The following is a 72,089-nucleotide window of genomic DNA, read 5'->3' as shown; positions in this document are numbered from 1 at the left end:
TTGGAGGTAGTTAGGAATAGATGGCCAAAATCTTATCTGGTCCATGCCACGTGGGGTCTTGCCACATGTGCCTACATCAGGTATGGTATACAACTTGTCTAGTAAAGTGTTGACCGTGGGTTATCTAAATAAAAAGAAGAGGTAAAATACAGAAACCTCCCCTTAAGTTTCTCATAATCATAAAAACCTCTCATGTAGTTTAATTTTAATAAATAACTATCCTGAACTTTTTAAAAAATCAATAGAAACCTCCATCCATCACTAACCTAGATGGAAAACGTATAAAGTTACAAAATTACCCCTAATAAATCATTAAGGCATCATTGAAAATATATTAAAATTGTAAAAATGCTTTCATTCGATTAACAACACTCTTGCGATTATATAGGTCTTTTTTTCAAAGCAAAAGAATAGAGTTTATACCCTAACACCACTAAACACTTGCAATGGCACCATCATTCAAAATATTCCATTTATCAAATGATATTTCCCATTTTTTTTGGCAATTGTTCTTCACTAGCCACTGTTCTTTACCGACAACTGTTCTTGACCAGTAGTTGTTCTTCATTTTCTACAATATCTCTACTTCCCCACTTGAACAATTTCTCACTAGAGCTTTTTTTTATCGTTTCTCTTGCTATTAGGATTGCATTTCACAAACAGATGCAAGTATTCTCATCAATACCACATGGAAAAATAACCAATGCTCTTAAGGACAAGAAATAAATCCCTCTATTGTGTTGTAACTTGTTAACATTTTCTTTTGAAGGTGTTACTAACATCATTGATGGCTTGTAAATGAGTAACCATCAGCCAACCGATAAGAAATTGGGGATCAAACAGAATAATGCTTTATCAAATCCCAAACCACAAATTTGATGAAGCCCACAAAAACCAAATCAGACATTCAATAAATGTCATTTCGTGTGACAGTCTGAGAAAATAAGATGCATTCAAAAGTTTCTATAAATACATAAAACCCAAAAGCAAAACAGGGGAAAAGTTGAACGGTGTAACAATTAGTTTTATTTCTGATATGCAATCAAAACCAAGAATTCATCATTTGGCATTTCACTAGAAAACCAATGTCATAAATCCAAGATGTGAGTAAAAGATTAGGTGGCCTTTAATTTGATTAACACATTTCTCAGCCAACCTTGCTGGTGAATAACAACCATTGGCAATAGTTCCCCTGTGCATAAACTAGAAATGTTGCCTCACTTCTCCACCAGAAAACCTCCGATGGTCGAATGTTGTTTCCCTTCTTGACTAGAGTAAGTTTCAAGGAGGAAAGAGCCAACGGTTTTTGAATTTTACCCATAAAATACATTGATAGTGGCGTTGTGGAATGAATGGTTTAAAGTATCGATACGATACGCATACGGGGCATACCGTATCGTATCTTTTGAAAACAATACGGTCTGAAATGCCTGCTTCCAGGTGTTTTAGACCCCCAATTTTTTTAATAATAAAAAACACGTTTTAAGCTTCCTAAAAACTAAACTTGGAAAAAAACTAAAAAAAAATATATGTTTTGACCGTTTCTAAGTACCGGTATGATATGGCTGAAATGTGTATCTTATCGATACTTTGAACCATGGTGGAATGATATTTTGATTTTAGCTATATAACCATGATATTTTGTGTGTTTGCATTTTTTTACTTTATTTTGATTCGATCATATCAATTGAACAAAGTTAAATCATTAAACTGTCTCTTGACTGTACAAAAAAGTTAGACAATTAACGAAGTTATTATAGGTAAGGTGGATGCGATTACGGGGTGGCAACTGAATTGGAGATCATGGTAACTGAGTGAGTGATCATAGTGAGAAAAGTTGGAGACTGTGGCAACTGAATTGGAGATCACGATTATCAAGTTGGAGATTGTGGTTTAAGTTGGAGATAGCAATGACCGAGTTGGAGATCACAGTGACTTCCGATGTTTGCTCAAAATTTGATTTTGCATCCTTTGAGCTAATTCCTTAGAAATCGTATTGGAACCAGAGACTAGTTATCACATGATTTTGCATCCTTTGAGCATGTGGCTAATTTGTTTCTAGAATATTTTCATGTTTGTTTCTTGTTTAAGAATACTCGCCTAGTTTCTAGAATATTCATTATTTGTGCTGAAATATTCAGCACTTAATGAACCAAATCGACTTAGTCATAGTTGGTCTAGTCGTGGTCCCCTCATCTGTAATGGTACTCAGGTCAATCCCCTTATACCAAGGTGGTGTTTGGCATCAATGCTGTTTTCTGAGAAAACGATGCCATATAGGTGTCACATCAAAAAAAGCGGTATACTTCAGAAAATAGCCTCTTATTTGGTGTCGTTTTTTTCAGAAAAAAATGTTACTTCAGACCATACATTGGAAAACAGTCCGTTACTGCCAGCGGTGCAATGATATGGCATTACTTTGAACGTTGAATAATATGACCAATGCTGAAAACGGCTCTACAGCATTGATACAGTGGCAATAAACAAAACCTGTACTATTTTCCTAGAAAACAGCCTATGTGGTAGCACCGTTTTCTGAGCTTACAACTCACACATACCCAACCTATGTGTTCCCCGCACCGATGCCAAAGACAGCTTTTGTATTATATGATCAACTACTGTTTCTTGCCTTTCTATCCTTCCAAGTCTACAAAGATTAAAGAATCATTTTCTACCGAAAAGGTGAAAAAGAAAGCTTATAAAGAATTACTCATCGATCTCTAAGTAAACGGTTCAAGATCCCATCCCATTTGTCATTGGTGAGACAACACTTTATTACCAATCGTCATCCAGTATTCTCTTTCTCAGTCATATTCTCATTCTACAGATTTCTTTAAACGTGCTATGGGACAGAAATACAGTTAACTTTGACACATGGGCGAGAAATTTCAATTTTGAAGCCTATACTAAGCAAATAAGCTCATGATTGACATATTTAATTTATTGGATCTGGACCAGATTCCCAATATCTAGTTCATGACTGCCCCCATCAATCCTATAAGATTACAAGAAATCCACATTTCATAGTACAGCAGTGGATTGATGTTAAGTGGCTGCAGCTTTTCTTGATAATAGTCTTAGTAGACAAGTGAATGGTGAGGATCAACGTTCTGAGATTGTTCGTGTACTATGAGCAACTTTTAAACATGAATGCATAAGGTGTGTTCAAATAGAACATACTTTGAAACATTTCAAGTGGGGCAAAAGGAATTGTTAAAATGGAGCAAATTACTCATGATTAGAATGAAAATAGCAAATATAGTGTTTTCTCAAATGCACTAATTATTGTTCTTTCTGACCATCCTCCATGTCTTGTCCTTCAAAAAATGCATCCATTCAAAAATTGATTAACAAACAGCAATTCTGAAAAGGTTTTCATGAACTGCATCAATCTATATTACAATTAATCAAAACCCATAAAAAAATTGTTGTCTTGATCCCATCTAATTTTCTATTTAAGCCACCCTCTTGTTAAACAGTTTTGTATGCCCTTAGCTTCAATCCGATTTGATGTACTTTTGTTATTTAGTGGAAATAAATAAAGTGCATGTTTGATTCATGTTGTTTGGTTTAATTCTGTGTAAGACCCTAAAACTGGACACTTATAGAGACTCGTGTTAGTTTTAAATATTTATAGCCGTTGGATAAGTCTAGGGAGATTTATCCTGCCAAGGCTGATACTGGTGTGCCACCAAGTGTTGGGATGGCCTGTCTCAGCCACCAGGGTAAGACCCGAGGCACATGCAGTATGGAATTACTTGAATCCTTTAACCGGACCAGATTTCCAGTGTTGCCCTGGACCTTGGAGACAGATGGGCAAAATTGGAAAGTTACACCTGACCCCTAGACTCAATTATGACATTTCATTAGGTGTCGGATCGGGCTGTCTTTGATATGCCAATCAGTGAGATCCTAAGATGGGAGTCAAAACCTGGGTATGTTGGGACAGTCTGAGAATTCATTTGAGTGGGTGATCATAGTGACAGGATCAGCCCATTTGTCGGACAAAGGGTAATGATCGGGAAAGGCACTCTCTCTGATGGAAACCAAACTGTCGGCAGTTGATTTCAATCGTTGGAATTTTGTTTTGCAAAATTAATATATTTATATATATATATATATATGCACGGTTTCAAAATGTTTGCAAATGGTTTTAATTCCCGGGATCCATGTGAGTGGAGAGTGCGGCACTGTTCCTTGCAGCCGAGGGAGAGGTCCTCTCTTGTCGGGCAGTGTTTGATCATTAAGGGCTGAGAGGTTAAGTGTAATACCATTTAGGGTAGTACCTGATGGGCTAATCTTGCACCTGCCCACAGTCCCTGGGTTTTTATAAGATGGTTTGGCCCAGGGACCACTTAATGTAAGTGTTGGGCCCATAGGGTCCATATGATGGGCTTAGGGGTTTACTGAGTCTTTCAGTGAATTCGGCTGGGCCTTGTATTAAAGGCTGGGCCGAACCCATGTGGCTGGTGTGTAGATCAATGCTTGGGTCCCACACCATACAAAGAAGCCCAACTAGGCAGCAGATTGGAAACTAGTTAAACACTGAGCATGTAATGGGCCAAAAGCCCATTTCGAGTTAGGCTGATATGATCACCCATCTATGGGGCGAATCTGAGATTAATGTTAGTAAAAGGATTGGGCCTTTAACCTTATCCACTCTAGGAGACCAAATTCAAATTAGATTTGAATCTGGTAACCTCTTGATAAGATCAGGAGTAAACTAACTTAATCTGTAGATAGGATTAAGATAATCCCCTATCCAAATACAAATTTGGATTGGGATAACCCCTAATTAGAAGGTTTCTTAATCAAGAAGAAAGGAGGAGAAAATCCAAGAGAAAATACATCAGAATTCGAACTAGGGTTTTGGTGAAAGAAAACTCCCTACGAGTTGAGATTAGATCTCATTCATACTCCAGAGAGAAGAAAAGCAGTTCAGCCATCTTCGTCCCTGGAGTTCTCCTCCTACCACCGCCATTCACTATTGCAAGATTCGATCTTTGCAACAATAGGAAGTCAAGAAATCAGTTCTTGACTTCAGTCCTGCAAGAAAGACTGAAGAAGATTCGGTATTCAGAGTTTCCAGAGGATTCTTGCGAAGGATCCAGTGTGTAGGACACACCCTGCTGGTTCCGTTCCATCCACAGTTGTGTCATCTTCAGCAGGAGCGGATCTTGGTTTCTTCTTTGGGCGTGAACACCAACTTTGGGAGATACTGCTTCTCCGGATTAGGTATAATCCCCTCTTTTACCTTGTGGTTCAGATCTGGTTCTATTATGGTTCAAATAAGATCCTTGAATATGGTATTCTAAATTGAGGGAATACGATTCCCAGTTGGAGGAAGGTAGGAAATTTTTTAAATTCGACCACCCATTCCGCAACATTTTTGGCGTCCATTAGATGGATCCTACCATTCCTTCACCTCTCTCGCTTTTTCTTCAAGAAGATACAATACAACCATATCGTGTTACATAACAAACAGCAGTTTGGAAATAGCAGATGATGATTTGCATCAATACGGTAAATAATTTTATTGATCAAGATCCAGAAGGATCTTCTAGTATTGATTGTGAAAGGAGCCATGCCCAAAAGCATAAAAAATGGAAAATGAACAGTAAAAACTAGAGTTCAATTTACAAAGGTAGAGGGGAAATCCCTGATTTAACTGCTTTTATTCCTGGTTGGGTTTGAATGGGTGTAGAAATATGCCATTACCAAAAACAGAAATAGGAATTTGGGTCAGAGTTCAGGGACTGAAGAGATTGAACAACTTCAAACATTGTCAGCAGTCTCTTTGGCATGTCAGAAGTGCAGTGACGTGATAATTCTAGAGCTCCCAACACCTCTTGTGATGAGTTTTCAATTTGTTATATATCACTCACCATGGACCTAACTTGGACTACCGCAGTTTTCTATATAGAATGGATTAAAACTAAAATAGGAGTAAAGGAATAACAACCTTAAAACGTTTGGAGGAATTCTTCTGGTTGTGGACATCTTTATACCTAGTGCCATATAAAAGGTTGTGGACAACCTTTAACAAACAGAACTTATATTTAAAATATTATTAGCCTCTATTCAGTAACTTGTAATGCTATCTTGTTTTTCTAGAAGCAAGATAGCATTCAATGGTTACAAACATTTTCTGTTGTAGAATTTTACCTTGTTCCCATTTGTTATAGAAACAAATTAGAATGAAAAAAATAAATCTTATTTACTTGACCTTCTACAAAGTGAATTTATTTTCACATTTCACAATTCTTATTTTTAATGTTCATAGTTCAAACAAGATGATCCCAAATTAAATGGTGGTTCAAATCAGACTAATTAGGCAACCAATTGATGAACCAGAAATCAGTCCTTCTGATCAAGGTTAGAATGCACATCAACTGTTAGATTGGACTCTGAGTTTGACAGAGGACTTTGTTACTTGGTCGCGTTTAGGTTTTACTCCTAATAAATCTGAAATGGGCCATTCTTTGATGTAAGATAATCGTTTTGGTAGGTATGAGGTAATATTGATAGAAAGGGGGTTTTTTATCCTAGAAGTTGGGTGTAATTGATCCAAAGAGAGCAAAGGCTTCAGTGGTCTTATTCATGAGGTCTCTTCTTGGAGGAAACACAGAAACCTCTGAAAATAGTATTTCCTATATAATTGGTCTAAAATGAGATGAGAGCATAAGAAATCCAATCATCTCGTGGTTTCAATAGATACAAAGGAAGCTTCTGGAATCAAGAATCAAGAAAATTGAAATGAATCACATGGTTAAAACAACCCACGATTCTTGATAACTAACTAACTGATCTCGTGGTTTCAATAGATACAATAGGAAGTTTCTGGAAAGAAGAATCAAGAAAATTGAAATGAATCACATGGTTAAAAGTTAAAACAACCCACGATTCTTGGTAACTAACTAACAGAAGACGCTAATTCCATATTGTAATGTGCCTCCTCAAGTTGGAGCTAGAATGGAGTTTGGCAATGCTCAACTTGGATATCAATGCAGTAAACTGATCTTTCCCAAGAGCTTTGATGAAAATGTCTTCTGGTTGAAGTGTAATCGGTAAATGAGTAGCAGTAATAATTCTAGATTGAAGATGATGTCTAATGATTTGGCAATCGATCTTGACGTGCTTAATGCATTCATGGAAATCGGGCTGACAGCAATATGTAAAGAAACTTTGTTGTTACTATAGAGTTCCATGTGTTGAGGGTGATGGAGGTCCAAGTCACTAAAGAGCAGATGAAGCCATTGTAGTTCACTAGTAGCTACTGCCATGGAATGATATTTAGCTTTTCGGAGGATCGAGATACAGTGAACTCCTTCCTTGACTTCCATGAAAGTGGAGAGTGACCAAGAGTGGTGGAATAGCCAGTAGTAGAGTGTCGTGTAAATAGAGAACCAACCCAATCAGAATGACATTAGGCCCTTAGCACTAAATCACTAAGTTGAGCTAAAATTAAATTTCAAAGAAAAATGCAAAAGACATATTGGCCGACCTACCCACGTGGCTCAGGCTGACTTGAATAAGCATTTACTCAATTAAGAAATTATCTACTTGAAAACGCCGACGCACGAAGCGTTGCACTTCAAGTCATAGATCCTCATTGAACTCTACAATAAACTTCCAGCAATCCCTCCACCATACGGTATCCATGTTCTGGCCGGTCCTATGAGAAAGGAAGAAGTATCTATTTTTCCAATCTTTGATCTTAGAGGGAAAGCCATCTAACAGGTTGTAGCCACAGAGGAAGGGAAAATAAAAACAATAGGGCATGTGGGAGACCTTCTTCATAGTACACAGCCTGGAGAAGATATCTAAGTCTAAAGGAAAATTAAGGTGATGACACATGGAGATCAGCCCTATAAGTGTCCGAACTACATATTATGAACACCACAAAATGAAAGCACCGCAAGAATAAGGAGGTGCAAGGGAAAACGAAGTCCGACAACTAGTGCCTCCTCAAAAACACAGACCTCACCTCGGCTGTGAGTCCATGGGAAGTGATCTGGGTCGGGCTGGATACAATCAACTCACTAGGTATTTGGTATACGGTATATAACTCCACTATGTGTTCATTAGTCAGCTCAAATTGACCGGATGGGGTTTCCTCCTCTTGGGCGTCCACCTCCGCCTCTAGCAGAGACGTCAAGGTCTCGGACTGAGAACCCTCTTGGTCCCATGACGAGACCTCCCCTCTCACCCATCTAAAATTCAATGTCCTACCCTCAGAAGGACCAAAAGACATTGCTACAAAGGAAGTGACTCACTAGTTGTTGGGAAATAGAAAGTCAACATCGCTGACAAACAGACCTTGAGAGGTGAATGAAGACGATTCTCCAATAGAGCTCTCCTCTAACTTGTCACTCTTTACCTTGGTGAAAGCTTCAAAATAGTGTGAGTGGGACCTCGGTGGGGACCCCTTATTTATAGTCTGTTGGGAAGAAGAATCAATGACTATGGCACGCTACTAGCGAATCGACGACTAAGAAGGCAGCACCTTGCGTTGGCTATTTGAATTTTGACCTTTGCGCGAACATCTAGCATACCCCTTTTAAAATTTTAAAATTTGAATTTGTCGTGGTCTTGCCTATTCTCGAACTGGATCAAGTGTGCAAACTAAGCAACTTACAAACCAGCCGAACCAATTACCATATTGAGAGTTACTCCCTTCGCCAAGTTGACACTGATCGGAAGTGGGGAATTGATGAAGGGTAATTTAGTCCTCCAAATTGCATCACGACACATGGCTTCCAAATGACACCTTGGCATTGAGTAAGCGGACCACCTCAGAAGGTCGGCTAGTAGTTCCTCTCCAAGGCCGACCTAAGGTACCTAGGCCTGGCTGACCTGAAGGACCTCTGAGCAAGGACCGACCTACCTTGGAGACCACCAAGCTAGAAAGGTATTATTGGCGACCTACAAGGCACACTCGCTGACTTGTCACATCAATCCATTTCCAGAACGAGTTCTCCAGAATATTAATGTGTCGACAGTTAGGCCGACTTACCTGCATCACGCACATTAAAGTCAATCGGATGGACCTTAGCCCTTAGTGCAGATTACGTAACCGACATCTTTACTCTCCTACGACTTAACAAAAATGGATCTAAGAGAGTTAGGGACCCGTTATAGGAGGTCTTCGACCACTCACACCTATATAAATGTCGCATTTCCACTTCAAGAAGTACGCACGATTACTCTCTCGCACTCTCTAATCTGTTGAGAATCTTTAAGTACTCTTCATTGACTTAAGCATTGGAGTGCTCACCCCAATTAAAAGCAACCCGGGCACTCTAACTCTCTCTCTTGCAGAATCACATAGCTCAACCAGACTTGGCTCGACCAAACTTAGCTCAGCCACCGACAGAGTAAACTTCCAATTCGTCGTCCAAGTTATCTGCCACATGAGAGCCGCTAGATCGTGCACCATATGTAGGAGGGGTAAGGTTGGGGTGAGGAATGGTCTCTAAGAAAGACAGAGAAGGGTCTTGTGGATAGGGAAGTGAGGATCTTTGGGTTGAGGATGCAGGAAATGGGGATAACTCAGTGTACTAGGTAACAGATTGCTTGGTATCGGATGACCTCTGATACGAGGAGAATCCCTATTTATGGATGGGATCCCAAGATCCTAAAAGGTAGGAGATGAAGATATTCGCTTCGTATCGGGGAAGGGAATATTTGATTTGCTATCAATTATTGGATGTGCTACTGAGGTATCGCCACATGTTTCATGAGGATCTTCTCAGGGACTAGCTTTCCTTATCCTCGAGATCCCTCATTACTCATGTGTGCTACTACCTTTTCGTGTGTTATAACTAATCTTATGTGGCAATGGTGATGTCACCATTCGGTAGCTGGTGCTTCATAGATTCCACGTGTTAGCTTGTAGGGTTCTTTGCTGTCGTGGGTCTGTGTGCGTCCGGGCACAGCAGGCCTCACCATGGGCTTAGCCTGCTGTTCCTTCTAACCCGTCGTCAGGAGTGGGCTCACAAGCTGTGAATTCATCGCATGTTGTAGCGAGTGTAGATTTATCGCACGCTCAGGTGAGCCTGGGTCCTTTGGACAGGTCCTTGTGGGGGTTTCTTTAGGTTCAGGCACTAACTGGGCTTAGTTGACCGTAGGTTTATCTTGGTTTTGCTTTGTGTATTGCGGATTCATTGCAGAGGTGACATTGTCGCAATTTCATCGCAACATGTGGGTCAATTGCAAGCTGCTTGCATATGCTTCTGTGGTGTTAATCCTGATGTCTAAGTGTTCTTTAAGGGTCTGAGTGAGCGGTATATACCTACACCATCATTTCTTATCACTTATCTCTTTGTAAACTTATCTTTTACACTCCTTGTAAATCACAAACTCTACATGAGTTACTATAAATACATGAACCAACCCAACCATAAGAATCACTAGGCTTTTCTTCAAACTCTCTATTTTCGTATAATAATTTAATTACAATAGTTGTCTAACTGTGCTTTACTACATGGCTACTGTGATCATGTTCCATTTCATATCTCATCATTTGACCGAATTTCTATTTTGGTGGGAAGAGTTATATATGTCTTATAACTCCACAAGTGTTAACCTCATGACTGAGTGAAAAGGGAAGGACAGGATAATCTTCAGTCCTGCATGATCAAAGAAGGAGAATAAATAAGATGAACATGCATATGTAGCTTGGATGTTTTCATAATTGCATTGTCTTATTTGATGATTTTCACTGCACTCTTTTAAACTTCTAGTTAACCCAGTATTGTAGTTGTCTTGCTCCCCAAAGGCAAAATGACTTGCATGATCCTCATTAGCCATTTCTTATGTTTCAGCAGAAAAGCATCCACACTAAAGCCAATTAAAGTGAGATCTATGTTTCTTGTGCCAGACCATGTAGTAATGGATGTCTCTTCTATTTATCATAGCAAAAAGTGTAATAAGATAGCAGGGCATGGCCTCCTCAAGACAATAGAAAGACAAACTGAAATAATATAGCACACTATGGCCTCATATTTTTGCAAATTGTAGCACATAGGACCTCTTCCAATCTTAGCTGCATCCAGTCCGCCCTTTAGTGCCCCTCTTCCACTTCTTCTTGGACAATAGTAGGTTATAGTAGATTTGGAGCCTTATATTTAATGTTAAATTACTATTTGTTATTTTAAAATTTTCACCCTCTTGGCTTATGTTATTTGGTATGAAAATAGATTGGAATGGGGGTGAAAATGCTATATATTTTATATATTTGTGGTTAGATAATCAGTTCTTAGTCCAAAGCCAACTAACCCAACCTAATGGCTCCTAAATCTCAATATGCATCGGTTGAACCCTAGGGATGTGAAACCCTAGGCATCATCCTCCTCTTCCTCATGGAAAACCTCAATGAGGATCCTCCCCAGAAACCCTCTTTTGTAACCATACTTTCTAAGCTTTCTCTAATTGTCACACCGTCTCTACAAGTGCTAGTTATTTCTCCCTTGTTGAAGAAAGGTGAAATAGCAATCATTTTCCTTGAAGAGGTCCTTCAATAGTTGTATGATCTTTTCAAATGGGTTCTAATAGGCAAATGTGTGATCAGACAACCTGCTCTTCCTACATTAAAAGATTTCATTTGTAAGTCATTTTCTTTGAAAAATGAAATGTGGGTAACTGCTTTGGACTCTAAACATATTTTAATCAGATTTGCAAAAGAGGAGGTTTATTAAAACTTTGGCTTTGAGAAGCTTTTAGAATTAAATCCTTCATCTTTCAATCATTCAAGTGGGTCCCTAACTTCAAACCTGGTTTGGAACCCAACATCATCCTAGTATGGATTAACTCTTCATACCTCCCTGTTAATTTTTATGTGGAACGACTACTCCATTCTATTGCTCAGGCCATCAGCTTGTTCTAAAGTTCGACATTGCTACTATGGCAGCTAGGATTTGTGTTGAATTAGACTTTCTTCGTCTCTATCCTAGAAGGTTTGGGATTGTCTTTGGTTGAGATGGTTTTTGGAAAATCATTGATTATGAAAACCTCTCTACATTATGTGAATCCTATTTCAAGATTGGACACGGATCCAATGAATGCAAACATAATAAAGAAAAGAAAAAGGTTGAGACTTCTGTGTAGCTTTCCAAAAAACTCATTCATCCTAAGCTTGTTCAAAGTCAAGACTGGGTCTTGTTGTGTGATTTCAGAAAAGGCAAGGCAACTAAAGTAAATGAAGACAACAGATCCAATGAGATGCCTACAAACATCAATCCTAAAGTGAATGCTAGTCTAGAGGATCCCTCTCCTTCGATCATTACTATTCAAGTCCATGAGGAAGTTACTCCAACAATTGTGGATACAATCATCTCTAGTTGAGTAAAGGAAATATTGGAAACACAGGAGCCAAAAAAGTTGATCATTGGGAAGAAACAATGGTACTCAAAAAGAGACATAGGTGGTGCAAGACTGTTTCAATTGCTCCAATTGAATGCACAATTCATATCACCAATATTGCTAAAAGCCTAAAATAGTTGTTTCCTATGAGATTAAAAGTGCCACTATTATGGGGGAAGATGATGAAACTACTGAGGCTGATATGGTTCATTGTCAAAGTCCAAAAGATGATCAACAGAATGCCAACATAGAATCAGAAAAGAGATAAGAAGATCAAAACATGGAACAAAATGTTGATCTTAATGAAGGGAGCACTGGAACGACTGAGGACCCAATTGTTCTCAATGAGGACAATCCTATTCAGAACCACCAAGCAATAGAAACACAAAGGGATTCAAAGCAAACATATGAAAAAAAATTGAATCCTTTGCGACCTAATGTGACCATTTTTTACTATGATGATTTGACGATTGGTGTTGGAAAAAATATGTAAGAGAAAATTAGTATTTTTTATCTTCAAAGTACAAAGAGAAGTTGAAGTAATAAACGCAACTGATGATGGTTATGTAGCCACCCCCATGAGGATAGGCACTTGAAATGGTGAGAACCCAAGTGATACACAGAAAAAAAAAGCAATGACCTAAATCAAGGTTGGGTGTCGGTGGATAATAAGAAGATAAAAAGAATTCTAAGTCTAAAGAGGTCTAGAAGTCATTCCCACTAGAAGTTTAAAGATCATAAAGAATAAACAAAAGTTACCATCCCTATTATTTATGATTTTGATTTGTTTCTTGGTTTTGTTTCTTCTTTATCACAAGTTTATATGATTGTTGCTACTTGTATAATTTTGAGGGTCAGGTCTTATGCCCCCCTTTATGATCTTTAATAAAACTTCATTTTTTTTTCTTAAAAGAAACTGCTCCTAAATCTAAAAATCTTATTTGTTAAGAGTTTTAAAACTATAGCCTTTTTTGAGAAAACAATTGATACAAATCAGAACTATATCCTAATATGCCATGTCAGCATGCAACATGGCAAGTTTCAATTTGTCATATGTCATGTGGCAAGTTTCAATTAGGAGGAAGATGAAGAGTAAGGGGGGATCTCATTTTTTTCTTTATTTTTAATAAAAATCTTTTATATTAAGAAGAATAAAGATGCATGACATTAGTTGAAAGGGGGGGGGGGGGGTCTTGTCAAAGAGGAGGCAAGTGAGCGAAGTGAGCTCGCCCTAACTCAAAAAAAAAAAAAGAAACAAATTGGGCTGCATCGGAAAGGGGCCAGGGTTTGGGGGGCGAGCTGAAGGGGGGGCAGGGGCAAACCACTTTCTTTCCCCTTATCTTTTCTTCCCTTCCCTTTCCTTTCCTTTTCTTTCCTTTTCTCCTTTTTCTTCTTTTTCTTTTTCTTTCCCTTCCCTTTCTTTTCCTTTCCTTTCTTTTCCTTTTTTTTCTTTTTTCTTTCTTTTTTTCTATCCTTTCATATAAGATGTGCATGATGTGCATGAGGCGTACGCCTCTAGCACACCTCATGAAAAAAGTGCAAGAGATGTATGCCTTAGAGGTGTTAGCACCTCTGGCATACGCCTCACGGCATTTTGGGAGCGCCTCGCTTAGAGGCACACCTCCCACACCTTTTAAAACACAGATTTGATCTTTTGCAACATAAATTTATTTTCACATTTCAAAATTCTTATTTTTAATATTCAAATAAGAAGATCCCACATTAAGTGGTCGTTCAAATCAGACTAATTAGGCAACCAATTGGTGAACCAGAAATCAGTCCTTCCTGATCAAGGTTAGAATGCACATCAATTATTAAATTGGACTCTATGCTTGACAGAGGACTCTGTTTCTTGGTCATGGGTTAAGTCTCCCTCCTAATATGAAATGGGTCATCCTTTGATGCAGGATCATCTCTTTGGTAGGTATGAGGTGATATTGATATCTATGGGGTTTTTCTATCCTAGAAGCTGGGTGTAATCGAACCAGAGAGAGCAAAGGCTTTAATGGGATCATTCATGGAGGTCCCTATTTTGAGAAAACACAGAAACCACTGAAAATAGTATTTCTTATAAAAATGGATTAATAAACACAACTAAGATGTATGAATGAAGGGGGCTCATCACATGAACATTCATTCAATTACATAATTATTTTCTGAAACGGACAACTACAAGTTTAACTAGGATCATCATCAAAAAATAAATTTACAAGTAATCTCTCTGAAGTTTGAATTCTTATTGCTAGAAGAATTCTTCTACATCCTCCCTCCTTTCTTAATAAAGAGCTTTTTCCGGTTTTCATTCCATTAATTGACCACCAAATTATGGTTGCAGATCTGAAACCTGAAATGATGAGTGTATAATGCCCACGTGATCACTGAAAAGAACCTCAAAAGAAAAGAAAAGGCCAGAATGGACTTGAATTTAGACTGCTTGAAGAACAACTTAGCAAATACCACTTCAAATAAATTGTAATCAATACCCCTGTGCAGTCGTCAGTCGTCACATTGTCATTTATAAAACCATTACGGATTGTGAGAGTGGTGGCCGAAGCTTGTGGTAATAACGCAGTCGTGGAGGTGGTGGAGTCTAGAGTCTGTAAGTGGGACGAGTGGGAGTTAATGTGGCCAAGGGAGAATTTGGTGGTCCGTATAATGGAGAACCCAACAATGGTGATATTGCCAGAGGCGGCCTGTAATAGTATGGTGGAGACGGGGAAGGTGGTGGAGGTGGCTGAGATCTGTAATAGTATGCCGGAGTTGCAGATGGAGAAGGAGGTGATGATGGGTGGGAAAGGTATGGTGGCGACGTTAAAAGCCTTCGATCATGTGGAACACTGCAGTACGTCGGAGAACATGGCAGCGGCAGGGCTGGTCGGAAGAACAGCAGGTTGTTGAACTTGTCATGGAAGGCCGAGTGGAAAGGCATAGTTTTTGAAACCACGGTGGTGGTTAGCAGGCAGAGTGTAAGTGCATGAACTAGGCGAGGGCAAGGCCCCTCCGTCTCCTTCAGACTCACCACCATGGCCGGCTTCCGCTTCTCCACCACACAAAGAGTTCTAGCTTCTGAGTTGCAGAAAGCTACCCGTATATAATATACAGAATTAATGCACGATAATATTTGTTTAATTAAGTCCATAGCCTGGCAGACTGAACTTGTATATATATAGATCCAACCACTGATCACTGAACTTGTATATATATACAGAATTAATGCACGATAATATTCTATATTTGCTTTTCCCTTTTTTTAACAGAAAAAAAAAGGTTATTCTGTAACTCATAGATTATTAAAACACCCCCATTTTCTCTTTCTGGATCTGGAGAGGATTCAAACATGGGCTTTGCCAACAAGTCTCTCACTATAATGAATAGAAATTAAAAGTAGTGAGAAGGCTTGTCCTTTGAGCAATGCCAGCACTCAACCCTTTACGCATTGGCATCCCCCCCTGCTAACATAATTCTTCCTGTTTTCTGGTGGGAAAGATACCTAGTAGGGCTAGAAACTGCTATATATATGGGTATTTGGGTGAATATATAACTCCCTCTGTAGTCTATTTTATCAAATATAAGGATTAAGGAGAGAAAACTTAATACCTAACAAAAAAGTACAGAATGACAAAAATCAATGTATGGGAACTCTGGATCAGCATTTCTGAACACTACGAAGTCATATATAATCTAATTTGGATAAGCTTTTGGTTTTGAGAATCAGGATGTGAAAAACAAATTTGAGCCAAAAAGTGTTCCGAGCATTTGATAAAAGTCGTTTCTAAAATATTTTAGTCTAAAGTAAAAAAGTAAAAACACTTTTAAGCCCCAAAGCAAGGCTTTGAAAGCACAACAAGTCCCCCAATGCAACTTAAATTATTGCTTTGTGCCAAATTTTCTTGAGTGAACATAAAGTTTGAGCTCGTCTTAATAATTAAAATAATCAAACAACGGACCACCAAAATCTTTAGTCCTGAAGCCAGAGAAAAAGACCAAACCAGGTCTCCAAGGTGACTGAATGTGGAACCTGAAATATTACTCCTGTTTTAATGCTCAGTTATTGATCACCCACACCCAGAATTAGCAATACATAAATAACAGTTTGTGCAAGGTAACTTCCGATTATTCCATGACACATCACATAAGTATTTCACTAATTCTATCGCCTTTGTTACTGCTCTAAACTTCGATCAGACGTTGACATACATACATATGTGCTTGCAAAGATCACAGAGACCTTATAATCTCATTAACGGAAACTGGCACAACAAAGGGAGTCCTAGTAGCATGAATGAGAAGCTTTCGGAGTGGAGGCTTGGAGTGATGGAGATTGTGGGGTTTGTAGTAGGAAGAAGGAGGCAGCGGTGGAGATGAGGGAGGAGATAGACATGGGAGCAGCAGTAGTAGTGGAGGTTAAGTCAGGAAATGGTGGAAGTCTAATTGAGCTGGCGAAGGTTGTGATGGTGATCGCTGAGGCAGAGGAGATGGAGAAGGAGAGGAGGGAGGCTTGAAGTTGTGAGGCGACTGGTTCGGCTTTGGTGCTGGCGGTGAATGCCATTGCGGCCTTCGAGGCAGAAGGAGAGGAGGAAGGGTTTAGTTAGAGGGATTGAATCCAAGCTCTCCTTTTTCTTGCTATTTTGTGTTTATTCAGTAAGAGTTCCATGTTTTCTGTGAGATCATTCAGATTTGATGTCCATTATATATAGAATGAGGATCTAAGTCTATCATCTGTTGGGTGAAGTTCATAACAATGTTTTAAAAACTAATCCGGAGGTCGAAACATTTTTGCCTCTAGGTCACGGGTCACTGTTTCGACCGGCTGGGTCGAACAATTTAGAGTATGCCACGTCAGTGCATATATGTATTAAGTATTATTGGCTCTCATTTGAAGCCAAAAATGGGTTTTTTGGTGAAAATAGTGGGGCAAGGCACCTATGGCTCCTTGGGATGCATAGATCTCGAAAAGTTGCCCAAATCAAACAAAAAAGAATCACCCCAATCGGACATCTTAGTGCAAAGGTATGGCCTCCAAAAGTTTGTATGAATTCAGTTTGGCCTTCCTTTCCCTACCTTTCTTGATCGAGGATTTAAACTTGGGTTTTGATATGGCTAAAAACCCAAGTGATAGCATGTTGGGGGGGCAACGTTGTCAATTGATGAGCTGACCTGGTCTTGACGAGATGACAAGATGACCAAGTCTTGACGAGCTGACCTATCTTAATGAGCTGACTTGTCTTTACGAACCTACTTGTCTTGACAAGTTGACTTGAGCTATATGAGTTGACCTGACACTAGCTCATAACATGCATAAGCAATATGTGGCCAAGCTTATCAAAACGTCAATGCCAATGCATTCCATGCATGCCTACTACCTACCATGTGCACACGTGTCAACCGAGGGCACAACAAGTCGATCGAGCTCGAACCACATGTGAGAAATGAAGGGATGAGAGATCCATCGTATGGACGCCCAAATCTTGCGGAATAAGGGGGCGAATTTCAAAAATTTTTCTTTCTCTTCAACTAGGAATCGCATTCCCTATTTAGAAAATCATATTTTCAAGGATCAATCTTGAACCATAAACTGAACCATATCTGAACCAAAAGGAGTAAGAGAAGGTTATACCTAATACGGAGAAATAATATCTCCCAACGAAGGTGTTCACGCCCAAGGAATGATCCAAAGACTGCTCCCACTGAAGATGGCGCAATGTAGGATGGAGCAGAATCAACAGTGTTCTTGTCCAAGAACTCCGTCATTCGCAAGAAACAACAGGATGGCACGTGAGCACAGCTTCCTATCAATTCTTTCTCAAAGAACTGATGTCAAGATCGAAACTTGACTTCTCCCACAACTAGAGATTGAACTGGCAAACAGAGCGGCAAGAACAAGGAGGCGGCAAGAAAGAATTCTGCAAGGTTGCTTAATTCTTTCTTATGTGTTTTTCAGCACTAAAGAGGATGTGAATATCTCATTCATCTAAAGGCTGTTGCCCCTTCCTTCTTTTGTTAATCCAAAGGATCAGTTCCTAATCCAATTAGGAGCTGCTTATCCAAATCATATTTGGATCAGACCTCTCTTTAGGTGATAAGGATAAACCCTTATCTTATTTGTAGATTAGATCAGCCTTCTCCTAATCACATTAGGAGGTTTCTAGATCTGAATCATATTCAGATCTGGACTCTCTGAGTGGATAGGGTTAAGACCTTATCCTATCTGCTAATCCATCTCAGAATTCGCCCCATAATTAACTAAGTAAATAACACAGTTCGAAATGGGCTTTAGGCCCATTAAGCTTATGTGCTCACTTAACCTTCCTAATTGCTGCCCAGTTGGGCTTCCTTGTATGGCGTGGGACCCAATCACTGATCTACACATCAGCCACATGGGTTCGGCCCAACCTTTGTTACAAGGCCTGGCCGAATACACTGTTATGGACAGTGCACCCTCTGAAACCCATCAAATGGGCTCTATGGGCCCAACACTTACCCTAAGTGGTCCCTGGGCTAAGCCACCTTGTAACACACAGGGACTGTGGGCAGATGCAAGATTAGCCCATCAGGTATTATCCTCAATGGTCTTACACTTAACCTCTCAGCCCATAATGATCATACATTGCCCGACAAGAGAGGACCTCTCCCTCGGCTGCAAAGAACAGTGTTGCACTCTCTACTTATATGGATCCCGGGAATTAAAACCTTTTGCAAACCTTTTAGAAACCATAATATATATACTTTTATATCTCATATAAAATATACTTTGCAAAACAAATCTCAACGATTGAAATCAGCTGCCGGCAATCTTGGTTTCCATCAGTGAGAGTGCATCCCCGATCATTACCTTTGTTCGACAAAGGGGCTGATCCTGTCACTATGATCACCCACTCAGATGAATTCTCAGACTGTCCCAACATACCCAGGTTTTGACCCCCGATAAGGATCTCACTGATTGGTACATCAAAGACAGCCCAATCCGACACCCAGTGCAGTATCATAATCAAGTGTAGGGGTCGGGTGTAACATTCTAGTTTTGCCCGTTAATCTCCAAGGTCCAGGGCAATACTGGAAATCTGGTCCAGTTCAAAGATTCAATTTATCCTACACTGTATGTGCCTAGGGTCTCACCCTGGCAACTGAGACAGGCCACCCCAACCGACTTGGTGGCACCACAGTGTCAGCCTTATCAGGATAAGTCTCCCCAAACCGACCCACCGGCTGTGAACATTCTAAACTAACACGAGTCTCATTAAGTGTCCAATTTAAGGATATTACACAGAAACATACCAAGGGAACATGAATCAAATATGCACTTTTATTCATTTACAATAAACTCATAAAGTGCATCATTCTGATTGAAGCTAAGGGCATACAAAACTTTCTAACAGCCGGTGGATGAAGAAGTTCGTTCACGAGTTGGGACATATTGGTTCTTGGATGAAACCCCCCTCCTATAAATAGGTGAGACCCCCATTCATTAGGACACAACTTAATGTTGCATTACACTACCATGCACAACACCCACCAGACACCTTGGCATATGGAGCTAAGGGTGTTAATGGACTAATTTGGGTTTGAACCCAATCCAGTCCAAAATCAATTTGGAAGGATTGGATAGACCAAACACATATTGTATTGGACCAATCTGGTCCAATATATTTATTAGATTGGATTGGACTTAGTCCATATTGAGTTGGATTAAGCCAATATCTAGTCCATTGGTATAAGATAAGAATATAGGTGTCAATGGACCAGGTTTGGGTTGAAACCAATCTAAATTAAAATGAATTTGAACAGATTGAATAGTCTAGACATTGTCATAGATGGTCCAAAATGGTCCAAAATATTCATTGAATTGGATTGGACCTGGTCCATTTGTAATGGAATCACGTTGGATTAGATCGGATTGGACCAAATCCAATCGAATTAACACCCCTACATGGAGCTCTCCAGCTCTCCTTACGAGTTCTCCAGCTCATCACATGGAACTCTCTAGCTCATCACATGGAGCTCTCCAACTCTCCTTATGATCTCTCCAATTTTTCACATGATCTCTCCAGCTTTCCACATGACTCTTCATCTTCCCACACGAGCTTTCACCTTACCTCACTAAGATCTCTGGCTCACCTTGTCTTTCCTTGGCATTACTGACTTGACCGTCAATGTCCACGCCCTTGGGATATCACTTGAGGCCTCTGACGTCTCTTTTGGTTGTAAGTCTTTCTTAGCAACTGAGGTGATACCATATACCAACAACTTCTCATATTCGACCTTATGGCCAATTTTAAGGTCAACAGATTTAAAACACAAATAAAATGGTGTTCTAGTTATCTATTCTTCAACCTCTCAAATCATTTTCGTTATCTGGATGCAAATTCAAATATCTGTAGATGTATGAAGAAGCAAGTTAAGTTGCTAATGATACAGTTGAGAGCATTAGAACAATGGCTTCTTTCTGTGTAACAAAGAAGGTGTTGCAGTTCTACAAAACAGAATGAAGGCTCGATGAAGTCAAGGATAAGGAAGGGTTTAGTAAGAGGGATTGAGTCCAAGCTCTCCTTTTTCTTGCTATTTTGTGTTTATTCAGTGAGAGTTCCATGTTTTCTGTGAGATCATTCAGATTTGATGTCCATTATATATAGAATGAGGATCGAAGTCTATCATCTGTTGGGTGAAGTTCATAACAATGTTTTAAAAACTAATCCAGAGGTCGACCATTTTTGCCTCTAGGTCACGGGTCACCATTTCAACTGGCTGGGTCGAACAATTTAGAGTATGCCACACCAGTGCATATATGTAATATATATATATATATATATATATATATATATATATATATATGTATGTATGTATAAATATGTTTTAGATGTGTTATATGTGTTACATGTATAAACAGTCTATCATCTATTGGCTCCCATTTGAACCCAAAAATGGATTTTTTTCGTGAAAATAGTGGGGCAAGGCACCTATAACTCCTTGGGATGCATAGATCTGGAAAAGTTGTCCAAATTAAACAAAAAAGAATCATCTCAATCGGATATTGGAGTGCAAAAGTATTACCTTCAAATGTTTGTACGCATTCAATCTACAACCCTTGACCCGGTTACTGGACCGAATGGGTCAAAGGTCAAACCGATAAGGTCAAATGATTCTTCACCAAGTCTATGGTTTTTGACCGTCCATTCAATCACGCGCGTGATTCATAAATTTCACAGCCTTGACTGTCCATAAACAAGAGATATGAATGAATTAATACAAAAATTAATTTATTTGTTGTTAGTTGATGTGGGTTGGAACATACATCACGTAATTGTCAGGTTGTAATAATTAGAGTGCTGCTGACCTACACCTGCTGCAGATGAAGTAAAGTGACTACGTACGTACCGGAGGAAGACGAAGGAAGTCTGATGGTGTGGATAAAAGTAAAACAGAGATTATAGATGTCACTAGGTGTGGGTAGAGTGGTATGGATAAGAAATTTCGACTTGTTCCTACATCTCTACCCATGAGACATTATAGATGCTCATTAAGAATATTTCTCTTCTAGATTGATGTTCCCAATACACAGTGATGGTGCATATGAGAATAATTTGAGATCACTTTGGCTGGCACCTTATATAGGGTATCCGCACATTCACATCCCAGCATTCAATGAGAACATCTCTCGTACTTATCATAGGGCGGTGATTCTAAATACACAGATGGGAGGTGTTATATATATATAGCAGATCCAGAGCCATACGTGACATCCACAAGTGGTATAGGCCCATGTGTACAGAACATGCACCGGTGCATTCATTCATGATTAGTCACAAGCCGGTTCACATACACAATGGTCTTTCCATATCAGATCCCAACTTCAACTTGTGTGCAACTAGTCATTAACCTATTGGCTCTGGCCTAGCATATAAAGCACGTGGCAAAGCTGCAACACCAAGTCCTATAGGCTGTAATTTTGGTCGGGGTCTGATTGCCAAATTGGATCTGATTACCAAGTGTTGGATTCTAATACAATTCAAAATTGAATATGTTACTACTTGGATTGGATTCAGATTTAGGCTTTTGTGTTTAAATTTAAGAAAAAGATAAAAGGTTTTATTTTTAAAATATATTTTGGAATAGTAGGTACAGGCGATTGCGCAGATTTCTGAATTCCATCATAAAGCAATAAACATTCAAAATGTCAAAAATCACCATTCTATACACTAATGTCCATTTGACATCAATTCTGAACTGGCATCCATCCCAACTGTATAAATATCCCCCTGAATTTTCATTTGCAATAAAAGCAATCTCCCTAACTTTCACTTTGCGACAAATACCCCTTAATCGTTAAGTCAGATGACAGGATGTGTTAAATTAATAAAAATGCCCACCTAAGCTGTTCTTATTATCTTTTTCTTTCCCTTTTTCTTAAACCATAAGTGTTAGATTTTTATTGAATTGGATTCAGATTTAATCTGAGTTTGACTACATGTGTGTTTAAAACGAAAGAAAAAAAAAAGTTTAAAAGAAATATTATTTAAGGTAAATTAGAAAGATGCCCTTGAACTATAAGGTTAGTGACAAATATCCCCTAAACTTTCATTTGTGACCAAGACTCCCCTAAACCTTCACTCTGCAAAAAATACCCCCTGACTGTTACGTTAGATGATAGAATGCATTAAATTAGAAAAAAAAATGTGCATTATCAGCACCTGATTTTTTCTCGGTCAACCTCTTGAGCCTCCAATTCACCCCAAACAGCTGATCAGACCATTCCGACCTCTCAGAAACACTCAAAAATATAGAAAACCATATTTCACCCCAAAAGCCCTCAGATCCACCATTAAACCTATCTAATACTTATCCGAGGCCCCGATCGACCCTCACACCTCAACCATTAGATCAGACACAACCACCAGACCCAGAACATCTTGAAACACCTACCCATGAAATTTGAACCCAATATTCCTTCATTCACTCGTCCATCAAACAAAGATTCAATTTTGATCATTTTCGTACCCACAACCCTTATCCACTTGATCCGAACACATCTAAACCAATCAAACTTTTCCAATCACCCCATAATAACAAAAACCCCTACATATGAAATTTCATCCCAAAACACCTTCATTTACCCTCAATCACACAAAGATTCCATTTTGAGACTCTAGATTGACCGGATTCCAAATTTGCTCGATCTATGCCCAATTGGCTTAATCTGATTTTACCAATCATCTTAGACTACACAAAAACCCCACCTGGAGAAATTTCACCCAAGGTTGCCTTTATTTTCCCCTTCATTACACAAAGATTTCATTTCGACCCTTAGATTAATCGAATTGAACCATTTACAGATTTTCCCAATTTGGGCCCAAACGGGCCAATCTGGCCCTGCCAGTCAACCGAATTGTCAATTTGCTCTTGTTGTGCTAGGATAATACCCTAGTAATGTTTAGATTTGGTTTATTGTGTTTTAAATTTAGTTAGATGACATGTTTTATAGAATTTGGATCTTGACGGTTGTCTGTCATGTTTGCCTTGTTCAAGAATCAAGATCGGAATAATCTTGTTGTTTTATTCGGTTGTTGAGAGACGTAATTTAGATGAATTCCCATGCTTGTGCTTTCTTTTGAGTTCCTTTCTTTTGAGTTAATTGAGGTAGTATTTCTGCATGCTTATGCTTAAACAAACTTCCCATGTAGGCCCTACCTATTGGACATGGGAGAAGGGTGTCTAACCCCTTCCCTCTCCCATCCAAGACCTACCCAGACTGGTTTAGCCAGTGCTTTGGGCTTTGGAGTCACTACAGAAAATAAAAAATGCTTTTTGAAAATTACTCCCGAAGGTCCCATCACCTCTAGTTCCTAAATTGATGGATGGCAACTCTATTTCCAGCCCAAGTGGCGAGTGGGCCATTTTTCCGATATTCACATGCATCTAAACTTTTCTTATTTTCTTTTTTTCACCTTTTTCTCTTAGGCTCTGTTTGGTTTGCAGGAAGATTTGGATGGGATGGAAAAGGGTGGGATGGGATGGGATAGGCTAGGATGAGAAAGTTTGAAAATTTCACTTTCCATCGTTTGGTTATACAAGGGGAAAATGTGGGAAAATTATTTCTCCCACATTTGTTTTGTGGGAAAATCATGCAAGAAAAAATCATTGCTACAGCTCCAAATATTAACAAATGATATGTAGCACCATGCTCTGCTAGATGGCCCCTATCCAAATTCAAATATCTCCGGGTAAGAAGAATTTGATGAACAATAAATATAATTTTATACACATTAACCACAGAAAATAGATAACATGATTGGCTATTGTTACTATCAACTTATAAGTTTGAGGCTTAACATTTTCTAAAATACATCCCAAAATGAGAAGATTTGATATCAAGAAATCAATGCATAGTCCATGAGTTTGTCATAGGTTTCTCATAAATTTCTATAAGTTTGCAGCCTCCATTGCTCTACAATGCCAAGTGTTCCTGTAACACAAGAAACAAAGCAAACATATAAAAAAAGTGATAATATTTGCCAAAAAAAATAAAAGAAAGTGGTAAACTAAATTAAGTTTTATCTCAAATGCAAAGTGGGTTGACATAAAAATCATCAAACTATTTGGCCTTTTGGGCCACAAGGTGAGCAGGCCTAGAAAAAGTCTACGAATATACAAAAGTTTAATAGATAAGTAGGAAGCTAGAATTTTGAATATTTCATGTAGGCCCTGACCAAGCCTTACTAGCACGGGCGAGGATTCTAGGCTTTCTGAGCCTATCAAAGATCCTTAATTAATAAAAACTGAATAATAATAAATCATTATTAAAGGAAATTTACATCCATGTGATGTGACCCACCATTTTGCCAATACAATTCGCTCATTGTGAGCTCCAAGAAGCTCATGGTTGGATCAAGGAGATGGAGTTGCCACCCATTTTTTAGAGAAAATGGTCCCTATTTTTTAGGTCTGAAAATATTCGATTTAGGTCTTTGATAGTGACACCATCCTCCATGGGAAAGACACACAACCGAGAGATTTCAGGTCCTAAGGATTGGGAGAGGGGAGGTGTTAGGCACCCCTCTCTCCAAGTTGTTGTAGCAGCCCAATACGGGAGTTGTTCAGGTTCAGTTTCCTTCGGGGAAAAACAAAAATGGTTGCAAGAATTTCTTAAATCCGGAGGAACATGTTTTCAACTTCTCCTAAGACCGATTTTGAGGTCTGATTGGTCATATGAAGTTGGGATGATGGATGGTAGGCTCCAATTAATGAGATTTGCTGAAATATGATTTAAGCTTGATGATGGGTCAAATAGGGGAATTTTTAGCTACCACTTGGTAAGTAGGCACGGATTAGGGCATAGTGTCAAGTGGTTGGTTTTTATTTGAGAAAGATATGGTTGATCTAGGTAATCACTCAGGGCTATTGAAATGGGATCTTGATGTTTTTGCAGTTGATCATCATATATTTGTGTTGGGATTCGTTGGCTAATTGTTTCCTAGTGATTGGGTGTGTTGGATTTGATTTTGAGAAGTTGGGGTTTGAATATCGCATGGTTCGGGGCCATTAGAAAGGAAGTTGGTGTGATGAATGGTGGATCTTTGCAGTTTAGTCATGAAAATTGATGTAGTTTTTCAAGTCTACGAAGGATATCTGATCGGACATTGATATTGATCTCAAGGTTCTTATTTGTCTTGTGGATTATGTAAAAGTTGGGTATTTCCGGTTTTGGAAAGTCTCAAATTGATCTACTTGTGTTTCTAAGTATTTGGGTCTAAAAAGAGGATACAAAGAGGTAGGGTGAAGGGACCGAGAAAAAATTGAGTGCTAACACTCATCTATTATGACCAGTTGTATGTTCTCTTTGACTTATTTTAAAAGAGAAGGCAGAGAAGAGAAGAAGATGACCATAGAATTAGAATTTTGCAAAACAAGTAGAGATTTCCTTTGCATGCCACTAACCCGAATCAATCAAATAATCAAAATGAACAAATTAAATATGGGTGAACAAAATGATTAAGAAGTTTATAACTTATAAAATAAGAATAGATGAAATTAAACAATGATGTTGAGATGGATGGATGACAACACTAAGTGTTAGATTCTAAAACAATTCAAAATAGAATATGTTAAGATTTATTGGAATGGATTCAAATTTAATCTGGGATTGACTACTAGTGTATTTAAAATGGAGAAAAAAGATAAAAATTAAAAAATATTTAATGTAAATTAGAAAGACTCCCTTCTACTATAAGGTTAGTGACGAATATCCCCCTTAACTTTCATTTGCGACACCCCCCCTGAATTTTCACTTTGTGACAAATACCTCCTAATCGTTACATTAGATGACGGAATGCGCTAAATTAGCAAAAATGCACACCTGAACTTTCCTTGTTTTCTTTTTTTCTCACCTTTTTTTTTCTCTTAAACCCTAATTGAACAAAAATACATCCACCTTCTCTAAAGGAAACTAGCTAAAATAACAAGAATCATTTAACCGGCATTTCACTACATGAATGTCACACTTCTTCTTAAAATATAAAAATTATCCAATCATTTCTCCAACAAATCAAGAAAAACCAAACGAAATTATATCTATTAGAAAGAAGTATCTACCCTTTCATTTGAAAATTGAATCCACACTGAAATCTGGAAGGATCTATTGGAGCAACTAAGAGGGCTTCAATTTGATATTTAGGAAACTAAATGAATCATAAACCATTCAAATAAATTAGAAAAGGTTAATTTATTGATCTAAAAATTTTTAAACAACTAAATGAGAATCTTTTTTAACCTAACTAGCATGAGCGATTGAAGTGAAAGTTTAAGAGGGGGTCTTTGTAATTTACCCAAACATTTATTCTTTGACTTATACATATATAATATATAATAAATGTATATAAATACAAAACATTAAATTTAATGATATAAAATGTCCCCATATACATATATAAAATAATGATATTTAATAGGACTTCAGTTTTTTTATTTTTAATTTGATGTAACTTAATGCAACTTAAACATCTAAATTTAGGATAATCACAATGTATGTTCAATCACATTGACAGCACTATCAGCAAACAGACAAAAAAGTCAATGAGTTCAGGTATATATGTAATAGACAAAAATATATGCAAACTATTTTTTTTTTATGTCGAATTATTCACACTGATTGATATATGGCATTTAAGCTATGAGTCTTACTATGGTGCATTGCCACACTATAAAGCCAAATCGCCTTTACAAAACTGGTGTATGGGCACATACTTTGTATATGTGTAAAAGCTTAAAAATGGTGGTTAAAGAAAAGCGGTATTAAAGACGATGCCTTCTGAGCACATTTAATGTGTCTTCAGAGCATAATCCATTCACATCTTCTCAATGGCGGTTTTTAACATCATCATCGTCTCAGATTCGGCTTAAGACAGGATGTTTCTTTTTGATCGACATGGAAAGAAGGCGACTATTTCACTAGGAAACTATTTCTACAAAGAACATCATCATTTTGCACGTCATCGATCTCTTAGACTCGGGCTTCCCTTCCAAATGGGAAGAAGGCGACGCTATTGCATCATTATCATTTCGTTTCTGCACCAACACTACACATCATTAATCTCTCAGACTCGGGGTTTCGATCTGGTTGTACTTTGCCTTATCAAATCAAAATTCTCTTTGTGGACTTCTTTCCCATGGAGTCTGAAGGTGGAAGTGTATTCTCAACTGTTTAATAGTTGGGAAGCTTTTCATTTGCAACTAGAGGCAGATGCATCAACTCCTCGCCTGACCCACCAACTCCCAATTGCACTCATGACATTCTTTGGGTGTCTTCTGCCTAGCATTCTCTTATTTTGAATCCTCCTACTTTGTTTCGTTGCATCCACTAGGTAATTGATTATTTATCTTCTTTGTTATTTAGCTTGATTCTTTTTCTTCTCATTGTTTTTGTTCTTGTTTGCAGCTTCTAACCATTAATTTCAAGGTCTTCTTTCCATCCCCAAAGAGGTTAGGTTATTCTTTTGTATTATTTCTCTTGTTTTCTTTCTTAATGTACTATTGTTGTAATCAGGGTTTCCATATTTTTTTATCACTATTTTTTTGGTAAGTCTTTTTTTTATCACTAATTACTTTTATATCATTGATATTGATTTTCATCATCACACCGCCAAGTTAGGGATTCTTTATCTTCTTTGTTTATTAGCTTGATTCTTTACCTTCTTCTCACTGTTTTTGTTCTTGTTTTCAGCTTCTAACCATTAACTTCAAGGTCTTCTTTCCATCCCCACAAAGGTTAGGCTATTCTTTAGTATTATTTCTCTTGTTTTCTTTCTCAATGTGCCATTGTTGTAATTAGGGTTTTCATCTTTTTTTATCACTATTTTTTTGGTGAGTCTTTTTTTATAACTAATTGCTTATATATCATTGATACTAATCTTCATCATCACACCGCCAAGTTAGGGATTCTGAATTGCTATTTTACTTCTTATTGTATTTTTTATATGCATTGAAATCTTGTGCTTGATCCCTATCATTTGGTGCAACTTCTTTGGAGACTTAGTAGGCCTAAGCCTAATTCTGAAGATCTAGTTAAGCTACCTGAGAAGAAAACATAAAACGGTTGTATTATTAGGGCTCAAATTCTTAGACCTTTCCAAGATCCAGAACTCCAAGAGATAACTAAGCTACCTGAGAGAAAACATGAAGGGCTTGTATCATTTAGGTCTTAATTCTTCTAACTTGATGAATCCCCTTACATTAATGGATGGTCAAGATTGAAAAACATCAAAATATCTAGTGATTATAAACCTTCTGGAGTTTTTTATTCATCCCTTCATGCTCATACTTTAAAACCCTTCATGCTTTATTCATCCCTTCTGGAGTTCTTAAACCACTTTCATTTTTCCTTGAAGCAGGATTAATCTGTTAATTTTCTGTATACATGCTTTCGATGAAATACTCATGTCTCTTTCTCGAACCATTTTCATGTTATCTAATGCCTCTATCAAGATAATGTACTAGACTACTAGTCAATAGATACCAAGATGGTTGCTGAGTGGTACCCTGTATCGTGGTTTTGTCCACCAGGATCTCTATTGCTCCTAAATGGACCTCCTCAAGTCCTCATCTACCCCGATGAGCCTGTCTTGACTTAATGAATAATTATGTTCATACACTACAAGCAAAAAGATTTCCAAGCGACAATTTTCAACCTAACTATATGGCGATTGCTGCTAGAAATATAGATTTATAGCGGTAATCGTTTAAAACTGTTGCTAGAGGTCAAATGACTGCTTATACATGCCAAACACTACCTCCCGCCTTCTCTCGCCTGCTAAAAACATTTGTGCCTCTCCCACCCCCTCTTTGTCAATCTCTCTCGCGACTCGCTCTCTCTCTCTTACTCAACTCAGTCATCTGCTTCTCTCTCTCAATCATCTCTCTCCCTCTCTCTCTAAACCTCTCTCGTGACTCGTGCTCTCTCTCTCTTATACTCTGAACAAACTTGGATTAAAACCAAGCCAAATAAGAAAGGTTGAAGATGAGAAGAAATTTCATTCTCACTCATAGAATATTTTTGCTATACAAATCCTTATATACAGAAAACTGTTGTAACTAACCTACCAACCCATGCAACAGCTCATGTAGGGAATAATTCTAGAATATGGACAGCTCATTAGCTAAAAACTAACTCTCTAACTAACTATGAGCTATGCTAGGCTAAGATAAGGTACATCATATACAATATACATATCATAACATCCCCCCCTCAAGTTGGTACTTGGTGAAAATCAACCAAGCCCAACTTGGATAGCAAATAAGAAAATTGCGGACTAGAGAGGCCTTTAGTAAAGATGTCAGCCACCTGGTGCTTCATTGAAACATGTTGAAGACTGATAAAACCCTTCTTGAAGTTATCTCGGACTAAGTGACAGTCGATATCGAGATGTTTGGTGCGTTCGTAGAAGACAGGGTTTGCTGCAATATGCATGGAAGCTTGGTTATCACACCAGAGAGTGATTGGCAGCTGAAGAGAAATACGAAAATCAACAAGAATGTATGAAATCGAAAGCAATTTGCAGATGGTGGAGGCCAAGCTGTGATACTCTACCTCTGCTGATGATCGAGATACCGTGGTTTGCTTCTTTGTTTTCCACAATATTAAGGCAAAACCTAAATAGATGTAATATCCAGTAAGTGATCTTCTGCTCTATGGACAAGAAGCGCAGTCTGAATCGGAATATGCTTCCACAACAAGAGAGTTATTTGTTGGATAGAAAAGACCCGTTGATGGATATCCCTTTAAGTATTGAAGAAGATGAATGGCAGCATCCCAGTGAGATTGACATGGAGAATTAACATGCTGACTGAGTTGCTGTACAACAAAGGTGATGTCTGGCCTACTGAGGCTTAAATAAAGTAGTTGACCAACTAGTCTTTGATACTTGTCAGGTTCAGCAAGTGGTGTCCCTTTATCAACAAATAATTTTTGGCCTTTAGGAAATGGAGTGGAAGCTGGCTTTGCCCTAAGTAATCCAGCATCAGTTATGATATCCAAAATGTATTTTCGTTGACAGATGTAAGTGCCAGTATTTTCTCTTGCAATTTCAAGTCCAAGGAAATACTTGGCATGTCCCAAGTCCTTGATGGTAAAAGCAGCATCTAGGAAACTTTTGACATCAAGAGTTTTATCTTCCCATGTTCCAGTAATAAGGACATCGTCCATATAAACAATGAGTGCCAGGAAATGAGAACCAGTAGATAGAATAAACAAGCAGTGATCAGAGATTAATTGAACAAAACCATACCGTTTCAAATGAGCACAAAACTCTGAATTCCACTGTCTTGATGCCTATTTTAACCCGTATAGAGATCTTTTAAGATTGCAAACATTCCCATTGGCAGCTTTAGAATATCCTTGAGAATGCACCATATACACTTCTTCATCAAGATGCCCATGTAGGAATGCGTTATTAATATCCAGCTGATGAATAGGCCAATTCTTTGTTGTAGCAATAGCAAAAAAATTCTAACAGTAACCAGTTTAGCTACTGGTGAAAACTATCAAAATAGTCAATCCCTTCCACTTGATCATACCCCGTTGCAACTAACCTAGCTTTAAACCTCTCAATACTTCCATCAGCATTCAATTTAGTTTTGTAAACCCATTTGGATCCTATAGCCTTCTTTCCTAGTGGTAGTTCTATTATTTCCCAAGTTTGATTTTGCTCAAGAGCTTGCAATTCCCTATTCATTGCCTTAACCCATTCTACATTTATACTAGTTTCCCTATATGATCTTGGCTCTTGGATGCTAGGCACATTAGCTAAAAAGGATAAATATGCACTGTTGAAACAAGAAGATTTAATAAAAGGAAAAGTTGGAGGTGAATATTGGGCACGGTTGTGTGATATCTGAGACCTTTGAAACTAATCAAAAATTCTGGCAGTAGACAATGTGCTAGCAGTAGCCATATTTGTTACAAAGTCATTGAGCCAAATTGGTTTCTGTTTAGGCCTAGTGCTACGCCTAGAAACCAATGTTGATTGAGTAGGTCTTTGATCAGGTGCAATAAAAGGTGGAATTGGCTCAATATCATTTTGTTCTGAAATTTCAGGAGTGAGATCATTTAGTTGAATTTCTGGTTTTGTGGGTTGATCAAGCTGAGGAGTATTAAATATATCATCTATTTCTGTCACAATTGGAAGGGGTAATACATCAGTGTGTTCTAAAGATTTGCTAAAAGGGAATATAAATTCATGAAAGACAATGTCCCTAGTAACATAGACTTTATGTGATTCAACATCATATGCTTGAAAAGCCTTTTGACCTTGACTGTAGCCAACAAAAATACATTTGAAATTCCTTGTTTCAAACTTATCCTTATGAGGGGAAGTATTTGCTACATAACACAAACATCCAAACACTCTTAAGTGTTTGTAATCCAGTTTCTTGTTATGTAAAATCTCAAAAGGTGTTTTCCATCCTAAAATAGAACTAGGAAGTCTATTTATGATGTGTGTAGCCATTAAAATTGAATGGCCCTAAACTTTCTTGGGCAAATTTGATTGAAACATCAAAGAGTGTGCCACTTGAAGTAAATGTTTGTGCTTTCTTTCTACTATCCCATTCTGTTGGAGTGTATATGCACAACTCTTTTGATGCAAAATCCCATTATCAAGTAAAACCTTTTGAAATTCTTTGTTGATAAATTTTGTGCCATTGTCTGTCCTTACAGACTTTATTCTTTTCTCAAATTGAGTGGTAATCATAGTATGAAAATTAATAAAAACAGTGAGTGTGTGCATTTTATTTGGCAGTAAATAGGTCCATGTTGCCATGCTGAAATCATCTACAATTGTTAGCACATAGTGTGCACCAGATAAGGAAGGTTGTCTGTAAGGTCCCCATAAATCCAAGTGTATTAACTCAAAAGGTGTTGATGTATGAATACTGCTAAGATTAAAAGGAAGTCTATGTTGTTTTGATTTGTAACAAATATCACACACAGGTAAAGGATGATTCATGGTTTTCTTACACTAATCTAGATGTTTTAAAGCAACAACTGATGCATGCCCAAGCCTTTTGTGCTAGAGAGATAAAGGTAAACAAGATGATGTATTAGCAAATAAAAAACCAGAATTGTCAAATACATCATGTTGTATAGCTTTAGGCTTAGTCATTTTCATTGCATTTATTAATTTTGTTTCCTATTCTTTTTTTTTTTTCTTCCAGAGCTTTGTCCTTATTGATAACTGCCATGTATGACAAGTAGGCACTACTTTTATGCATAGATAGTTCTTTGTTTATTTTGTTAGCTATAGATTCTTATTATTTCTATGTTCCCTTAAGTTTTTTGGGATTTGTTTCCTATGGAGCTTCCCTTGCAGGTGGCAAATATGAATTGCCCAAGTATGTTTTGAGTGAGCCAAACCAATTTGATTCGCGACAGTTGACAACAGAGAGAAAGGATGATCACCATGCTTCAATAAAATTGAATGTAAATCATGTAAATTACTCATTCTCTTTTGGGAAGTTTGGTGGAATATAATAAACTTGTCACAAAGACATATGGGAAGTACCTGCAGTTTAACTCGATCAACTCTCTGAAACAGTTGATGGTAAGAAGTTTTGGTCTTTTACCATCAACTCTGGATCCGTTACAAACAGGACATGTACAATGAGCTATGTAATCAACCATGAGTATACTTCTCAATTGTTGTTAGGATTGATGTTGTTTTTTTTTTTGGAGAATTTCTTAATCCATTTATATAATTTCCATGCCCAGGTTACATTTAGCAGAGTTAACGCAAAGCTGAAATTAGAAAGTATTGGAAGGCATATACCGCTAAAAACAACTTCTAGCAGCAGCATGAAATTTATATCGGCAGCCACGAAAACTTCCGCTAGAGTGTCTAGCGACAGTTGTTTTAGCGGCACTTTGCCGACTACCGGTAAATTCTCTAGTTGTAGTTTTAGGTACTGCCGCTAAAAATCATTTTTCTTGTAGTGGTATTTGCAAATGTAAATCTAGGGTCAGGATAGGAGACGTGAATCTAGACCACGATTCAGTGGGTGGGATTATGGCAAATTTGTGTCTTCAATGCTATAGGAGACAATGAAACTTCATATAACAAATGTGTGTCTTCAATGCTATAAGCCTCCTATGATGTAACCTTACTACACATTTTTTGCAGATACGGATTGCCAGGATGACATTGTTTTCCCTATTTGTTTTAAAAGTGTCCAGAGAGGTTTGCTTCGATTCCTCAAGATTCTTGAGCTCATGTATGTACTTGGTGGAAAATGATGAACATGGCTATAACACCAGCCTTGTACTTACTGTTCATGATGAGAATGAATCTTCACTAGGGGGGCCCAACCCAACTATTGCAGAGGCCCAACAATACGCCTTTTAGAATGCTGTAAGGAAGCTCAAACAATATTATGCAATACATATAGAGGATGTGAACTATCTGGACTATTTGTATTGCTCATACAAATGTGAACGCCTTGAGGGTCATGTCCGGGAGTTACTTGCCAAAATTAGACATCTGAGGCAAACGGTTGCAAATCTTGAAAGCAAAGTCAATCTTACTACTATTCCTATTGGGTTGCAGACTATTGATAGTCCCCAAGACTCTGGGTCAAGAGTCTCTAGCCATGGGGTATGATGGCCTTTCATCTATTCACTCCATATGGTGGCCTTCTTTCTATCTAGGTTTTTTTGGCACTTTTGCTTTTTTTTTTCCTTGGGCCTTTTATCTATTAGCTCCATCTTACATGGTGGCCTTCTTTCTAGCTATGTTTTTTTGGCACTTTTGCTTTATATGTGACATAAACTTCGATCTGTCTTAGTTCTTTACTTATCCTTGTTCACTTTTTCACCATTCATGATAGTTTAGTTCCAAATACAAAGCTAACGGTGAACCTGTGCTATCACGTTATAGTAAAGTTTTGACCATATTATTCATGATTATCACTTAAGCTTTTCCCTAGGGTTTCAACATGTCAGAGACCGCTTCTGTCGTTCCTACCAGGTTAACAATCTTTCTCTGGTGATACCTTCGTAATGATAGTGCTCACCTTTTTATAATGAATAATGATAGTTTCTGGGTATACGCCCCTCTCCTTCTTCAACTAATGACTAAAATTTGTTTTTAAGTTTTTAGGGAGGTGAATATGCGTGTAACCACATCTGAAAAACTGCTGCTAGGATCGATTTCTAATCCACGAGTTCTTTTCCTACGCAAATATCTTTGTACCATAACAGAACTCCCGAAATCCCTCAACAATTAAGCTTTTATATAAATGCGTTCCCTAAGTATTTTCCTTTGCTACAATAAAATGAGAAGAAAAGAGAGGATCTATTCTTTCTTTCTTCCTAAGTAGGAATATATCTTAATTGTTCTTTACTGTTCCAGAAGCATTGGAAATTTTGGCTTTGGAAACCATCTTCACGCCATGTCCTCCTTTTCTCTTTTGGGATCCTATGACAGGTTCATATGTCCTCCCTGTTATCAAAGAGTTGGACGAGCGTAGTTTCTGGTCTTACCGGTTACCCTCCTTTAAGGCAGGGTACAGTAGTCAGTATGAACTCCATTTTTTACCCTCTGATAAGAATTATGTAATAGTTACAACTTACTTAATTAACCTATTTACAACCTAACTTAATTTTTAGTTAAGAATGACATTAATGACAAATATTGTAAAACAAGTAAACAAGTAATTTTTGTGGAAAAGTTTAAAAAAGAATAATCAAAAGATCCTAATTTTTATGGTCTTTTACACCAAATAGGCAATCAATTACAATTAGAATTAGGTGTCTTTTTACTTAGATTATAACGTTTCTTGAAATATTCAAATTTCATTCTTCTTTCTCTAATACAATTTGACTTTCTATTTTCTTGATAACCTCTATTCTAACTTAGTCCACCCTCTATCAATTTCAATCTTCTTTCTCTAATAGAATTAGGTGTCATTTTTTACATAAAATTTCAGTCTTCTTTTTCTAATCTACCAATTTATTACCATGTTGAACTTAGAGCCGAAACCAACCTAAACTGACCCAATCCGATTCAAACTGGCTAGGTAGGTTTTGCTTAATACAGGGTTGGTTTCGACTTCAATTTCAGGTAACCCGATCAGGTCAGGTCAGTTGGAAAAATCTCAACAAATCAGCCCAACCCAACCCATGAATAGCCCTAATTAGAGTTCAGTAGCTCATCGATCAACGGAGACTGAGAGTTATTTTGGTGGGGCCTGGTTTATTTGGCATAAGGAAGAGTTGCAGCTATAGAAAATGTTCGAGAAAAGCCATCCACCAGTATTCATCCATATATGGACATCCTCGTAGCCATCATCGGTTCCAATGGTGGTACCAGAGGCAAGCTTTGGCTCAACTCACTGCTCCATCTGGCCCTTCTTCCCACACTCGTGACTAAAAGATTTGGTGCTCAGATCCATTCCTCTCCCTAAAGCATTTTTTGTTTTCTTACTGTTTTCAATCTTGTAAGACCTTCTAGGAGGTTATAAACTTTACCCAGCTAGCTTCCTTGATTTTGTTGACATTGAATTCTCAATCCTGAATCCTGATCGTGGAAACTCAAGGATTTCCATGGAAATCCACATTTTATTTCTATTTAATTTTATTTTGCCGCTTTTTCTTTTCTTCTTTTGTTTTTTTTCACGGTTTCACCGACCAAGAAGCGAAGTTGCGGAGGATCGTGTGACCTCCCTGAAATTTAGCTTTAAGGGAAGGTTTGGCCGTTCGAGCTTCGGCTCAGTAGACTCACCCAATTGGAGGCTGGAGGCGTAGACAGTTGACCTATAAAAAGCATTGGGCCAGGCCAGATTGACCGGATCCATGGACCACAACACGACGAATGCAATTCTAATACTTTTGGGTGATTGGATCGAACGAGCCTGAGCCTGGGACCAACACATGGAAGTGGGGCCTGCAGCATATCAGATCAGGGATCAATACATAATCGAGTATGTGGCAAATAGTATTATAGCAATGCAAATATCCCATCTGAATTCTTAAAACAATCTGAACCGATTCTTTTACTGGATTGCCCTATTTATTCTAATTTAACCCCTTGGGCTTGGAATCATGGATCCATCAAGGGGTTGCATTGCTTGGACCAGTAACTTTGTCCAGCGATGACACTCGAGAAGACTAAAAGATAAATCAGCTATGGATTGATCAAAATCCTGCCGGATTGCCCTTCTACAGAATTAAATTATTCATTTATTTATTTTAATAAACGAATAAAAATGAAATTTTTTTATTTATTTTAATGAATTAAATAATTTTTTTTATTTTGTCCAATTCAGCCAGGCCCAGTATTTACGCTTCCATAAACTTTTTTAATTTCGTTTACTAATTACCCATAATATTTTATTGACCCAATTCAACCCGATCTGGTATTTAGGCTTCCATAAACGTTATTAATTTAGTTTACTAAATTATTTAATTAATTAATAATATATTTTACTAACAAATTATTTTTTCTCTATCCCAACCCTAATATTTGGAACTAACAATGGCTCAGGTTTTCCTTGGGATTGCCTCAAATTTTATTTATTTATTTTAACAAATTAAATTACTTATTTATCAATTTAAATATATTAAATAAATTAATTATTTATTTTACTAACAAATTATTCTTCTCTCTATCCTAAGCCTAATATTTAGACCTAACAATGGCTTAAGTTTGCTTTCAGGTAGCCTTTAGCTATCCTGTCCCAATAATAAATGAAATTTTATGTGTTTATTCTATAGAATTAAATTATTCATTTATTTATTTTAGTAAATTAGATAAAATATTGTCCACAAATGTTTATTTATTTGATTCAACGTAAACCCAATATTAAGGGTTGCCTATGGGTTCGACTTTTTAATTAATTAAATTCATCTATTTATTTATGTTATTTCATTACATAAGATGTAGTTTTGTTATATAAATAAAAATGTTTTTTGGTCGAGCTTGGGCTGGAGCCAAGAATTTTAACAAATCTCAAGCTTGGCCTAGAAAAAAGTTGGTCTCGGTGTTTTGGGCCCGACCCAAGCCCGTATGTCTAAATTCATGTCCAAACCTAACCAAGAGTGGATTATGTATCCTCACCCCCCGTTGACAATTTCTTCTCCTCTAATACAACCATTTTTTCTTTTGTTGTTCTTTTCTTCTTACCCTTATTAATCTTCAATTAGTTTCCTTCAGTCCATTGACCCTTTTTGCCCAACTATATATTTATGACACTGAACAAGAAGTGAGAAATAGGAAGAGGGCAATATCAAAGGAAAAAGCAGTTTATGGTATAAATCCAATAACTGTGTCCCATCTAAGAGCAATGTTGAATCAAATCAACCCTTTTGCAAAAATCTTCAGATCTGTTCGAGATATACTTGCAGCAGGTGAAACGGTTTATTTATAGATATGTATCTTGGAACATAAAAATCTTGAAAAAGACGATACGATAAGCCTTCTTGCAATGAGGTGGCAATTTTAATAGTTGGTGATAGTTTTGAACATACTAATCACTGTGAAGTTGTTGTTGCTACATTGAAGAATTGATGAGACACACCCTTGTTATATGCCTTCACAATACCTATTGTTATTTCCTTATGGTGAAGATGGATGGAGATTAGGCATCGCATATGAGGGTGTTCATTGAAATAGATCAAATGTGAGGAATATTGTTACATTGAAGGATTACACATCTTATCAGATACAAGACTGCATAGATGAAGGAAAAACATTGCTTCAAGAAGGGCGAGCATTCCAACAACATTTGGCTAATTCATATGTTGCGATTGACGATGATCGCTTGAGGTATCACAAAATAAAACAAAAACAGTTGTGAAGTGAATTGTATCAAGGTTTACAAGATGTTAATTCTGGAGACAATGATGCAACATCATGGATATTCTATTTACTGATGCAGAAATTATGATGATACTGTCAAAGTTGGAGTTCATGAGGTTGATAATCACTGGGTTGTTCCTTACAATAAAGATCTTTCTAGGAAGTGTAATTTACATATTAATGTTGAAATGATTGCACGTATACATGTTGTGAAATACCTATACAAATATATGCATAAAGGATTTGATAAAGCAACAATAATGATACAAGGTAGTGATATGAATGTTGGATCTTCAATTAATCGGTATCAAATAATTGATGAAATTCAACAATATATAGATTGTCGATATGTTTCAGCATAAAAGTTCACATGTTGAGAGATTGAAATTTCACTTAGAGAATCAACAAGTAGTTGTGTTTAGTGAACTAGATAATTTGTACCATGTTATGTCAAGGCCTCATGTTGAGAGAACTAGGTTCATAGCTTGGTTTGAGGCAAACCAACTTTATCCAGAAGCAAGAGATTTAACATATGTTGAATGCTATAAAATGAGGAGATTTAACGTAAGTAGCTAATTATTTAACAAATTTGTAATTTCTATATGCTATAAAATGGAACTTGAGGAAATTGAGCTTTCATGAGCTTGGACAGTAATGCAACCTTCCAACCTGAACCACCCAAAGAAGCCCCATGTGAGCCCAACCAATAAAAGGTAGTACTCTTGACATCGGTGTCAATTGACCGGTTTTGGATTGGGTCCAATCCGATCCAAACCTTATCAAATCATATTTGGATGGTCTATCATAATTATTGGATTAGGCCAATTCAAAATAAATTGGTCTATATTTTTATTGGTCTGAATTGGACCGAAACCAAATTTCCAGTAATCCGATCATGAGGCGAAACCCTTGGCCAATTTGAAATCGATTAAAACTAAAGCCTGTATAAAATCACTTTTATGAAAGGACTTTTATAAAAGCACTTTTATAAAACTAGTTTTATGAAAAGTACTTTTACAAAAGTACTTTTATAGAAGCAGTTTTATAAAAGCACATTTACAAAAGCACTTCTATAAATGTATTTTTACAAAAGAAATTTTATGGAAGTACTTTTATAGAGTACTCTTATGGAAGTACTTCTATAAAAGCACTTATACAGAAATACTTTTATGAAAGTACCTTTATAAAAGCACTTTTATGAAAGCACTTTTATAAATGTACTTTTATAAAAGCACTTCTACGAAAGTACTTTTATGAAAGCATTTTTACGAAAGCAATTTTATAAAAGCACTTCTACAAAAGTACTTTTATAAAAGTACTTCTATGGAAGTACTTTTTTGAAATCATTTTTACCATAGCAATTTTATAAAAGTACTTCTAAAAGTATTGTAAAAACATTTTTACAAAAGTACTTTCATAAAAGTTTGAAGGACTATTGGTGTCACTCATGTCGGGAATATCGTAACACTCTGGTCCAAAGTCAGAGCATGACATGGTGTCACTCATGCCAAGAATATGTAGAGGTGTAAAGTGGGTCATGTCAGGCCGGCATGGCATGGCCTATGGGCGGCTTGCCCTAAAGGTGGGCCATGTCATGTTGGCCGGTAGGCCACCATGGGCCGTGCCATCCTCCTTGGTGGAAATTTTGGGGGTCGGCCCAGCACGACCCATGGAACAAGCCCAAGCGGGCACATTCCGTACCATGCTGACACGTGGGCCTAGGCCGGGCCAGGCTATAAGCCATGCTGGGTTGGGCCAAACTGGCCTGCACATTTTTTTTTCTTTTTTTTGAAAATTTTGATTTTTTTTCTAAGTAAAATTGTAAAACTAAAATATTTAACTTTCCTATGAACTTTGGAAATTGGAAAACTATTTAAAAAATCAAGAAATGAGAAATATAAGTTATTTAACATGGAAATGAAAAAAAAAAATACTTAACCAAATTGAAATAAGAATGATGGAATAACAAATTGGAAGAAAAATAGGAATTTTATTTCATTTAAATTTGAATGGTACAAATTAGTGAATTACAAATACAATGATTGGATCATTGCATACTTGGATGATTGAAATACAACATTGGAATAAATTAATAAAATATAAAAAAGACAATATGGTTACAAATTGAAAATATAAAATTACATTATTAAAAAATTAAAAAAAGTATATAAATAAAATTAAAAATTTACAAAAATTTGAAAAAAAAAGAAAAATTCTATACAAGTAGTCAAATTCATGAATCATCATTCATGAGTCACGACTTTCATCATCTGCATCGGGTGAAATGTCTGGTGTTGTATCATGCCCTCCCTTGTCTTGTAATTTATCTTCTGCATCTAGCCAATCCATGAAGCAAATGCACATCTCTATGATCTCATTGTTCATGTAGCTTCTTTTGTCATCCAACACCCTAGTAGCTACACTAAAGCAAGACTACGATGGAATTGTAGACACTGGAGGGGTTAGTAGATTACATGCCATGGCGGCGAGAACCGGATAATTTTTCGAGTGTTCACTCCACTAGGCTAAAATATCAAAATTATTTGACACTCACCTGAATTAGAAAAAACTTCTTGCAAATAAAAATTAAGTTCAGTAAATGAACTTATGTTTCGAGTGTTCACTCCACTAGGCTAAAATACCAAAATTATTTGATACTTCACCTAAATTAGAAAAATTTGCTTGCAAATAAAAATTTGTTAAGTAAACGAACTTATGTTTCAAGCTTTCACTCCACTAGGCTAAATTATCTAAATTATTTGATACTTCACCTAAATTAGAAAAATTTGCTTGCAAATAAAAATTAAGTTCAATGAATGAACTTGTTTTAGAACTACTAGATTTATGCCTTTTACTTATTAAATAAAAAAGTTTTTCTCTTCTACTACTGGGCTCAAGGTCAGAAGTAGAAGAAGAAGATGGACAAGTTGTAGGAACTATACACTTCAAATAATAAATTATTAATTTCTTCTTTTTTATTTCTTATATCAATATTCATATTTTCATAATATGTTTCAAGTACAATATCTAAACCATCTTTTCTAATCCTAGGGTCTAACATTGTAGCTAAACAATAAAGGGGAGAAATATTCTCCCAATATTTTTTAAATTTATTTTCCATAATTTCAATAATACATTGATATTGTGGATTATTTTTATGTTTAGCAAAAAAATCACTAATTGCCATTAATTGATATGGTAAATTACAACTAGTTGGATGATAAATTCTAGAAAATTCATTTGTTGCATCATAAAAATGATTTAAAAAATCTCTTATTCATACTGCAATTTCCCAGTCTTCCCCAAATATCATATCATTAGGCATTTTTGAATTATAAAAATCAGAAAGAATTTGTTTATAAGATATTCAACTTTCTAACATAGCATAGGTAGAATTCCACTTATGTTTTACATCTAATATAAAATGTTAATATTTAAACCATAATTTTGACATAAATATTTAAATTCTTGTTTTCTTGCCCCTGAACTTTTTTTATATATAATACAATTTCTAATTTTTGAAATGTGAGTAGAAATAGTATTCAAGGCATTTTGAATACATAAATTTAAGATGTGACATGCACATCTAATGTGAAATAATTTACCATTTAAGCATGGTTTTAGTTGAAATTTTAAAATATTTAATACAGAATCATTATTGCTGGCATTACCAAAACTAATAGACCATAAGAATTCAAAGTATTTAAAATACTAGCAGCAATAGTTGGGCCACTATGTGAAATAATTTACCATTTAAGCATGGTTTTAATTGAGATTTTAAAATATTTATTGCAGAATCATTATTGTTGGCATTATCAAAACTAATAGAAAACAAAGTATTTAAAATACTTGCAGCAATAGATGGGCCACTATGTGGCCATTCAAGCCTAGTAAAACTTAAAATTCTTTTATTCAAAAGCCAATATTTATCAATGAATTGCTAACAAATATCTGAAATTATTGCAACTTTAGAATTAAGATTTGCTAACAAAGAAATTAAATTTTGTTTATATGAACAAAAATTTTTTAAAGCATCAGTTCTTATAGTATTCCTAGAAACTTTTTTATATTGTGGATTTACAGAACTACACAACCATTTTTCTAACTTTGGATCTTTAGCTAATATAAATGGCTATTCTGCATGTACAATATACTTAGCAAGTTCTTGTTTCATTGTTTATTGTGAATATCTAAAAGTACACAACTAGTCCCCCTATCTATGTTTGGGTTGTTTCTCTCCTTTCATCTTCCTCTCGCTCATGTGTGAGCAAATGTCTATTCAAATGACCTATACCACCCTTGCTACAATACCTAAAGTCTTTCTTACATTTTTGGCAAACGACCATTTTCCCCTTCCCCTCAATATCCTCTACTTTGAAAACTTTTCAAACCGGGCTACTCAACTTAGAAGCCCTCCTTTTTGCCCTAGTATAACTACTACCAGGGGTGAAAGTTCTACTTCCATTGACATCAATCGCATCAGTGCTAACACCATCATGATGCAATTGAATGTCATCCATGGTGAACATGTTGGGGAATCAGTTTTCAAAAGAGTTGACCATTTTTTTAATTCTAAAAAGATAAAAATTAATCTAATTTGACTTACCCGAATTGTCGATTCAAAATCCCAACTTGATTTCAACGGTTGAAGCCTTTCAACGTCCAAGCCTCCCGAATTGAGATACTTGAGCTGGTTGAGCAAGCCTTGTTCTTGTTGAAAGTCGAAACTTTGATAAAGTTGAGACTTGAAAATTAGAGAATGCAGAATCAGACAATCCACGAATCAAATTTTCTCAAATTGCAAATAATTGAAAATGTATCAATATGAGAGAGAGAGAGAGAGAGAGAGAAGAGATTCAGAGAATTGTTGAATTGGTGTGATGAGAAAGGTGGAGGATAAGGCTATTTATAGGAATTGAACATAATTCAATTGCCCAAAATACACAAAAAAAAACTATCTATTACTTAGTTGTTGCGAGGGGTATTTTGGTCATTATAAAGTTACTTATAACTTTACCCAAAATAGCCCCCTAAACTAGTTATTATGTAGTTGTTGGGGTAATTTATGTCATTTTTCAACCCCACATAAGCAAAATATAGAAATACCCCCCTAATATGGTTGTTTATGTTGGGGGGTATTTCTATAAACCCCCCCAAAGGGGCCCAATGGCTATATTCCTAGGCGGGTCGAACACGGCCTGCTACAGGCTTGGCGGGTCATGCTTCATGCCATGCCGCAGGTTGGGCTGTGCTGGCACGCGGGCTCATGCCGGCACATGGGCCTCGAACCCCCAACCCAGCATGGCACGGACCTCCGTCCAGGCTTGGCATGGCCCGTGGGTCTTTATGCTGGGCCAATGCAAAATCGTGCTAGGTCGTGTCGGGCTACAGACGGCCTGGCCCAATTTACACCTCTAGGAATACAATATGGTTAGGGGAAAAGTCCTTTACCTAGTTACAAGCTTGAAGGAAAAGATCAAGAGATTGACTTGATTGGTGGTTGAGGTCTTTGGGATCACAAGCGGAAATGAGCAAATGATGGAGGCTACTTCAAGCATTGACCCTTTTTAAAGGAAAATGTATGGCTCTAATTGCTTTGATCGAATGGCCATAGGGCTGCCGACAAGCTTGTCCACCCACCAACTCCGGGTCAAGAGTGACCCAAACCAGGCACTCGTCCCGCACACACAGCCACAACTGATCAACATCGACAATCATCCTGCACACGGATTTACAACGGCACTCGTACGAAGCACGACCAATGAACATAGATGCCTCACACCCATGCCAAGCACGGTCCCTCACCCTCGGCCCACCATGGCCCTTCGGAGAGGCAAGAAATAACAAAGGAAGTAGTCGCCACGCGGTCACCAAGAAGAAATCTCAATAGCCGAGGCCAATGCCTCCACGCCACCGTATGATGCTTTCTTCGACTAAAAGTGGGCCCTCTACCCAACTTGCCAATCCAATGCCTTTACGAAGTAATGTAGTAGTTTCTTCGACTAAAGTCAAGGTCTCCACTCAATGTGCAACTCTACCTCGGCCACTATGGCCTCAAGAGTGGGAGGTAAGTAATGTAGGCACATGTGGCAAATCACCAAGAAGAGATCTCAATAACCGAGGCCAACACCTCTACACCACTATATTACGCTTTTTTCAACTAAAACTGGGCCCTCTACTCAACATGCCAATCCAATGCCTCTACGAAGTAATGTAGTACTCTCTTCGGCTAAAGCCGAGATCTCCGCTCAATGTGCAGCTCTACCTTGGTCACTATGGCCTCAAGAGTGGAAGGTAAGTGATGTAGGCACATGTGGCAAGTCCTCGAATCGTGCCACATGGCATCGGTTGGATGAGATCCTAGCCTTCTCTCTCTAACTACTTCCAACCACTCCATGGCAAGGTCAACTATGGGGGTGGGGAGTTGCCCATCTTGCTCATTATTAATCTGTTGCATTCGTATTCGTACTATCCAGAGACCTCATCTAAGCTCTTAAAGACTAATCTTTGACACCTCGTCTCAAGCCTAGCCCAATCCCTCTCTAAGCACCTAACTTCTCTACCCCTGGATTACACCCAGGCCTCTGACGTGTGTTCTTCTCCAACTCAAACATTAGTGAAATTATCTTGTTGCCCTAAACCCCATCCTTGGCAGCAATAATTCAAATAGAAAACTTACATTTTTCTTGAATATATTGATTCAGGTTTCAGAACCAAGTTCTTTTGTTTTTTTTTGGTAATGAAGTCGAAAATTCAGAACCAAGTCCAAACAATCGCTTTTCCTTTCTTTGAGGCTTTCATCAAACAGTTTGCCACTTTGTAGAAAACCCATAATCAAATTCAAGTCCATTTGATTATTCTATTGCTTTTTCATGCCAACTGATTATAGAGCGGAGGGATCAACCGACTACCGCTGTTTTTATCAACAATGGTTGAAGGCTTGAAGCCCTTTATTCCTTTTCTTCCTCTACAAAACGGTTTCCTTTACAAAAGATGCCATTGAGAAACAAAATTTTCCACAAAATATTAATTAATACCAGCAAGAGCAAAATAAGCACGAAACTGTTCGTATTCCAGGATACAAGAAATATCTCCTTCTGTCAGGTATCAAAGTATCAACATCTACTAATATGATCCTACTGTTTTAAAAGACTCGTGGATATGCTTCAATGTTTCCTGATCCCGGTTCCACTCCGGCGTTGGTGCATTGACGAAATGCGCATAGAGCTTGTTCTTGGCACATGTTACAGAGATCAAACTATGGGCACTTGCCCCATCAATCTCGTAAACATAGTAGACCTGCCCTTTATCATCCTTCCTCTCCTCGGATCGAACGTTCTCGGCACTGGCGATGAGATCTTGCAAATCCACATCCGACAACGCCAAGTTGTTTAGCACGACATCCATCGGCGCGAGTGCCCGGAAGCCGGAGAGAAACGTCAGGTACTCCTTCTCGGATTTCTTTTTCGGGTTGTAGAATTCGCTGTCGGTGCCGTTAGTACCCTTCTCGACCTTCGATACCAGACGCTCTTTCCACCCATCCGGCACGTCGTATATGTACTCTGCGGAGGCCTTTTTGTCTGAATTGCCACCGTAGCCACCGTAATTGGCTGCACTGGCAGCCGTGCCGTAGTAGACGTAGTATGATGTGGACGCGTCTGCAAAAGATGGAGGGGTGGTTGAAAGAATCACGGCAGCAGCAGCCGCTGCCGCGGCCGTGGTGACAGTTATGACAGGTGAGGAGGATTTGGTGGTGGTGGTCGTCGTCGTTTGGGCTTGAAATGTGAGTTGGGATTTGGATGGAGGTGAGTTTAGGGTAAATTTTGGGGGAGTTACAGAGGAAGAAGAGAAGATGGCTGAAGGAGAGAAAATCGTGGCCATGGTTCTGAGGATGAATGGATGTGGTTGGTTTTTTTCTTGCTTCTGCAACTCTGTTCTTTAGATAGGAGACGATGGGGGAAGTGGGGAAATTGAGATTTTCCTTATCCACTTGTGTCCATTTATTAATAGGGTTATTTTCGTAACCTCCGTATCAAATGAAGCTTAGGCTCCGTAGGCTCCGTTTGTTTGTAATGATATTTTATGTGTACCAGACTACCGGTACAAATGCAAATGCATGACTGTAAATCAGAAAAATGTAGGTATCATTTGCAAGTCCTTTTTAGAAAGATTTTCTAACAGGCCAAATGGTTACAAAACCTATTCAGTTTTTGGGGTCTTATCTTTAAAGATTAAGACCTTAAGTTATTGGGCTTTTAAAAAATGCATTTAAAGGCTATTTATCACGTAGAAATACCCAAAATTGAATTTAGGTCTTTTTTTTTTCCGGGCTTTCTATTATCAAAAGAAAAGACCAATTTTTGGTCTTTCAAACTTGCTGAAACTCAAAAGTTGCGCAGAAAAATTGACTAATTTTATTTTTTAATGCCTTTTGAGCACATTTTTTTTGTTTTCCCAACTTTCTATTATCAAATAGAAAAAGACCAATTTTTGACCTTTCAAATTAGCCAAAACCCAAAATTTTGATTGTTTTTTCACTTTACTTTGCATGTTTTTTCCTCTTTTTATTTTTATTTTTTTTTTTTTGGGGGGCGGGGGGGTTACACTTTACATTGTTTCAGTTGTTTTTTTCATTAGAATTAAAAAATAATAATAAATAAATAAAACAAGAGCTGAAACAAAAAACAAATTAGAATTTACATTCTCATGCTTTTGCACCAGTGCAAATAAAAATCGCACTGCAACCAAACGAGGAACTACAGTTGTATCTTGTATAACTTGAATCAGCCGCCTAATGAGTATCCTACTGGTGGCACAGCGTATAGCAGTGGATCCTCGATAACCGAAAATAGAAGGTGGTCCACCTTGTTCTATCATTAATATTGACCGTTGGATGCTGGATGACGAAGATCCCCGACATATCCCTGCCCCGAGCAAACCGGCAACTACTCTCTGGATTTTCTTTTAGATTCAGAACATACTTTGCTGAGTTTGAAGCAAGGCTACCAATCGAGCTTTCCTTCTATCTACCAGTCCCTGTGTTAGTTGATATTAAAACTAAGAACCCTACATTACCTTTTCACCCATGTGTCTGCAATCAAGAGAAAATGCCTACTTCAAGTTATTTGTAGAATAGATAAACTAAATACACACAATTATAATCTTAAAAGAAATTCATTACTTCATTTATATCGGGCAATACGGTTTTCACTTTTCAGGAATTCCTCCTCCGTGTGCAAATCCATGAGAATATTGTCCGTGGTACAGCTAGATTGCAGATTGGTTACTACTTTTATGACCATAGTCGAATTCATTATAAATACATACCAGCGAATTAACCCGTGCTCAGCACTGGAGTGAGAGAGAAAATAAAACGTAAAATATACCAAATTACAAAATTGAATTAATAGGCACTGAATTAGGATTTCTACAGTTTAAGAAACGAAACTCTATCAAATTTCATAACGTAAACAAATTGGAAAGGCAATTTGATGAGGAAGAATGGCATTATTAGAGAAAGATACCATTAATACTAAAACTTCAATATAGATTCGGAATATCTATGAATTAAATTACAAGAAATTTAGAAACAAGTAGCAAGGCATTTCATAAAAAAAAAAGAGAAATTAACCAAAAAAAAATTAGATCCCAAGTGTTCTAAGAAGAAGAAACCACTTAAGTTTAATGCTGCTAGATGCAGTCAATTGCAGTTTTTAGAAATCAACCAAGGATTTATAAGCGGCAGCTGTTTCAGTATTGGAATCATCTTGAACTCATCCACCTCCTCAGATTCCAAGCTCCACGAGGACCACGACCTATAAAAAAAACAACGTGAAGTCTTACCAGATTAAGGATAATGTACTGAAGAAGACATTTTAGTGAAAAAACCAGCTAATATATTTGGATTGGCAGTACTAATTCCTCCCTCCAACTATTCTGCATTTCCATTGCAAACAGAGAGAGAAATAATTGTACACGTGGCAACTTGTTTTGGTGTTGAACCCCAAAAAATATGTTGGTGTTCTCTCTTCGTTCCCTCCTTTTTAATCCTCGGTTCTTCACAGCATGTTTTCAGAGAAGCCCAAAGCCCTTCTATAGTTCTATTCTTCTATCACCATCATTATATAAAAGCGGGATAAGGGTTTTATTATGGACATATTATACTGAAAAAGAAAAGAAATAGAAAAACCTTCTCGCCGGATCATCACTGCTATAAATAATGTCATTATGTTGAAATTTGACCATTAATGGAGAGAGGGTGGCAACTAGCCAGAGTGGGGCTCTGTCTCTCTGTGATGGGGACCATGGGGTTTGGGCTCGGTGCTGCTGGATTGTGGAAAAAGTTGCAGTCAGTTTTCCCAAATTGATTAGATGCTATATCTTAATACAGAATCAGGATTCATAATAGATGTTCTGTGTCTGATGACAGTTGGAGGTTGGAAGTAAGAAAAAGATTACTGTTTGGTTCCTTCGGTAATCTCCTGCAACACTAAATACTGTAGAGCCGTGGAGTATTTTGCAGATCGCTTTCTGTTTCTTGTGGAACCACTCAGATCACTGTCGCTGCTTGTCGGAATGAAGGATCCCGATCCATCCCCTAAATCCAGAGGCTCAATCTCATTACATTTTTTATAAGTCAAACGAAGAAAAAAACAAAGAAACTGGGCGGAATCGGCAAAGTCTGGGAAAAGATTGAAAAGTTGCCAATAAACATGGATGGACAAAGAAAAAATGGGTTGAAGGGTTTTAGGGATTTGGGTTAGGATTATTAATACATCTTGTAAACTAACCTTCGACAGTAAAAATGGAGGGAACGCAATCTGTCAGTCAGATGACGACTCAGCACCTCCGGCTACCTTGACAGACCAGGTCACCTCGGGTAGTACCAAAGTCGGGCAACTACATCTGCCGAGGTGCCACGAAGCAGATTCTAGAAGCTCATCAGCTATCCTCGAGCCTTTCGGGATCATACCGCGCAACCATAGGCCTTATCCTCGTCCTGCCTGAATCGGATGGACACGATAAGCCTTATCAGCTAGTACGTTGGTCACCTTCCGAAATAGAACGAACTCCTATTTCTCAGTCCGAAGATCTTGGAGAGGTTTCTTGGGGCTCACAGCAACTCAGCTATATAAAGGCATATGCCCCCGAAATTCAGATACGCATGATTAAGTGCATTCTAGCTCTCATACTTTCTAATTTCTAACTCTCAACCACTACCAGAGTATTATCTTAAGCATCGGAGCAACCTCGTCAGGTTAACCACTCCAAGTTCTCTAGTCCATCTTCCTTGCAATTCGGCCGATCCACTCAGTGACTGACATCCAAACTGCCCTCCAACTAGGAGCATTCAGATCGCGCACCATCAGTGGGTATCAGATAACAAGAACTTGCAAGGCTCTCCTTATGCCAAGCTCTCACTGTTACATATAAAGAGCTCAGAACCAGAAGAAAACAACCAAATAGCTCTCCAAGCATCTAAAATGTAGGCTATGTGAACAGAATAGTCACTTGGCATGGGCGATGGCATCTCAACACAAGGCCAGAGTTTGAACCATGGCAAGGTCTCTTCCTCTTGGATTACCCGGTCTCTCTTTACAATTCCTACAAGTATAAGTGTGGATCCAAACCGTGCTTATACCATTGCAATAGCCTCTTGTAACCTTGCATTGGGAATATCTATCCATGAAGTAAAGCACATAAGGAGGGAGATATTCCCAATGCAAGGCTGTAAAGATTGTTCAAACAGGTTTGCTCCGACTGAAGCCGGACAAATGCCTGACTTGACTTGCTTGTCATCGAAGAAATCTCCGAAATCATCAATTACAACGGTTGTTGGGTAGTTGGTGCAAGTGAAATCCAGTCAAGTATTTGTTGATCCCCTCGTAATCTTCTACATACCTGGCAACGAACAGAAACGCTTGGATAGATGTAAATTATTAGTGAGGAAAAGGGAATTCCGTGATGTCCCCGTGGACAATGCTCTCGGTTACACTCACTTAATCCGTATTAAGTTGAACACATCAGACGCGGCATCGATGCCCTGCAAGCAACATTCAAAAATGAATTACTAATTACATTACATACAAATACAGATTAAAGTGGAAAGAAAAACAAAGAGAGTAGTAATAAATGTAGAATACCTGGGATAAGTAATGGGGGAGGCCCTGAAAGCGGAATTAAAAGCGAACCGGAAGAAGAGAGATGTTTTCCCGCGGGAGGGAGGCCCTGAAAGGAGCATCATTTGGCTGTTGTTGCATTCCTTTTCCTTCTCGATTTGTTGTTTCGTGGATAAGAAGAAAAACCTCTCTACCATTCTCCCAGCAATTTGGGTGCGAACGTTAAGCAGGGTTTGGGGTTTGCCAAACTTACAGGAACTGAAGAACAAATGAACTCCGAGTAAGTTACACTGATCTGATTCATTTCAAGTCCAGAGAGGGTGAGGGACTTGGACGAGAGAGCGAGAGAAGAGAGTCACAGGGGAGAAAAACGCATGAATTGGAAGGACAGGTGAGGTGATCCTTAGGGAAGGCCCATTCCGTTTGTTTTTGCACGAAAAAAATGATTTCATGTGCAGATACCCTTTCTTGCGGGAAGAGAAGGCCCATTCCCCTTTAGTAGAGAGACATGGAGGAGAGAGAAATGACATTGTTGTAATTTGTAAGAAAAAGAGAGAATTGCCAGGAGAGAGATGACATTCTTATAATTTACAAGAAAAAGGTAAGAAAGAGAGTGGCATTTTTGTAATTTGAAAGAAAAAAAAAGTAAGAGATAATTGGTAGAGAGTGGCATTTTTGTAATTTCATAAAAAAGGCAAAAAAATATTGTTAGATTCTATTTCCCGCATCTTCACGTACACATTTCAACTTAATATATTTTATAGACTAGTAATTAAGCACATGCGTTTCATGTGAGAAATTTTTCTTCATATTAATTACTTGAATTTTAAATATACCATATTTAAGATAGAAACCGAAAATTAACAAAAGTAACAATATAATTAAAAAATAAACTTAAATGCTTATAGAAAATAACAATTATTATTATTATTATTATTATTATTATTATTATTATTATTATTATTATTATTATTATTATTATTATTATTATTATTTGTATTGCATTTTTATCATAAATAAAAATAACTTTTATTTTAAAAATTATTTTTATTTCATATGATAAATATATAACATAAAAAATGTTCTCAAATGTTTTCAACAAAATTCTACACATTTTCAATTTTGGTGTTCTATCTTTTCTTAAATATTTATTATTCAATTATGATATCATGAGTTTCTTTAAAAAATTGGATGATTAGTTTTAAATTAGGGAAATTATAGTCAGGGCCGACTGCATGTACATTAAAAATTAAGCTACAAGTTGGCCCATAAACCAACAAAACTCTGACAACCAGCTCTACATTTCAAATTATAAAAACCTTTGCCATGTCATCAGAGGCTTATGTGGTTGTTGCCAACATGGGACTCTTAATCCATATTGGACACAACAAAAAGCTTATACCAAAATTGTCCTTTAATGTTAGGTGATTGGAAAATAAAAAAAAAAGGGTTTTTAGTTTCTCTCTCTTTCTCTCACTCTCACACTCATCTTTATTTGTTCAACAACTATGTGGCTTGAAAATAAATAAAAATGGTTTTTGGTTTCTATGTTTACGTTCTCTATATCAATTTCTCTCATTCTCTCTCTCTACCTATCGTTCTCCCTCAATCTCTCTCATTCTCTTTCTCAATCAATCTCTCATTCTCCCTTAATTTCTATCGTTCTCCTTTAGTTTCTCTCCCACTCTCTCTTTCGTTCTTTTTTTTTTTTTTCTTACACACTTATGTGGTATTAATTAGATTGCATAAAAGAACATGAGACCAACTTGGTATGGTTCAAAAATCATTACACCTATTTGATAAAAATTCACAAAAAACTCTTGGCTATGTAATTTACACAAATTGGAGAATGATAGTGATTGAGGGAGAGATAAGGAGATATTGATCGAGAAGGAGAAGAAAGATGGAAAAAGAGAGATAGGTTTTGATTTGGCTACAGACCAAATTGGGAAGAGTGGGAGAGATAGAGGGAGCAGGAGATCGAGATATGACTGTAAGAGAGAGAGAAGGGAGGGAGATCAAGAGAGAGGGAGTGGGAGAGAAACTGAAAACCTATATTCGGTATTGGCTTTTTGTTGGTTGTTACAGTTATGTTGGTTTCTGGACCAACCTGCAACCTAATTTTAAATGTACAATTGACTTTGACTATAATTTTCTCTTTAAATTATATATTTCATTTATATTATATAAAATATTTTTTTACTTATTGCACTTAATTTTTGTTTGTCTTTGGAATCATTTGACTCAATACACTAATCCATCATTAAAAAAGAAAAATATTTTGATTTCTAAGTTATTAAAATTTTGTATTACATTTCTGTCATTGATAAAATTATTTCTTATGTGTAAAACTTATTTTTGTTCAATATAATGAATGCATGATATTAGAGATGTACGCAATATTTTATTTTTTATAAATATATAACATTAGATATGTGCCCAAAATTTTCTTTATCTTTTTTTAATATTTTTGTGATTCTTTGTATTTTCTATTATTAAAAATTATATTAATTGATTATGGCATCATTTCATTTATAGGTGGATTTTAAATTTGGCATTCTATTTTCACCATTAATAAAAATACTTCTTATATTTTCTAGTTATTTATTTTTATTTTTATTTTTTAACTATGGCATTATTTATCAATCCATTTGACCCCAAATGGTCAAATTGCTTACCACCATCAGGAGGGAAGAAAATGGTTTTGTTTTCAAATTACTTTTCAAAATATTTATTTTTATACTATTAAAATTAATTTTATGGATTTAATTACAAGAATTTAATGATGAAAAATATATCTTAAATATAGGATTTAATGAGAGAGGAATAGGAAAATATTTTTATTTCCAATTGGTTTTAAATTTTGCATTCCATTTCCGTCATTAATAAAAAAATTCTTATTTATCATAACTATTATTGTTTAATATGTATGTTAAAAATGTTTTCAATTTTTTTAATTTTATTTATTTTTTAATTTTATTATTTAATCGTGATAACATGGATTAACCCATTTAACCCAAAATGATTTAATTTCTTACCACCACCTAGATGAAAACACTATTTTTGCTAGGTAGATTTTAAAATTATAAGTTTTTATGTTATTGGAATTATTAATTTATTAAGTATGGATTCAATTAATAGAACTTAATTATTAGAAGAAACAAAACTAACTTAAATATATGATTCAATGAACATGAATACAAGTTAATAACTCAAATGTTGGATTTAATGAGAGAGAATTGAATGCATTGAATATATTTAAATTACCTATTTTCAACTCATTTAATATTAAGAACTGATTACTCTATTTGCCCTCATTCTTTTATTAATAAATTTAAATATAGAGGGGTAAAATTTATCCTTAAAAAATTTCAGAAATATTCTTTAGGCCATTCGTGATTTTTAAAGTAGTATAAATAATAGATATATCATAGATAGAAACAGTTTTTGTGTTTAAATATTCAACTGTTTCACTGATTTGTGAGAAAGAAACTAGTGGAGTTGATATTTGATTAAAGAGATGAGACCTATTACAGTTGAAAAGGGTTACCAACTGTTTTTTATTTAACTCAGTTCTAATGAAATAATTTGTTGATGAAGCAAATTTACTGAATTATAATACAAATTAGCATACTGCTATACAAAATAATGCTTGATTGTTAAGTAATGTTTTGAAAAATTGAATCAGTGGTTCTTGCCTCTTAATTAGAAAATCCAATTATTATTAAAATACTCAAAAATTCAGTTATTATTAGAAATTTAGAACTGTTTGACGTTGGTAATGTATGTTTTTGAAATGAGTCTCAGAGTTTCTTCTTTTCAAAGCCATATGCTATGCAAATAAGCTACAAGTTACATTGCTCCTCCACTTAAAACACTTCACTATATTGTATTACATTGTTTATAGGCGGAAAAAAAAAAAAAGGAAAGCCAGGATTTAAACATTCTAATGAGAAACACAGTTACAGAGAATACGTACCCAAAGAACGATTCTAGGTGAACTGCTGCTGGAAGTGTCGAATCAAATGAGAGAGGGGAAAACAGAGAACACCAGAACGGAGTCACCACCTCACCAGTCTCACTGCTGCTATGGCGCCCGGTGGTCGGCGGACGAACTGTGATCTGCGAAGACTGAAGAAGAAGAGGCGAATACGAACCGGAAGTCTGGAACTGCAGAACTGGTACCGGAAGTGTCGAAGTGAGAAGAGAAGCCAAAAGTTCCCTAGACGCCAAAACCTCATATCAATATAGAAAAGGGTATAATTGTAATTTACAGCCGGGTTCGGGGATTTATATGCAGACCCATCTCCGCCCCATTCCCATTATGATCGGGAATCTGCCCCATTTGGTGCGGGTTGAATCGGGGACCCGTATAATTGCCATCCCTAATCCCGCAACGCTGCACAACCAAAGATATTACCAACTCCTCACGAGTCACACAACCGGGTTGCGTGCAATGCTGTCACCCCAGGCCACCACGCAACCAGACGCACCCTACACTCGTGGCGCATCTTAGAACACGTTCCCTCCAGCTTCTTTTATTCTCTTGCCACGTGTTACGATCTACGAATTCTTCTTGATTTTGTTTACTTTGAGAGATACAAAAGCAGGACTGCCAGAGTCTTGGAGCCACATAATTGAAGATTCTAGTGGGACCCACAAGAATGTATATTCATCGGTCAGCATCCGAAGCTCGGCTTCTTCTGTTCTTCTCCTCCCTTAAGCATACACGGAAAGTTGGAGGCTTTACAGAAACCAGAGAACTGGAGACCAAGGGAAAATGGAAGCTCTGGGCCACAGCATGGACCTTAGCTTCACTCGCATGTCTTCGATTCACTGTAACCCTTCAACAACGGGTCTTGGGTCATTTGCTTCCTGTCGATTTTCTAGCTTGAATGTTCGGTTCGGAAAGGATTGGAGAAAATCGGCCGGTTCTTCTTCGCTGAGGCTCTGTGGATTAAGGGTTCGTTGTGGGAAGAGGTTTCATGAAGGGGAATTTGAAGTGGTTGGATTTAAGAAGGATGAATCGAATCGAAGCTTGATCAGATCGGTCGGGAGAAACCTCTTTAGCTTCGCTGCTGCAGTTGCTGCTGTTGTTTCAATTTGTTGTGATACTCCGGCGTTGGCCGAGTCCCTCACTGTTGCTTTCCCTGTTTCTCGAGCTCGCGAGGTAATCTGTCTGATCCGTTTGTATTTATTATGGGAATTTTAAATTCATAATTGTTATTTGACTTTGGGTTCAATTTTTTATAGGGAGTATTGTTTCTTAATTTCTTTACCCTGCTAATTGATTGAGTTAGAGTATAATTCATCCTCAGTTTGATTCATGCTGATCTTGAAGTTTATCTTTTAAGTTGATTGGTGTATGTCCGTTAGGTAAATAGAGTTCAGAGAACTCTTGTTGAGGCGTGGGGCTTGATTCGAGAAACTTTCATAGATCCAACTTTTAATCATCAAGGTAACTAGGCATCAATAGTAGTCTTTTCCTGAAATTCTTTAATCCTAGAAAGAGTAGTAAATACGAAACTAAGTGAAGCCTAGTTTCTTTCACAAAGATTTGAGTTTGTGCAGACTGGGATCTGAAGCTACAACAAACCATGGTGGAGATGTTCCCATTGAAATCAGCAGATGCCGCATATAGCAAGATCAGTGGAATGGTTGCCACTCTCGGTGATCCATTTACTCGAATTATCAGCCCAAAGGTGTGTTGGTGTATGTCTTTCTCATTTCTAGCTTACCATGATATGTTCATGGTTGAAACCACCTACTGTGGTTCTTCAGAAAGCTATGGAGAATTGTAGTTTGGCCAACCGAATGGCTTGTATTTTATCTGTTTCGATTTGGAACAGTTATTACCATTAGCTGTTCAACATTGTTGATTTCTTTGATGCAGGACTATCAAAGTTTCAGAATAGGAAATGATGGAAACCTGCAAGGAGTTGGCCTCTTCATAAACACTGAACCAAGCTCCGGGCACTTGGTTAGTGGAGTTCCTTAAATTTTCTTCCTTTTTCCTTGTGTCATCTATGTGAGACTAAATTGTTAGTGACTGTTATGGTCTTTTTTGTGCAAACAAGATCTTTCTTTGTCCACCCATTCTGATCATCTAAGCCTGGTCTCAACTATATGGGTCGGCTACATTAATCCTGTTTCGCCCATTCTGTTCTATTCAGCGCCATATCCATTGTTAAACTATGAGCACTTAAATCATTTCTTGATCTACCCATATTATAGTTATTTCATACTTGGTCCTCATCATTCCATTTAGATCTTTGCACCATTGTTTTATGGGTTTATCTCAACTTTATATTTTTATGCCTAAATTTCTAATTAGGTTTTACTTAGATTCTCAAGGAGTTGGTATTGTGGAAGCTTAAATTTCTTTACCTTGTCCTCAAGATAGTTTTTTGTCACTTCATGTTTACTATTCTTATTCACATTCATTTTACTGCACATATTTTTGTTCAAACTAGGATTAATGGTTGTTGATACCACAACAGGTGGTTTTGTCTTGTATAGAGGGAAGCCCAGCTGCCCGTGCTGGTATACATGAAGGAGATGAGCTAGTTGAGATTGATGGTAGGTTAACATGGACTTTCAAATCTTTCCTTATAGTTTCCTCACAGTGGATATGATATCTTAATTACCATTTAAATTTTTATTATGAAGATATTTATTTTTATCTCGTGCTCATGATTTTAGATGATGAAACTATTTGATGATTTCCTTCCATTAAATAGGTTTTTAAAGGGCTATTATTTTGAGCTTATTAAAGGCAACCTTGATTCATGCTCACCATTCATTCTGCATTATTTATATATTATATTTTCCTTTCTTATTGATGTGTTAATTTATTCTAGGGCACCTCTGCATCCTTCTTTTTCCAATCATTCAGACTTGGATCTGCATTAGATAAGCTTTCATGGTTCATAACTAGACTAACAGCCAAGTTTACACCAAAAACTCCTTATTTTATTTTGATTTTGTTAACATAATTTGTTTTGAGTGCATTTCAGAATTTTTGTTAGTATTAACATTTCATTGTGTAGTCATATACATAATATTCATTGTTTTTGATATTGTCGTTCAGAAGCATGTAGGTTCAATTTATATTCTCAAGTTACTTATTTTGATAATTAAATCCCAAACCGACATCCCTTGCTTAAATCAGTCATGTATTGCAGAGCCTTGTGTATTTCAAACTAAATTCATCTTACTTATGTCTCAGGACAGAGGCTTGATGGTTTTGATGGTGAAGCAGCAGCACAGAAGCTTCGAGGGCGTGTTGGAACAACTGTTACCATAAAACTTCACAGTGTAATTAATACTCTATTTCTGTTGGAAAGAATGAACAATTTCCATGGAGGGTGGTGTTTTATTTTCTTAACTTATCAAACTGTTTGTTGGATGTAGCATGAAAGCACTGCTATTGTGTATACTACTTTTCCAGTCATTGAGAATGCCTTAGTTCCTTTTATTTTTAGTTAACTTATTATGACAATATAAAAATGCATTACCGTTCTTTTGGAAAGCAATAATTCATGCGGTAATGTGGGGAATCTTGGAAGAAAGGAACAGAAGTATCTTTGAAGACAGTTTCTCCCCCTTGGATAGTGTTCGTGAGAAGATCTTTTCAAAAATTTTCTCTTGGATGCTGGTCCACCAGCTCTTTGAAGGGGTGAACAGAGGGGAGCTACAAAGAAATGGACTGCAAATCCTATACACTTCCCCCTCCTCTCTATCTGTTCCAAATCCCCCCCCCCCAAGAAGGGACTGTGATTTCTTGCTGCAGTTTGATGGAAGCTTTAGAAGGTCGCTGCAGCCTCCATCAGCTGCAGGAATAGGGGAGGGGGTGGTACTGTGAGACACTCTACAGGAGATATTTTGTGGGCCTTTAGTGACCCAATCCAATCTGCAGACGCCTCAGAAGCTGAAGTCCAATCTCTTCTAGAAGGTTTAAGAATTGCTAAGAACAATCATTTCAGTCCATTAGCAGTAGAAGGAGACACAGGAATTACTATCAATTGGGAAAAGGATTTGGGAGAGGGTCCTTGGAATCTAGCTCATCTCCTGGCAGAAATTCACGAGTTATCTTCTTTGCTGAACTTCTCCTTTAGATGGATTCCCAGGGAGATCAATAAAACTGCAGATGACTTAGCAAAGCAAGGGTTGGGAAGGGACTTTTTGTATAGTGCTAACTCTTTTCCATCTTTAGTTTGATACAGGCTTTTCTTTTGTGCTTTTGGCCTGTTTGTACATCTCTTATGTACATCCCTCCCCCTTTTTTTTGAATATAAGTTATCTTCTTCTCAAAAAAAAAAAAACGCATTACCGCTCTACATAAGTTATTGAATATTATATTATTTTGAGTGTTGAGTAACCAACTGATTTGGTGTTCTAGTTGCACTTTACAATACTTAGTCAGGATCAATTAGAAATTTTGATTATAATGCATGTTGGATTCCCTTATTAGTAACAAACTAACAAACCATATTGATATGTAAAGGTCTAGTAGAATTTTTTGCATCTTAGAAAGAATATTAACTTAGTTCAGAAGCTTGGTAACCCTTAAAGTTTAACATGATGAAATGTCTGTTAGATAAATGATATACTAAGAAAGAGTTTTAGATTTCATTTAATATAAAATGAGTAAATTAATTGATACTGTAAGAAAAACTTTTAGATAAATTTCATTTAGTAGAATTGAAGAAAATGAAGAATATATCTAGAGTCTAGATGGATATTAGGACATAGTGAAAATATAAGAACATCATTATGATGTCCTTGCATACACTTCAAGCAGAATTTCCAGGTTTATTTGAGGGAAACTTCTTTTCAAGCAAAAAAATGTTGAACGCCTATTTTTTTCTAGAAAAGCTGATTAGAAATATCACAGAACAGGACCAAGAAACTAATATTTTTTAGTTTTTCTTACAAATTTGCACATGACTAAAAACATGGAATTAGTGGAAGGAGAAGAATGCTCTTTTATATAAAAGGAAAAAAAAAAATGCATGGCTTACTAAGGTATGTGTGGTTTGAAGACATAAAATCAGATGATTGTCTACAATGGCTAATAAGGAATTCATTAAATTTCTGAATAATGTTTTTCATTTGCAGGGTAAAGATTCAGAAAGTAATTCTGGGTTCAGAGAGGTATATATTCATTTCCTTCTTTTTAGTTGGACTCATGCCTTATCAATTTCACTATATTTTTCTTTGTGGTGTTGAGAGTTGTTTTTAAGAAAAGACAGTATGGAGTACTGCAATACTCATTCCAGAATATTTTCCCCTTGTCTCTTTATAAGTTTGTATAATGAGTCTGATATGCAAACATTCAATTTTTGCTCAAGGTCAAACTACCCCGTGAGTTCATTAAGCTTTCTCCTATATCCAGTGCTGTCATCCCTCACAGAACCCCAGATGGTCATCTTTTGAAGACTGGATATGTGAAGCTCTCAGCATTTTCTCAGGTGCTGCTGAAACTTATAACCTACATTTATTTTAACCTTGTGACAAGTTAGAAATGAAAAATGTAATATGACAATTTATTTCACATTGAAAGTTTGTTTGCTACTCTGTTATCCGGAAAAAAAAAATGTTTTTTGTTAATTTGTTTGATTGTTTCTTATTTCATCATGTTGGGCCTTGTCTTTCTCATTCTTAATCAGACTGCTGCTTCTGAAATGGAAAATGCCATTCAAGAAATGGAGGGACAAGGAGTACAATCATATATATTGGATTTACGCAACAATCCAGTAAGTATATCCATCTTATTTATACAATTCATAAAATATTAAAATTTACAACTTGCACCCATTTTTCTCCAAGCTTCATTTTGGCATCTAAAGAAATTTTCTTTCTACTTTTTTTTTCAGGGTGGTTTGGTAAAAGCTGGGCTGGATGTTGCCCAAATATGGCTAGATGGAGATGAGACTCTTGTAAACACAATTGATAGAAATGGAAATATGTTACCCATAAATATGGTCAATGGACATGCTTTAACACATGCTCCACTTGTTGTCCTTGTAAGTTTCTTGGTTATCATTTATTAATTTATGTTTCTAGGAAATAGCAAAACATGATATAGTTTCCTCTCGCCATTGACAAACAAGCTAGACTTAATGGTGTGCCATAGTGGTGCTTTCTATTTATTTATTTCTTTCGCCTAAAATAAAGATGATTCATTGCAATCTCGTCAAATGAGCCTAAATGGTGTATATAAATGTGAGATCAATGTGAGATCAATATATGCAATCTCATACTGGTTAATTTCAATTCTAAAGAATTTTCAAGTAGTGCTACTAATATCCAGCATACTGTACCAACTAATAACCTCAGTAGGCTCTTTTTGTTTTTCTATCCCATCAGATATTACTTTGTTAGTTTTTGGAATCAATCTAATGTTCTAATGTGTTTTCCAAAATATCATCTCACTCATTTTGCTTGTGGCTGCACATACAAGAAATCATTTTAGTTCTTTAAATTTAGATAAAATTTTCTTTAGTTCTGTGAAGTTTCCCTTTTCTCCTTTTCAACCTCTATGAATTACAAGTTTCTGAGCTAATGAATTTCATGTATTCACCTAAAAATAATCTTCAGACTGTGGTTCACAACATAATCTTATTAACCACGAAAAAATTTTATTACTTTTTGATAATCAAAGCATTTATATTAGTTCTGAAGCCTTTCCTTTTTGAAACAGGTAAATGAAGGAAGCGCAAGTGCTAGTGAGATTTTGGCTGGTGCTTTGCATGACAATGGCCGAGCAATCCTTGTGGGGCACAAAACCTTTGGGAAAGGAAAAATTCAGGTACTCTTTTTTATTACAGGTTACAGCTCGTATTCTCTTAAGCTGTGCTGGGGTGTTTGAGAAAAGGTAGAACTGATTTCCACCCAATACTGCAAAATTTAAATGACTATCCTTCCCTCAGAATTTCCAAATTGCTTAGCATGAATTATTGAGATCAGAATTGCTTATTCCAAATCCCATGCCACTACCCAAAACGGAATTCAGAAACTTGTGGAATTGGATTTGACCAGTTCGCTTCCTGCCTATGATTTCCATCTTTCCAGGGACTGCCTTTCTATTTGTATCTTTTTGGGGGATACAACATGAGTTACAAATGCAGGTTATATTTTTTGTTCATTTAATTAAAAACTGTTCTTTCTGAAATATCATTACAAGGTAAGACCTCTGCAACGGAAAATGGGTTCATTCTGTTTTGGTTTTAATCCCTTGGTCATTGAATTTCTCAAACTTAGTGGTTGTACTTTCTATAATTGACATTTGGCATTTGCAATTTTTTTATCAGTTAGCATTTGCATTTCCCAAGCGGAAATTAAGGCCATCTATGTTACCCAATACTTTAGTTTCGATATCTATGCTACTAGCTCTGCAAACCACAGCTCAAGACCTTTTGTTTATATATCTGTTTATCTAATAGTCTTCAATCTTCTTATTCTTTGTTTACTTGTTTGTACAGAGTGTTACAGAACTACATGATGGATCTGCCCTGTTTGTTACAGTTGCAAAGTATTTATCACCAGCACTTCATGACATTGATCAGGTTGGCATTACACCAGATGTGCAATGCACGACGGATATGTTGACATCACCTAAAGAATCCTTCTTGAAGGAAAAGCGCTCAATATCCTCCCTTGAGGCAGATTCATGCATCATGGTAGCTGAACATGAGTTGGATATTCAGGAATCCAAGGGAACTGCTTCATGAAAGAAATGCATCTGCCTTCATATTTGTTATGTACAAGTCACTGGATGTATAAATATGGAGAAAAATCACAATTCTCAATGTTACTTCTTCATATGATTGTATACATCCATTGTAAACCAGTCTTTACCGAAGAAAAAAGTGTAAAGCAGTCAGACTGGAAAATAAAAATGAAAGGAAACAATGTACATATACATAGGAAAATGCTTTGTAAAATTTACTGTCTTATAGTTTGTATATGAAATTTAAGCTTATATGGTAATTGATGATAAAGGAAACTACCCTTTGAATGAGGGAAAGAAATAGTTGTGATGACAGTGGATGATTACAGCCAATTAATTACAAAGCAAACTGTCCAAATACGCAGTAGATTCCAGCTCATTAGATTGACTGTACTTCATTTTCTGACTAACTTCATTAGCTCCTCTGTTACCTTCAAGACTAACTAATAGATTTAAAGGAATAGCAAAAAGCACTTAATGAGGTCCAAAAATACAGAACATTGCCAAGTCGAAATAACTAATTTTCCATTAATTATGGTAATAGTTAGGAGAGAGTCTGACTCTAAAATAACTTCCTTCTATCCTTGATTCCTTGTCATTTCAACACAAAGCATAACATCACGGAGCTCTGCTTCAACTACCCCATGCAGTATCTCAGACCTGAAATCACTAGTATATAAGTTATGGCAGCGCAAACATAGATTACAAAAAACATTTGAATCATTAGATTCAGGTGGGGCATGAATTTGTGAAATATCCTAAAAAATATGACAGTTCTACAAAACAATATCAGGATGAGGTACAACTTTTCCTCCTATAATACATAACTAGCAGGAGAATCCATCCTATTTTGTTGGATTCAGATGTCGCTCAGTCAGATTGGATCGAAAAATAGGATTCATATAAAAATCAAATCAAATTCGGACAATTCCGTGTGATGCACGGAAAAAGATGTTATGGTTTATTGGACTTAAAACTTATTGTTCTATGAGCTACACAACCTTAGGGTAGAGATGACAATTTTTCCTATGGTTTTCAAATTGTCATTGACTCAGACAATCAGACTGTTTGGCCCGAGAATCGTCCAAGCAACTAGTTTACCCCAAACCTGGTTTCTAGCCAAAAACCATTGAATCAATCAATGGCCCATTGACCCAGGCGGTTGAACTGTTGAACCATTCAACAGTTTTTTGTCATTTTTTATTTTTTTATTTTTTATCAAAATGGGTCGTCTGTTCAAACCGGACAATCGAACTGTCGACCTAGAAACCGGTGGCCAGAATGATTCCGATTCCGAGTTGTGTTTTTAAAACATTTATTTCCCCATCCCTTCCAAGTACCTAGCTCCCCAACCATGCAGAGATCGGGATGGAGATTGTCTTAGTGGGGACAAGGGGTGGATGGGATTAATACGAATACTCTTGATTGGGGACGAGGACAGGTGTGAAGTCCACATCCCACCCCGACCCAAATTATATATTAAATATATCCATATATATAATATTATTTATATTATATATATCAAAATATATTTAAAATATTGTTTACATTTAAATTTTTCCTTTGTTTAAATAAATACATTTCTAAAAACAAACTTTAAATTAAAAAAATCAGAGATTTAGGTCTCAATGGGGAACTCACCTCTATCGGGGATTAAGGATGTAGACTAAATTTTTTCCCGATGAGGATTGGGGTCAAAGACAGGGATTAATTTAAAACTTGAGGTCAAGAAAGGAAGTATGATCCTTGCCCCAACCGCCCATTTCCATTCCTACCCAAGGGGTCATCCCCTAAACCCATAAATATAGTTCCAATACATATGGTAATTATAAATATAGTATCCAATAATTAGTAAAATTTTCCAATTATTTATTTGAATAGTTGTAAGTTTTATAATTTAGCTTTCACTAATTAAATTACCAAAATCAGTAATTTTTAGTAATTAAATTACCAAAATCACTAATTATTGCTCAAAAAATAGTAAATATCAAAATTACTAAAAATATAGAAAATAAATGTACATTTGTTGAAGTTAATTTTTCACTAAAAATTTACTGAAATTTTTTAATTATTATTTGATAATATCATTAATTATTAATAAATTGACCAAAATTATTGAAAATATCAATAACTACTTATTGCTAAAAATTTATTGATAATATCAAAAATACTAAAAATGTAAAAATAAATAAATTTATATTTATTGAAATAAATTTTACAATGAAAAATTACCAATGATTTTTAATTATAGTTTAGGTGTTGGTATTTATTGGATGGTATTCAATAATATTCAAAGATATTTCACAATTAATTTATCCACGTTTTTTGTTTTAAGATGGTTTATTAGGCATGTAATATAGATTAAGAAGTGCTCTAGGAGGAGTTTTAGGTGGGAGAGATAGTATAGGAGAAATTTTAGGAGGGAGGTTGGCTAAGTGATTAAGAACATGAGAGAGAGAGAGAGAGAGAGAGAGAGAGAGAGAGACAGAGAGACTCTAGTGAAGAAGAGAGGGCTGCCACATGGCTACATGGAAGGGCTGGGAAGGGGTAAGGGAGAAAGGAGAGAGAGTTAAGGAGAAATGAGAGAAGGGGGGATTGGAGAAGGAGAGGGTTGCCAACATGGCCTATGTCGCTATATACTATTTTGTTTTAGGGATAAGTGGACTGCAATCCACCTCAAAAATCTGAATTTCAGCCCCCTCCTGATCTACTAGTAGAACCCCCCCCCCAAACCGCATCATACCTGTGAATTTGGCATCAATCAACAGGTAGAATTCAGTCCACCCCTAGAAATCCTAGCTCCACCCTAGGGGTGGACTGAACTAGAAAACCCCTTTGTTTTTTTCCATTATTAATTTGTTAAATTTTACAGACTATGGGCAATTAAATCAGATTAGATAATATTTGGACATCCAATGTCCTTGACAAAATTGGGTTCAGGGTAATCTTTGTGAGATCCGCAGGACCATTAGATAGGATTGGATTTGAATATATCTTCATTTGAATCCAATCCAATCTGTTTGCATCCTATTGCTTGGTTATGCTCAGGTTTATCTAGTGAAATTTTACAACAAATTCTTAACCTTATTTAACACAAATTGCCCTTAAGAATAATGGTTTGACTGGTAAGGAGAGTTTAGAGATAAGGGAAATGATTTTTAGAGAAAGAAAATCAGAATATGGATAAGAGAGAGAAATTAGGAAGAATAGGAGAAATGATTTTCAAGAAAAAAAAATGTTGAGTGGGAGTAGAAAATAGGAGAAGATAATTTTCGGGAAGAAAATTATTAATGGAAGAGATAAAGTAGGAGTTTTAGGCATAAACAAGTTAAGAAGATAAAAATTGGCTGCCTAGTTGTGTTGTTGGCATGACTCTACTTGTGGACTACTGTATCATGGGAGAGGGACTATGGACAACCAAAGTTTTCTCAGCTAATAGAAAGGTGAATTGTAGTGATCATCATGTGGTATGAAAAAAATAATGACAAAAACAAAATACATAAAGAAAAAACCTAATAAATTCCCAACTCAGCCCAAGTTTCCACCTAAATGTAAGAAGGTAGGTTTGGTTGCTAAAGAGAGTTTAGAGTTAGGAGAAAGAAATGTTAGGAAAGAAAACCATATTTTGGGTGGAAGAGAAAAAGTATGAGAGATATGAGAGAGAATTTCTAGGAAAGAAAATGTTTGGTTGAAGAGAAAAAAATGGCAGGAGACATAACATAGAGTTTGCATGAAAATAAAACTTCGAGCTTTAAATCAAATGCAATTTAAGAGAGCAATGGCTTGTAGTGATTAATCATGTGGAGTTTGTAAATTGGATTTTTCTTGATAAAAATGAAAATCTAAGAAACTACATCCCACAGGAAGAGGCACTCACTTCTCTACCTGCTATATTATGTGTCCATTGTTAGAGTATTCTAAACGACAAAAAGATTTCTAATGTGTAGGATTCACACACTAAGAAAATGAATAAATTATATTAATTTTAAATAGTATGAAAGGACAGTTATGTTCCTCATATACAAAAGAAAGACAAATTCAAGAAAATAAAAGAAAAAGAGGGCATGCCACCATATAAGATATAAACAATGTACAATATAAATAATGGTCCTGCAAGAGGAATCGCCCCATATCTATGCACCCCCTCAAGTTGATGTTAGGAAACAAACATCAATTAGTCACTAATAAATTAATAATTAGAGTTTTGGTAAAGAGAATAACCAATTGAAGACCATAAGACGCGTAAGAATAGGTGACATGGCCTGCAATATGTTGATCCTAATAAATAAAGATGACAATTTTCCCCATCTCCGCTAGGTACTTGGCTTCAGACCCCATCAGGATGGGGATGGAGATTGCCTTGGTAGGTCGGGGACAAGGATGGGGAGTGAAGTCCTTACCCCGCCCCGACCCCAATTATATATTATTGTATACGATATATGACATTATTTATATTATATATCAAAATATAATTTAAAAATTTTCTTGCTTTAATAAGTTTATTTTAAAAAAATGTTGATTAAAAATTTTTGTGGATTCAGGTCCCCATGGAGAACTCATCTCCATCGGGGATCAAGGATGGAGGATAACTTTTATCCTTGATGAGGATCAGGGTCAAGGATGGGGATTTATTTCAAAATTGAGATTAGGAAAATTGCAATCAACCTCAATATGTTCTATTCTTTCATAGAATATCGGATTTGAAACAATCTTTATTGCATTTACATTGTCTGCATAGAAAGGGATAGGAGAGAAGTAAGAGACCAAAGACATCTAGGAGAAAACAATGCCAAACCAATTCACTACAAGCAAAGGACATTGCATTGTACTTTTCCTAAGTGGATTTAAAGATAGTGTATTGTCTTTTACACTTACATGATATCAAGGAGTCTCTAGAAAAAAATGCACCACCTTATAGTAGTGTATAGTGTCAAGATATATACCTAACCCAATCAGCATCAACATAGGCCTTAAAGTTGTGTTTGGTTTGAAGGAAAAAGTAGGGAAAGGTAAGGAAACTTTTGCAAACCTTGCATAGGTTTCCTTACCTTTTCCTTCAGGTTATGTTTGGTTTGAAGGAAAAGGTAGGGAAAGGTAGGGAAATCTATACAAGTTTTGTAAAGGTTTCCCTACCTTTCCCTTCCTTTCCCTACATTTTTCTTCAAACCAAACACGACCTCAAACCAAACATAGCCTAAGAGTAAATGGAGATGATGAAGAAAAGAAAAGGCCATGAGATAGATTCCCCCGAATGTATCAGATAATTTGATGAATTGTTAACATATAAGGTTTTAGCGGAGCAGAGACAAACTTAATGACAATTTGAACTACACATGAAACGTCAATTCGAGTCACTTTGAGATATATTATACTATCAACCAAATGTAAGTAAGAGGTAGCATTGGCAAGGGGTTCGCCATCTTCCTTAGAGAACTTATGATTGAATTTAATAAGTGTATTAACTTGTTTTTCATCTGTTAAAAAGGCTTATTTGACCAAATCAAGAGCATACTTTTGCTAATTGTCAAAGTACCTAGAATCAGAATGAGACACTTCTAGGCCCAAGAAGTAAGATAGAGGACTAAGATCTTTCATCTTGAATAACTCACTAGGAGTTTGTTTCAATGAAGAAATACCATCAATACTATCTCCTATAATCAAGATATCATCCACATAAACTAACAATGTGATGTAGCAGGGACTTCTAAGAGAAAACAAAGAATAGTCTATAAAACCCCAACAAGTAAATCCAACATCAGTAATGGCAAACATAAATTTTCAAACCAAGCTCTAGGTGCCTATTTAGAGCCATACAAAGACATCTTCAATCAACAAGCCAACTTAAGTGTAGCATTATGCCCATGAAGCAATTTATATAAACTGTCGCCTTTAAATCCCCATACAAGAAGGCATTTTTCACATCTATCTAAATGAATAATCCACTTCTTAATAGTAAATATAAGAAGAATCATAAACATTGTGGTCATTTTTTTTCTACGGGAGAAAAAATCTTCTCGTAGTCAATGCTATATTTTTGCTTATAACCCTATGCAACCAGATGAGCTTTATATCTATTAAGATTTCCATATGACTTCAATTTTACTAAATACACCCAAACGATTGCCAACAACAAAAGCATCCAATGGAAGTTGAGCTAAGTTTCATTTGTCATTTTCTAGTAAAGCTTTAACTCCAACATCCATAGCCTCCTTTCAATGTGGGATAACAATAGCTTATTGGTAAGTCTTGAGAATTTTTGTAGAAGACAAAACAACAAAAAAGGAATGATGGCCATATGGGAAGCCATAGTGGTCAGGTGGGTATGAAATATGAATGGAATGATGTAAAGATGGATATAAAGTCAAAGATGAATCAGTGGTAGAAAGAAGTAGGGTACTAATTGGATCAATAGGAGACATATATCCAATTCCATAAAGTGGAGGGAGAGGAGGTGAAGAAGCTAGAGCAATTGAGTGCCTCTTCATGTAGACTTGGAATGGTCGTGTAGAAGGAACAAATGAAGAAGAAGAATCTACTAACCCTATAGAATAATCAAATGAAATGCAAAAATGAACTAGAAAAAACATACGGTTTTTCCATATAAAAACAATAAGGACATATTTTTTAAAAAGGCTACATATTCTAGGAGAGATGCACATGACAAAGTTGGGGGTCATAATAAAGGAAACCCTTATATGATCATGGATTCAGGGCTATACTCCACAAGAACTTACATAACAACCTAAGGTGTAAGCTTTGTGCACTTGTGTAGAAGAAGGTGAATAAAACAAACACATGAAGCATAGAAAATTATGAGAATGATGAAATAAGTATTCATATAATGAAGAATTGTGTAATGCATGAGAATAAATCAAGTTAATAAAACCCTAGCAATGTTGGCCACCTCCACTAAAAAGGAACTAGTTGCATAGGAGTTAGAAAGAAGGGTTCTCACCACACGCAGAATAAGTCTATTCTTGCGCTCTACCACCCCATTCTGTTGTAGAGCATTAGGGTAAAATCTCTTAGATTTAATTTCTTGTTCTTTCAAAAATGTGTAAAAAAGCACTCGAATCTCCACCATATAACAATTCCCCTTAAATCCAAATGTAGAGCTCTCATCAAGGCATTAAACTAAGTTTTCACTTCTCACCATAACAAGAAATAATTTAAATATGAGAAACACCTAAGCTTTCTCTCTTAAAATATATCCATGTGTATATGGTGCAATAATTAGTAAATGAAACAATATTTATATCAAATCTATCTTGAAACCACAAGAAACAACCAAATATAATTATGTATATAACATGAAAAGGGACATTGTTACACTTTAGAGTAGATGGAAACGTAATGCATGGCTTTTGCTCATACAACAATAAGTGCAAGATTTATCAATATTATTGAAAAAAAATATATTCATAGAAAAACATCTAGATTGAAACAAAAAATCAAGTTTATTAGCAAAAGTATGACCCAATCATCTATGCCAAAGATGCCATGAATTATTTCTATAAATAACTTTGGAGTTCAAGAGACGAATAATAAGCAAGAAGAAGACAAAGCTAGTGACTATCTAAAATCCAAGGAAAATAACCACCCTAACCTACACCCCTTCACCTTCATCACTCTAGTGTGTTGGTCTTGTATTAAGCAACCATCATGAAAGAAGGGAACAAAATTACCATCCTCAACCAACTAACCAATAGAAATAAAAACAGTGGTAAGCTTAGATACAAAAAGTATTTTGGGAAGGTGATAATGAGAAGTAGCAAAGGTAGACAAGTACATGTCACTATATCCTATTATATTAAGTTTCTCACCATTAATAGTAATGATGTGTTTATTCATAGATGAGGGTTTAAGAGACTAACCAGAACTTGAGAGTATACTCTTGTCATGTGATTGGAGGCACAGGAGTCTATGATCTAGTTACAACTAGAGGACTATTGAGAAGAAGACTTAACCAACAAACCAATGGCTCAAAATGAAGAGGATATGGATGGAGATACAAGTATTCACAACTTCTCTTCACCAAAAACACATGATGTATCGCCCTTCGATCCAAAGGAAGAGGAAATCATAGAAGCATCATCTTATTCATCCACTATAGCCTGATAGGCTTTTAATTGACTTTTATTGGAACACTGATTTTGACCCTTAGGTGGCTTGATAGGACATTCATAAATTATGTCCATATTGTTTGTAGTAAGTACACAAGTTCATCTTCGTGCAATGAGTAGCAATATGTCCATATTAGTTACATTTATAGAATTGCACTTTTGATAGGCCTTTCTTTTGTTTCTACTTTTTAGCAAGAAAAAAAAAACTATCTCCATCATTGAATTTGGCTTCCCATCAATAATTGACTAAGTAATCAAATAGTTTTCCTTTCTCAATAGCTCCCCAAATATAGAATCAATAGATGGGGTGCTGCCCTTATCAAGGATACTGCCCTAATAACTTCATAGAGCTTTAGGTGCATTAATACATTTCTATTGTAGAAGTCTTCCTTGAGGACCTTAACACAACAGGTAGGATATGTATCACCAATATGCGCTATCTCATATTTTGTTTAGAGATTTTTGAAGTTACCTTAGTACTTCTAAATTCTCTTTTCTTCGTGACTATAAGAAAACATTGCCATTCCAATCTAGTACTTATGGAAGAGATTGGACCATCCATATACCTTCTCCATGTAAGAGTATATCTCTTTGGCAGTAATGAAACTCCGCATGGGATATTGCAACATCAATAGTGATAAAACTGAGTAGCTAAGAAACAACTTTTGCATTGTTGACCTTATGAGTATGTAATTTTTCAGCTTCATTATTATTTGGCTTCTCAATTTGGCCATCAACTAGGCCCCAAAGGCCCTTTCCTTCCACATAAAATTAGAAGCAAAATTTTCATGGGGCATAGTTCATTCAATCTAATTTGTCCAATAAGAAAGGTGAATTTCCCATTACTAATTAATAGAAAACAAGCAACAAGAGAGTAACCAACAATTAATAACCAAGTACTACATTTATTATAGGTTCAGAAAAGGCAGAAAACTCAATATGTTGAACTAACAAAGGGATCATGACCCTTTAAAACTGATTTAGGTCACCACAAGACTTAACAAGGAAAAGAAACCAGCCTTGGGTGACATAAGCTCTTTAGTTCAACCTTAGAAGTTTAATTGAATGAAAGAAACCACAAGATTACTAGTCAAGTGCTATCCTTTTCCAAGAAAAAGAGGCACCAAAAACAACATTACTAGTAGGGGTGTTCAAATTTGGATGATAAACCAAAAACCGAATTGAATCAAATTGAATAAGCTAGTTTGATTCAATTAGTTTGGGTGTTGTTTGGTTCGGTTTTTGTTTCTTTAAAATATTGGTTTTCGGTTTTGGTTTGGTTTGGTTGAGATTTTCAACCGAACTAGTGATTGTATCTAATTAATTCTTTTAAATATATAATATTCTATTTAAAACGTTATACTTATTAATTAATAATTATTATCTTTTTCAATAGCCAATTTATAATTCCTCATGT

General features: G+C 36.5%; 2 protein-coding genes and 2 long non-coding RNA genes across 6 annotated transcripts in view; 2 read left to right on the top strand and 2 right to left on the bottom strand.

The window, feature by feature from the left end:
* Positions 1-2,365, top strand: part of LOC148872536 (uncharacterized) — a 6,047-nt gene extending 3,682 nt beyond the window's left edge. The window contains exon 2 of the long non-coding RNA XR_016107749.1: positions 1,761-2,365. This is a non-coding gene — a long non-coding RNA (uncharacterized LOC148872536). The remainder of the gene's footprint in view (positions 1-1,760) is intronic.
* Positions 2,366-45,695: 43,330 nt separating this feature from the next.
* On the bottom strand, positions 45,696-46,743 carry LOC148872535 (thylakoid lumenal protein (Mog1/PsbP/DUF1795-like photosystem II reaction center PsbP family protein)). The gene has a single exon (XM_088967786.1). The coding sequence runs from the start codon at positions 46,575-46,577 to the stop codon at positions 45,822-45,824; it is 756 nt and encodes a 251-aa protein (XP_088823912.1). The 5' UTR covers positions 46,578-46,743; the 3' UTR covers positions 45,696-45,821.
* Positions 46,744-48,217: 1,474 nt separating this feature from the next.
* LOC148872534 (uncharacterized) lies at positions 48,218-51,285 on the bottom strand. Of its 2 annotated transcripts, XR_016107960.1 has the most exons (4): positions 50,840-51,285; positions 49,487-50,739; positions 49,155-49,293; positions 48,218-48,511 (listed from the first exon to the last, which is right to left on the bottom strand). It is a non-coding gene; the product is annotated as an uncharacterized LOC148872534 (long non-coding RNA). The 2 variants fall into 2 exon arrangements; XR_016107959.1 differs by having other exon boundaries at positions 48,218-49,293.
* A 4,163-nt stretch (positions 51,286-55,448) lies between these two features.
* LOC148872533 (Peptidase S41 family protein) lies at positions 55,449-62,850 on the top strand. Of its 2 annotated transcripts, none has more exons than XM_088969786.1 (12): positions 55,449-55,985; positions 56,192-56,273; positions 56,387-56,517; positions 56,709-56,795; positions 57,316-57,394; positions 58,044-58,132; positions 59,936-59,971; positions 60,169-60,288; positions 60,487-60,573; positions 60,694-60,843; positions 61,521-61,628; positions 62,302-62,850. In XM_088969786.1, the coding sequence occupies exons 1-12, from the start codon at positions 55,596-55,598 to the stop codon at positions 62,548-62,550; spliced, it is 1,608 nt and encodes a 535-aa protein (XP_088825912.1). In that variant the 5' UTR covers positions 55,449-55,595; the 3' UTR covers positions 62,551-62,850. The 2 variants fall into 2 exon arrangements, with proteins under 2 accessions (XP_088825912.1, XP_088825913.1); XM_088969787.1 differs by having other exon boundaries at positions 55,522-55,985; positions 56,170-56,273.
* The last annotated feature ends 9,239 nt before the right edge of the window (positions 62,851-72,089 follow it).

This window comes from Nelumbo lutea, chromosome 2 (assembly GCF_056320005.1).
Source record: "Nelumbo lutea isolate HS-2025 chromosome 2, American lotus-T2T, whole genome shotgun sequence".
NCBI classification, from domain to species: domain Eukaryota; kingdom Viridiplantae; phylum Streptophyta; class Magnoliopsida; order Proteales; family Nelumbonaceae; genus Nelumbo; species Nelumbo lutea.
The sequence above is the reverse complement of the archived record's forward strand: the minus strand, read 5'-3'. Positions and strand labels throughout refer to the sequence as shown.

Excerpts from the sequence above, each read along its gene's own strand:
- LOC148872535 (XM_088967786.1), bottom strand. The coding sequence starts at position 46,577 with ATGGCCACGATTTTCTCTCCTTCAGCCATCTTCTCTTCTTCCTCTGTA.
- LOC148872533 (XM_088969786.1), top strand. The coding sequence starts at position 55,596 with ATGGAAGCTCTGGGCCACAGCATGGACCTTAGCTTCACTCGCATGTCT. Across the intron at positions 60,289-60,486 it reads AGCTCTCAGCATTTTCTCAG|ACTGCTGCTTCTGAAATGGA; the intron begins GTGCTGCTGAAA and ends ATTCTTAATCAG. Across the intron at positions 60,574-60,693 it reads TGGATTTACGCAACAATCCA|GGTGGTTTGGTAAAAGCTGG; the intron begins GTAAGTATATCC and ends TTTTTTTTTCAG.